This window comes from Cornus florida, unplaced genomic scaffold (assembly GCF_030987335.1).
Source record: "Cornus florida cultivar Cherokee Brave unplaced genomic scaffold, ASM3098733v1 CherokeeBrave_3.0.0_Hap2_Chr11, whole genome shotgun sequence".
Taxonomy (NCBI): domain Eukaryota; kingdom Viridiplantae; phylum Streptophyta; class Magnoliopsida; order Cornales; family Cornaceae; genus Cornus; species Cornus florida.
In genome coordinates, this window is record NW_026775581.1 from 138950536 (window position 1) to 139021902 (window position 71367).

The 71367-nt window shown below is 35.4% G+C and overlaps 6 protein-coding genes across 10 annotated transcripts in view; 4 read left to right on the forward strand and 2 right to left on the reverse strand.

Annotated features, from left to right (window-relative positions):
- The first annotated feature begins 241 nt into the window (after nucleotides 1–241).
- LOC132286898 (protein TPLATE) lies at nucleotides 242–10879 on the forward strand. The gene is made up of 7 exons (XM_059789322.1): nucleotides 242–1602; nucleotides 2842–3438; nucleotides 3602–3963; nucleotides 6017–6320; nucleotides 7878–8000; nucleotides 9341–9796; nucleotides 10093–10879. The coding sequence occupies exons 1-7, from the start codon at nucleotides 475–477 to the stop codon at nucleotides 10630–10632; spliced, it is 3510 nt and encodes a 1169-aa protein (XP_059645305.1). The 5' UTR covers nucleotides 242–474; the 3' UTR covers nucleotides 10633–10879.
- Nucleotides 10880–12623: 1744 nt separating this feature from the next.
- On the forward strand, nucleotides 12624–16636 carry LOC132283059 (uncharacterized). The gene is made up of 4 exons (XM_059784940.1): nucleotides 12624–12999; nucleotides 13325–13468; nucleotides 13646–13851; nucleotides 16281–16636. Exons 1-4 carry the CDS (start codon nucleotides 12752–12754, stop codon nucleotides 16436–16438), a joined length of 756 nt encoding a protein of 251 aa, XP_059640923.1. The 5' UTR covers nucleotides 12624–12751; the 3' UTR covers nucleotides 16439–16636.
- Nucleotides 16637–19163: 2527 nt separating this feature from the next.
- On the forward strand, nucleotides 19164–22561 carry LOC132286931 (beta-glucosidase 13-like). 2 transcript variants are annotated; one of them, XM_059789367.1, is made up of 12 exons: nucleotides 19164–19558; nucleotides 19655–19765; nucleotides 19954–20029; nucleotides 20323–20400; nucleotides 20502–20589; nucleotides 20682–20901; nucleotides 21061–21176; nucleotides 21282–21502; nucleotides 21674–21705; nucleotides 21847–21952; nucleotides 22039–22147; nucleotides 22228–22561. In XM_059789367.1, the coding sequence occupies exons 1-12, from the start codon at nucleotides 19226–19228 to the stop codon at nucleotides 22400–22402; spliced, it is 1665 nt and encodes a 554-aa protein (XP_059645350.1). In that variant the 5' UTR covers nucleotides 19164–19225; the 3' UTR covers nucleotides 22403–22561. The 2 variants fall into 2 exon arrangements, with proteins under 2 accessions (XP_059645350.1, XP_059645352.1); XM_059789369.1 differs by having other exon boundaries at nucleotides 19412–19558; nucleotides 19659–19765.
- Nucleotides 22562–22592: 31 nt separating this feature from the next.
- On the reverse strand, nucleotides 22593–35553 carry LOC132286929 (sister chromatid cohesion 1 protein 2). 4 transcript variants are annotated; one of them, XM_059789366.1, is made up of 14 exons: nucleotides 35320–35553; nucleotides 29803–29939; nucleotides 28511–28775; nucleotides 28375–28412; nucleotides 28252–28301; nucleotides 26654–26718; nucleotides 26137–26564; nucleotides 25790–25901; nucleotides 24754–24890; nucleotides 24278–24675; nucleotides 23885–23921; nucleotides 23748–23769; nucleotides 23511–23643; nucleotides 22593–23092 (listed from the first exon to the last, which is right to left on the reverse strand). In XM_059789366.1, exons 3-14 carry the CDS (start codon nucleotides 28594–28596, stop codon nucleotides 22967–22969), a joined length of 1632 nt encoding a protein of 543 aa, XP_059645349.1. In that variant the 5' UTR covers nucleotides 28597–28775; nucleotides 29803–29939; nucleotides 35320–35553; the 3' UTR covers nucleotides 22593–22966. The 4 variants fall into 4 exon arrangements, with proteins under 4 accessions (XP_059645349.1, XP_059645348.1, XP_059645347.1 ...); XM_059789365.1 differs by lacking the exon at nucleotides 29803–29939; XM_059789364.1 differs by lacking the exons at nucleotides 29803–29939; nucleotides 35320–35553 and adding an exon at nucleotides 30880–31207 and having other exon boundaries at nucleotides 26137–26522.
- A 2295-nt stretch (nucleotides 35554–37848) lies between these two features.
- On the forward strand, nucleotides 37849–41389 carry LOC132282945 (transcription termination factor MTERF5, chloroplastic). Its single transcript, XM_059784788.1, has 4 exons — nucleotides 37849–38118; nucleotides 39320–39369; nucleotides 39501–39701; nucleotides 39805–41389. Exons 1-4 carry the CDS (start codon nucleotides 38048–38050, stop codon nucleotides 40977–40979), a joined length of 1497 nt encoding a protein of 498 aa, XP_059640771.1. The 5' UTR covers nucleotides 37849–38047; the 3' UTR covers nucleotides 40980–41389.
- Nucleotides 41390–68708: 27319 nt separating this feature from the next.
- The window catches only part of LOC132285337 (uncharacterized), a 6207-nt gene continuing 3548 nt past the window's right edge, over nucleotides 68709–71367 (reverse strand). Inside the window, exon 4 of the mRNA XM_059787520.1 lies at nucleotides 68709–71169. Coding sequence (XP_059643503.1) covers nucleotides 69616–71169 — 1554 coding nt within the window. The 3' untranslated portion in view covers nucleotides 68709–69615. The remainder of the gene's footprint in view (nucleotides 71170–71367) is intronic.

A 71367-nucleotide genomic window follows, 5' to 3' on the forward strand; every position in this document is an offset into this window, starting at 1 on the left:
TATAACATATATATTATTATATTTTATATAAAAGAAGGTTAAAATTATCATTTAATATAAGAGATAAAGGGTGTTGTTCAACACAGGAACAAAATTTCACGGAAGCTAAAAGCAGATTGTGATTTGACAAAGATGAGCATAATTAACTCAAAAATAAAAATAAAATAAAATAATTAATTAATAAAAAAAATACAGTATAAACTACCAACATAAGGCAATGCAGGCGTATTATGCGTCCGGCTCACTTGAGGCAGTTCCGGTCTAGAAAGGCTGTAGAAAAGAAAACACTCCATCATCGACCAGCTTGGCAGCTACTCTCTCCCTCTCTCTCTCTCAAAGAGAGAACTGAAATGACCTCTCCTGAAAATAGTACTAACATCGACGCCGCATCTCTCCATTCAAAACTCTATGAATCTTCAACACAAATCCAATTAAAGCTCTATCCTTTCGAGACATAGATCTCTATCTGCAAAAATGGATATACTGTTCGCTCAGATCCAAGCGGACCTTCGCTCAAATGACGCCCTCCGCCAATCCAGCGCACTCCTCCAAGCCCTCCAGCAATCCGCCGCCGGCCGCGACATCTCCGTCATCGCCAAGACCGCCGTCGAAGAGATCGTCGCCTCCCCGGCCTCCGCTATATCCAAGAAGCTCGCATTCGATCTCATCCGCTCCACCCGCCTCACCGCTGACCTTTGGGAAACTGTCTGCACCGGCATCCGCACCGATTTCGACTTCCCCGATCCTGAAGTCACCGCTGCCGCCGTGTCCATCCTCGCTGCGATCCCCTCCTACCGCCTCGGCAAGCTCATTACCGACTGCAACAAAGAAATCTCCAACTGTTTTGAGTCTTTCAGTGTTAATTTGCGGTTTTCAATCACAGAAACTCTCGGTTGCATTCTTGCCAGGGACGATCTCGTGACGCTCTGTGAAAATAACATTAATTTGCTGGATAGGGTTTCGAATTGGTGGACTAGGATTGGGCAGAACATGCTGGACCAGTCCGATGCCGTGTCCAAAGTCGCGTTCGAGTCCGTTGGTAAGTTGTTTCAGGAGTTTGAATCGAAGAGAATGAGCAGATTGGCGGGTGATAAACTTGTGGACAGCGAGAACTCGGTTGCCATCAGATCAAATTGGGTTTCATCGATGGTGGATTTCGTTTGGAGCAAGCGAAATGCATTGATGGCGAGGTCGTTGGTTCTTCCAATTGAAAGTTTTAGGGCAACGGTTTATCCAACTGTATATGCTGTGAAGGCGGTGGCTTCAGGTGCCATCGAGGTTATTAGAAAGCTTTCCAAGTCTTCTAAAAGTTCCGACAGCAGCACATTAGACTCCGGGAATGCAGAGAAGTTTGTGGGAGTTTCGGATGTTGTTATACATCTGGCACCATTTTTGGCATCGTCATTGGAGCCAGCATTGATTTTTGAAGTGGCTATCAACATGTTGTACCTGGCTGATGTTCCTGGAGGGAAGCCTGAGTGGGCTTCTACGTCGATCATTGCCATTCTCACACTCTGGGACAGGCAGGAATTTTCTTCAGCCAGAGAAAGTATTGTCAGGGCTGTTGTTACAAATCTACACCTCCTTGATCTTAATATGCAGGTTGGGAGACCAGTTCTCTGCTTTTCACTTTGTGAGACCCAAAAATAGTGGATAAACTGCTTATTTTTCACTGCTGGAACGATTAATACTAGAACTGTATGCTTTACTGAAAATGTTGACTACTTTAGGCCTTATTCCTAAAAGAATTTTGTGATGGTTGATAATTCCCTCCACTCCAACAAAGTGCAAGAATTAGCTTCGTGTTAAAACCAAGTCTGTGTGTTTCTATTGTGTTTACACTGTAGTATAAGCTTCAAGGTACTTTCATAGCTTAAAAAGTGTAGAATTTACATCTCATTTCATGTCTAACAATGACTTCTGCAGAGGTTCCTCATTATTCTTTCACTTTAGGGATGTATTTCTTAAATTTCTGCTGTCTGGGCATTTTGAGGATGATGCACTTATCTGGTCCAATCATTTGTCTCATATATTTTGCATGTGATTAATAAATGATAAGTTTTTTGTTCTCTTGTTTGAGGGTTAAAATGGATGCGATGATTAATTTTTGGTTGCGTCTGCATCCTTCAAATGTGGTTGTTTCTACATTCTGAATTAGTCGTAATTCACCATTGTTTATTGCCACCCTATGTAGCTCAGAGGCGGTTTTTATTTCCATATCAGGCACCAATACTTATATTCAGGAATATATGTCTAATACTTCCTAAACATATGCCTGATTAAAATAACTTTTTAAAAATCTTTTTACACATAAACTGGTACTTTTTATTCTCAAGTATTTTGAGAACACGTCTTAAGGTGCAGAACTTCTTTATTAGCATTAAAGTATAATTGCTGACAACATAATAAGCATTTTAAATAGTTGGGCTATTTTTCAAAGAGGAAGAAGATAAAATGAGGGCAACTAATGTTGTCCTAGATTCATGTCCATGCAACAAATCCACAGTTTCACATGGAGGTTTAGTATTATAAGTTATGAATTTAGCATATTTTGATAAAATCATTTAAATAACTGCTTTTTCTTAAACCACTCAAGTGCCAAATTTTCTCTGTATCTTATACATATATGTGTATATACATTGTCATGTCATTGATATATCCATATCCTATCTTCTTGAAATTTGTTATATTGGCATGTTATATCGTGTCCATGTCCATGCTTGATGAATGCCATTTTAGGTTAATTAGCTTTGTAAGATAATTTATTATCATAAATGTTTTATCTGTAAATTAGTCAGCCTCCATAAATCTGCTTACTGATATTACATGTTTTGATTGCAGGTTTCGTTGTTTAAAAGGTTGCTTCTTATGGTGAGGAACTTGAGGGCGGAATCAGATCGCATGCATGCTTTGGCATGCATCTGCAGAACAGCTCTTTGTGTTGACCTTTTTGCAAAAGAAAGCGTTCGAAGAGGTCAAAAACCTCTTCCTGGGACTGATATTGCGTCACTTTTCGAGGATGCAAGGATAAAGGATGACCTCAACAGCATAACAAGTAAAAGTTTATTTAGAGAAGAATTGGTTGCTACATTGCTAGAGAGCTGCTTTCAGTTGTCTTTACCATTGCCTGAACAAAAAAATTCTGGTATGGAAAGTAGGGTTATTGGAGCATTGGCATATGGGACTGGTTATGGTGCATTAAATTGGACAGAGCCAGCTTTGGAAGTGGTGGAAGTCTGTCGGCCTTGTGTCAAATGGGATTGTGAGGGTCGAACATACGCGATCGATTGCTACTTGAAGTTGCTGGTTAGGCTTTGCCATATTTATGATACCAGGGGAGGTGTGAAACGAGTCAAAGACGGGGCCTCTCAGGATCAGATTTTAAATGAAACAAGGTTACAGAACTTGCAACATGAGCTTGTAAAAGATCTTCGTGAGGTTTGTAAGCTTTCAATAGTTAGATGCTGCACTTGCTAACAATCTAGCATGATCGTGATGTATTTAATGATCCCTAGGACTTTTTTATTTATGAAATTCAGTAATTTTGCATTTTTGTTGTGTTGGTAATTCCTTGTTATTTATTTATTTGTCCATTTGGCAGGTGAATACTCCTAGAATTTGTGCACGTCTTATTTGGGCTATTTCAGAACACATTGATTTAGAAGGTCTAGACCCCCTTCTTGCTGATGATCCTGAGGACCCGCTTAATATTATTATATCAAATATCCACAAAGTTCTATTCAATATAGACTTGTCGTCAACTTCAACAAATAGGCTTCAAGATGTTCAGGCAGTTCTTTTGTGTGCTCAGCGGTTGGGATCACGTCATGCTCGAGCAGGGCAGTTGCTGACCAAAGAGCTAGAAGAGTTTCGAAATGATGCATTGGCTGATTCGGTCAACAAACATCAGTGTCGTTTAATATTGCAAAGAATCAAGTATGTTGCGAGTCATCCAGAGAACAGGTTAACTTCTAATTCTAATTTTGTAAATCTTGATATGGAGGTGAGAAGGAACTCCTGATCTATTAATATGGGAATTTTTTACAAGAGAATGCTGATGGTTACTTAAAAACACCATGCGCATCATATCTGATGTCTATTTTAAATATTATTTAATATAAGTTGTATATTTGCACAAAAATGTGTGTTTTATAAGTTGAAAGAGAACTGTTCAACAGGAAAGGAACCCAAATTTTAAGGAGCTGTATCATTAAGGCGCGCGTGTATATATATATATATTTGAGCTGTACGTCTTGACTCATTTTTTTTTTTTTTTTTGATAACTCTGTCCTAGACTAGCTATAGGCTTGCACTTTGTATGAGCCTACCTAACCCATAACTCATAAGCTTCCATGAATTGAAACCATGGCTTGAGCTTGAGTATGGTGTTCCTTGGTTACCGAACAAGAGAGGCATATTTCCTGAAATTTAAAATCTCAGAGTTAAGCTTATTGGACGCTGTGTGAACTGAGAAGAGTTCACAATGACTTCTGCTGTCTAAAAATGGAAGCATTTTTCTTTCTTTTTTATCTTTGTTTTTTGCAAAATGTACTGTTTCTCGATGCTGTATGACTGTATGTTAGACCTCCTTTTCAGAGTTCTTTTTAATCTCCTCACTTTAGTGTGAGCACTGGGATCAATTTGGAGTCCAGTAGGTTGAAGTTGGGTTTGCAAGGAAGCAGTTTCTGCCTTCTCCTATAACGGTTAGGTACTTGGGCTACAAGTTTGTGCAGGTTTGGCCATTATAGAAACCAGTTGAATCCTATATTTCCGTGTTAGTGAAGCTTCCCAAGTCCAATGGAGACCTCAACCTAAGTTTAGGTTATAGCAAGCTAGATTTAGTTTGTTGATGGAATAGCTGATTTATTAATATTCTTTTACCAATCCTTTGAACTGCCTTTGTTACACCCCCTTTACGAAGTTTATTGTTCAATATAACTCAAAACTATATTAATCAGTACTGCAAGAATGGAAACCCACACCATGTTGTTAATAATGTGTAGAATTACAGCCTTTGTATTGATTATAGAACGTTTGTTTTTTTTTGTTTCTTTGTTTTTTTTTGGTTTTTATCACATTTAAATTTCTGTAAATTACAGAAATCTAATAACTGAAAGCCAGTGAAAGTTTAAATGATAGTTACAATAACGTACCATATGTAAAGTATGTTCTTCTATAGTGAGCTTAACATATTGGAAAGGGCCCCTCAATTGTTGGCGAATGCTACTTTCTATGGTGAGCACACGGTATTCTTAAGTCAAAAGCAAAAAGAATAGTTCACCTTGCGCTCACCATGTGCCTGAGTGTAATTTATGTTTTATTAAACTCTAGTGTATGCTAAGTTGGGTTTACACCCTTGGTTGAATTGGAACATCCCAAACCCAGTCATGCCAATGATGACGAATTGGGTTTGAGTCACACTCGTACCAGCCAAAATTGCCGCCTATTCCTGCAATGTTAGGCAGGGTGTGTTAAATGTCAACCCAAGCCCAATCCTAGCTATTATTTGACAATTACCTACTTCTCCCATGTATTTATAGACCGTGTTGTGTTTGATGTTCTACAAGTAATCTTTAAATCATAAATTTAATGGTCAACCCGAGCCCGATCCCAACTCTTCTTTGAGGTACTGAACCTAGACTCAGGTTAAGTTGTGTGATTTGGATTAGATTAGAAAATTACCTATCTTTCCCTTGTTTTGATGGACCATGTTGTGTTTGTTGTTCTACGAGTGATCTATAAGTCCTAAATTTAAACCTTCTCTATTCTGTAGAGTAGGACATCTTTAGTTTATGTCTATTGTCATTATATCGGTTAGCTGTTTAATTTATGACATGGTCTGGTCTTAGGAGATTTATTTGTGGTCAAACCTCTTTCCCTTATAGAGGATTGTTTGGTGCTAAAGCTGACTAGCAGCCATTGTTATTGTTTACTGTGGTTTCTGGACTTACTAGTTGAATCATTGGTAATCAAGTTGCATTTTAAACACAAATATTACATCTTGCTTCTCTTTCAGGTGGGCCGGTGTTGCTGAAGCCAGAGGAGATTACCCGTTTAGCCACCACAAACTAACTGTTCAGTTTTACGAAGCATCCGCAGCTCAGGACAGAAAGTTGGAAGGATTAGTTCACAAGGCGATTTTAGAACTTTGGAGGCCTGATCCTAGTGAATTAACTCTTTTGTTGACAAAAGGAATTGACTCTACTCTGCTTAAGGTTCCTCCAAGTGCATATACTTTGACCGGTAGTAGTGATCCTTGTTATGTTGAAGCATATCATTTGACAGACTCGAGCGATGGAAGGATCACTCTGCACTTAAAGGTTAGAGTTTTTCTCTTCTATTAGTTGTTTTAGATGCTATTGTAAGTCCTTGTGTTTATGCTAGCGATTTTATATGCAAGAAGTTGAAGATCTGCTAGCAAAAGCACGTTTGTCTTGATACTTATTAAAAATAAATAAAAAAATAATAGCACGTTTCTCTTGACGATCAATAGGTATCTTTACATCCTTCAGAATGAAAATGACTTCAAAATGCTCTTTCCTTGTACACCAAAAGCAAGTTATGGGGACATAGCCTTCTATGTAGAATGATTGCTTCTTTGAGGATTTGAACGAGAGTTAAAAGCAAAATACTTTCTAGAGAATGATACTATAGTAGTTTACTTAAAAGAAAAATGACAATCACAAAGACGTGATTATGTTTATGATTGAAGGATAATTGCATTCACTTCCTCTAAAGTCATGAAATTTGACAGCTATTTAATTGCTTTGAAAACCATATTTTAAGGTAATATCTATCCCCTCTTCATTTTTTCAGTCCGTGACGCTAAAAGTATAAGCTCAGATAATTCATTGTGCTACAGATAACCCTTTCGTCGTATTATTAGGAATCTTCAGGAACATATATTTGCCTTGGGCTACTTAAAATTCAAAATTGTGAATTAATTAAGATGTTGATATAACTTCCGCTAGGATTCTTCAAATTGATACGAAGAAACTACTGAATGGGTTAAAAGGAAAGGAAAGGAAGGAGGATAGAATAAAGAAAGATAGGAGGAGGAGAAAGAAGAATTGAAGTGCCATATCATATACTTTCGGGTATCGCAACAAGTATACTTTCAAAAAATTGTAATTTTTAAAACCCGTCATATGGGGCATTATTCAAAGAAAGATTGTTCATTTCTAAATCATCAAAGGTGTCTGACGACACATGAAGTATGATTTCCTAATGCTACTTTAATAGTAAAATAAGCGAGATTTATCATAACAAAAAAACAAAAAAATAGTAAAGTAAGCGAGATTGCTTTTTTTCCTACTATTTGGGGTTTGCACTACCCCAAAATTAGGTTAGTAAAAAATAATTTCATAGATATATGTTATTATATAAGCATAGGCTCATTCTATGTAAATACGTTATATATTTATGTTATTATATACACAATTGTTTATGAGTTTAGATAGGAGTATGTAATTTAAGTGTATATATATTATATATGTACATATATATGTACTCATATAAAGTTTTTTATATGATGTGTATGGGTGCCTAATTGCACACCATGCATGTATATATTTGTGATGTTTATATATGCATGTGTATTGTATGGGTCTTGATATTCACGTGCATCTTCAGAAAATGACTTGCTGAAAAATCTGAGTAATTTTTTAGTTTTGAAAGTTATTTTGATCTTCTTGAAAATTTTGTGAAACATTTTATAGTCAATGGCTGAAAATGCTAAAAACATTTTCTAGAACGTGCTTAATTTATGCGTGTGTGTGTGTGTGTATTTTAAATTTTTAATTAGTGATGTTAAATAGGACGAGTAATGTTCTGAGATTTTTTTATAAGCTTCTTGTCATGCCATCTGATGACTGCAGGTATTGAATTTGACTGAAATTGAACTCAACCGGGTGGACATTCGGGTAGGGTTGTCTGGTGCATTATATTTTATGGATGGATCTCCTCAAGCAGTGCGACAGTTGCGTGATCTTAATTCACAGGTTATTTTTGAAACTCTGCTTTAGATATTGTTTACCTGCTTTCTCAATTCATCTTACTGTTCCTTTTAAATTTATTTTGTTGTAATTTAATTTTTCATGAATAATTATTCTTCTTGAACAATGCTTCATCTTACTGCTAATTGTCATCTGTTGATGTTAAGTTGTCTTTTCTGCTGATGGCCGGATCAATGCCTACAAGAAACAAATGCAGCCCATGTGTTTTCTGAAAAAGATTAGGCCCAATGGGGTTAATATTGCACTATGAAATCTATGGAGTAATTCATATATAGCATGTGGATTAGGACGGGGCCAAGTGTTTCATTTCCCAATTTTAACTCAACCTGAGACATAGAAGGAGATGTAAAAAGGATGCCTAACTTTAATTTTAAAGTGATTTCTTTACTAACTGTTACTTCTCTGAGGGTAACAGTAATGAATGATCCTTTTAATAAGTGCTACAAAAGATGTATCCTAGAGCTAGCGGACCAATTTGATTTCATCTCATCAATTCAACAATAACTTCACTTAAGGATAAATCCTGCAAATCTTAGAAACCATTCTTTAAAAAGTAACTTCATAAAAAGGATTCTTAACTATCATGTAAAAGTGAATTCTTTACTAACTGTTACTTCTCTGATGGTAATAGTAATGAATGATCCTTTAAGTATGGTCATCTTCTATGAGTCATGACTGGTTTTGTAGGGAAGAATATACTACGTAATTGGTTACAACTAGGGAAGTTCTTGCTTTTCTCTATCTGCTATGGCTTTTGTGAGCCTTAATTCTCATAAGTAGTTCAGGAAATGATGATAAGAACTTGATTCCATCAAACATATTTTGTCATGCCTAGTTTTCCTGAGGTGAAGACTACTCAAGGATTATGTGAAATTCCCTGCCTACGGCTTGGAATTCTTGTTTAAAAAATTATTTTGAGCATTTTATGAGTGAAGAACTGTTCTATTTAGTTACAAGTTGATAGGATTTGTGATTGAAATGGGAAATTTTGGTGGTGTCCGTTTCTGGTAATTATTTCAGGCTTTCCTGTCTTTGTTAAAAGAAACCCATATAATTGGCTTGTCACGCCTAATCTGATTTTTACTGCCGTATCAACCAAACATATTGAACAAAAATGAGGAGAACAGGATACCTTGTTTGACGAGTAGATAAGTACGAGGCAAGAGAACCGGACCTCCACATAGCGAGGGAGGGAGGGAGCCCCCAATTTTTTATCCTTTTCTGTAATTTTTTTTCAAGATCTGAAACAAACTTTTTTTTTTCTTCTAATGTTTTTAAGTGTGATGTAGATTTCTGATCAATTTACTTGATATCCTTGCTTGTAGGATCCAGTGCTTTGCAGTGTGACTGTGGGTGTATCCCATTTTGAGAGATGTGCCCTTTGGGTTCAAGTTTTGTACTACCCCTTCTATGGAAGTGGTGCTCCGGGGGATTACGAAGGTGACTATACTGAAGAAGATCCACAAGTCATGAGACAAAAAAGAAGCCTGAGGCCAGAATTAGGAGAACCGGTGATTCTGAGATGTCAGCCTTACAAGCTTCCACTTACAGAGCTGCTTCGGCCACATAAAATCTCACCTGTTGAATATTTCCGCTTATGGCCTAGCTTACCCGCTGTGGTAGAGTACACTGGTACATATACTTATGAAGGAAGTGGATTTATGGCAACTGCTGCACAGCAATATGGGGCTTCTCCTTTTCTGAGTGGGCTGAAGTCTCTGTCTTCCAAACCTTTCCATAGAGTTTGCTCACACATTATCCGGACAGTGGCTGGGTTTCAGGTAACTTCTGTTGTTCTGCATTGTTATCCTTCCGAAATTTTCAGTTCCGCTCTCTTTTTCCAGGAATTGTGTTGTCATTGTATGTTTTATGTATGCTTAACTAATGAAGCGAACACTATTTAGAAACTAGGATTTAAATGATGTTTCCAAATTTTGAGTTAGTTTGAAAACTAAACATCACTGTTAGTCTTAACCCTTGCACCTCAATATGCTACCTTGTTGGAACCTTTCTTTACCTTTTGCTTGGGTTGTTCAAGCTTACCAAATTACTTGATTTACTTTGTCTTGGATAATAGCTTTGCTTTGCTGCAAAAACTTGGTATGGAGGCTTCTTGGGTATGATGATCTTTGGTGCCAGTGAAGTAAGCAGAAATGTGGACCTAGGAGATGAGACAACCACCATGATATGCAAATTTGTGGTTCGTGCTTCTGATGCAGCAATCACAAAGGAGATTGGATCAGATCTACAGGCCTGGTTGGATGACCTTACTGATGGGGGTGTGGAGTACATGCCTGAAGATGAAGTTAAGGTGGCTGCTGCTGAGAGGCTACGGATCTCAATGGAACGAATAGCCTTGCTAAAGGCAGCTCAACCACCTCCGAAGGCTCCAAAATCCGATGACGACGAAGAAGAGGACGAGGAGGAAGAAGGAGATGGGGAGGAGAAGAAGAAAAAGAAAGAAAAGAAGGAAAATGGTGAGGAGGATGGTAAACCCAAGGGACCATCAACTTTGTCGAAGTTAACTGCCGAGGAGGTTGAGCATCGTGCTCTTCAGGTGGCGGTGCTGCAGGAGTGGCATACGCTCCATAAAGATAGAAGCACCAAGGTTAATTGACCTCTATCAATTCCTATATAAGAGGAGGGTTGGGACGTATTCTTTGTACTCCTATATTGTATTTTGATTTTTGATAAAATGGTTAGGTAGATGCCGGAACTATGGAGTGCTCTATTTTCGCTGTATTTCCCTTTTTTATTTTATTTTATTGTAATTTTGGTTTTTTAATTTTATTTTTATTTTTGATTCTCTTGTACATTTTGTACCGGCTAGTCATTAATCGGTTGTTCATTTTGAGAGAGTGAGACATCCTCCTGTTCGCTTGCAAACGTTTTTTCTGTATGCTCCATTGTTTTTTTTTTTTTTTTTGATAACCAGAACTCCCAAGACCCGACCTTTACGGACCCCATCCTGAAGCACCAAATTGGGGATACGGCTGTCTACCCCACAGCTGCAATACCAGTTAAGTCGACGAAACTAGAGGCTTGGTAGAGGACTCGAACCCTGACATCTTGTGTGGCAATCCCAAGCCCCACCATCACTGCTAGCCCGTCGGGAGCTGTATGCTCCATTGTTGTTTTTACTCTCTTTTTATAAATCTAAAAGATTTTGTTGATGTTTTTACTCTCTTTTTATAAATCTAAAAGATTTTGTTGATTCAAATTTCAATCCACGTGCGTGATTTTTTTATTTTATTTTTATCAAATCAAGGCTTTGGATTGATTTTTCTTTTCGTATCTGAAACGAAGGATATACACAATAAGCTGAAAAAACAAGCTCTGAAGAGAGAATATAACTAAAAGAGTGTCTCGTCTCTCTGAGGGGCAAGCAAAATCTCAAGAACAGTTTTTTGTATTCTGTTTTGGGAGTTCCATTCCAAGCAGCCCCTTAAGCACACTCACAATCAAATCCAAGAGCTTAGGAACAAATTAATCACCCGGAAAAGAAAAACAATAAAATTTTATGACTCCAATTTAGCTTCAAAGAGGGGAAAAAACAAAACCCTCCGTCCTAAATTAAGTGTCTGTTTGAAACTGCAACTTGCATCGGTTGTAGCATTTAAACAAGTCATGAGATGATGTCTGTTCTACTTTTAGCACTATATGATGATATATGTAATCACTGCTTGTTCAATAGACAGACACAGGGGCAGCTCAATATAATTTTGGGTCTTAGGTGAAATATATTTCAATAAAACTCTTTGACAGTAAAGCCACTCACACATTTGATTGATATTGACTTACGCATTTGATTATTATTATGAATCAAGTGAATAATATATATATTTTTCACTATTATATAATTTTTAAATTACTTAAATTTATTTAAATATTAATTTTCACAATTATTAGTTATTTTTTGTTAATTATATTCAATAAAAACGTCAAAGAAGGGGATGAGGAAAAAACAATTAGATAATAATAGAATTACGAATTTTGATAGGATATGGAATGAAAATTTTAGAATGAATCAAATTCTTTTTGCTCACCGTTAAATTGCTATGGAGGAGTCTAATAATATTAGGAAATGTCCGCTATTAAGTTGCTATAATTGAATAATGATACTTGCACCGATTTGCTGTAGTGAATTATCTAACCGAATGTTACTGATTGATTATTTATGCACAATACATGTAAGTGGAGGGCTCTACTTCTTTAATTATGCCATTTGTTGTAGTGAATTGCCAAATTTATTTCTTTAAATTGATCCATTTATACATAAATAAAGAATTGGACCCTTCACTTGCATGTATTGTGTATAAATAACCTATTAGTAATATTCGGTTAAGTAATTTACAGCAACAAATCGGTGCAAGTACCATTACTCTTTTTAATTTAAAACGGAGGGAATAATAATTTTAGGAGCTTACTGAAATAAAGAAACAAAATTTTAATGAAGTCTAATAAAATAAGGAAACAATAATTCTAGGGGCTTTGGCTCGTCTAATAATATAAGGGAATAAAAATATTTGGAAGTTGAAATAATAATTTCAGGCCTGATCGACATAAGGAAATAAAAATTTTAAAGAAATAAGTAATATTTTAAGAGGCTCTTATTGACCGGGGCCTTAGCAACCGCCTGTGACCCTGTTGAGATCAGCGTCGATGCCTCTGACTACCACTCTAGAGAGAGAAATGCTATAAATTTTACAGAGAGAGAGTAGATTGAAATCAATCCAATGGCGAATTACCACTTCGTATACAAGGACGTGGAAGGAGCGTCCACGCAATGGGACGACATTCAAAGGAAACTGGGAAATCTTCCTCCAAAGCCACCTGCGTTTAAACCCCCTCCCTTCACACCCGCCGAAGACGAAGACTCCAAACCCAGAGATAAAAACTGGATCGATCACAAGACCGAGGAAGAGCTTCAAGATCTGGAAGATGACCCCGATCTTGATGAAGATCGCTTCCTCAAAGAATACAGGTATTTTTTCATCTTTGCCTGAAACCCTAAATCAAGAAAAGAAGATAAAAACAAAACTCAAACCTTAAATTTTTTCCGCTTATATTTTTTTCCAAATGTAAGAATGGAAGACCTTGACTTTAAATTCCCTTTGCCTTCGTTTGGTTAGGTGGAATTTTTTCTTTGTTAACACATGATGTGTTGATCCTTTTGCTGTAAAAAACACGGACGTTTAAAATTAGTTCATCGGCTTCTTCCATAAACAAACGTGCAAAATAAAAAAAAAATAAAAAAAAAGGCTTCCATTGGATATTTCTTTGTTTGATTAACTGCTCTTCACTGAAAGGAATAAGAGGCTGGCGGAGATGATAGAAACATCTAAAATTTCGAGGTTTGGATCAGTGGTTCCAATTTCTGGTTCAGATTTCGTACGTGAGGTCTCTCAAGCTCCACAGGATGTCTGGGTGGTTGTGATTTTGTACAAGGATAGGTAATTATTTATGATAATTCAATGCTTTTATTTTTTTGCTACTGCAATTCATTGTTTTTACTTTCTTAGGTTCTTACCTTCATCTTGATCATATTCAAATGTTTGGATATGTGGACATTTATAAATGCATGTAGTGCATATGTGTCAACCTATTGATCTCTATTTAATTTTTGTTAGCTATCCAGAATGCGGGCTTCTTTTGCGGTGTTTGGAAGAATTGGCAAAAAAATATCCGGCAACAAAGTTTGTTAAAATAATCTCTACCGACTGCATTCCTAACTACCCTGATCGCAATCTTCCAACTCTATTGGTGTACAACAATGGTGCTGTTAAAGCCAATTACGTGGGCTTGCATACTTTTGGTCGGAGATGCACTCCTGAAGGTATATTTCAAGCTTTCTTGACATTATTATAATCTCTGACTTCATACTCCTTAAATGCATGGTTATGTAGTTGCTCTAGTTATAATTTGACTTCAATTTGAGATCTTGGATAAAAGTTAATGATATATCACTTAAATGATTTGGTACACTCTAGTAGTTAGTTATATGTGTTATGGTTTCTGTTTCACTAGAGTGTCCCCAAGTAGTTTGGTAAAGGCTTTGTTGAGTTGAAGTGAGTTGTTTCTCCAGGGCGTATCATTTTACTATAGTTTCTATGAGAAGTTCCGTGAAAGAATCGTTTAAGGAAATTTTATAGTGATAGGAAATTTTTTTTTTTGTAATTTTATGATGTTTATATAGATAGTTAGGAAAATGTGTTGTTGAGTCGACTATTTTCTCCAGAGTGTTTTATTTTTACTATAGCTTACCTCTGCATGAAATTTATACAATATTCATGAGCTTGGTCTTCCCCCTGTTGTTTACATGCATAGCGGTGAATGAGAAAATATCTTATTTTTACATCCATCCATTATATAATTCTTATCAATTGGCCTTCGAACATGTTTAAGGATTTCTCTTGTATTAAACAATTAGCATGGGATAATACTGGAATACATAGCAACTCCCCATTTGTCCACACACACAAAAATAGAAGAAAAAAAAGTTGATGTGACCTATCAGCGATGTGGGGTGTAACGGGTGTTGATGTTTTTAAGGGCACACAACATTGGCATCTTAATCATACCTCAGTATTTAATGGATGGAAGTGGGTAGATTAAAGGCTTCACGTGTAGGGAGAAATTTCTTTAAAAAGACGAATTAGAAGAGCAAGAGTGCAAACATAGAGGCATGTGATATTTGCGGTTATTTTATTAAGGAAATTGCACAATAGCATCTCAAGAGTGGAGTGCAAGTGTATTTTTTTAAATAGTGGAGTGCAAATATTATTTGCCAACATAAATGCATACATGAGAAAGAACCTTAAACTCTGGATTGTGTTATACAATGCATTTTTATGTTAGGATTTCAGTGGTTTTGTCCAACTGAAAGTAAAAAAACTACTCTAGCAAAAGAAATGAAATAACTTGTTATTTCGTCATTTAGCTATTTAAATGAACTTTTTCTTTCTTTCTAATCTTAGCTAAGTGCCCCTCAAGGGAGGAGGGAGGCTTCTCTCTCTCTCTCTCATGCACTAGAGCATACTTTGTGTGACTACCGCTATGGGCGGGAAACACTGGACGAGCTACCATACTGGCAGGCTACAGGGTGTTATGATTCTACATCGCCTGGGAAAGGTGAAGTAATATAAGTAAGGTTTAACACCCTTTTATGACACAACACGTTTTAAAGCTGTGGTGGCTGTGAACCCATCAGAACTCCAAAGTTAAGTGTGCTTACTTTGGAGTAGTACCGGGATGGGTGACTTCCTCGGAAGTCTTTAGTCCGGGGGAGCCAAAAACAGACAATATTGTGTCTGGTAGGGTGAGGGCCATTACAAATGGTATCAGAGCTGGAGCATAGTCGGAAGTGTGGCCAACAAGGACGTTGGACCCCCACGGGGGGTGATTGTGACGACTGTTGTGGGTGGGTGTGATATGAGTGGATGCGAGACACCGGACGAGCTCCCACACTGGCAAGTTACAAGGTGGCATGATCCCACATTGCCTGGGGAAGGTGAAGTACTATATGTAAGATTCAATACCCTTCTATGGCACAACGTATTTTAAAGTCGTGATGGCCGTGTGAACCCATCAGAACTCCAAAGTTAAGCGTGCTTACTCTGGAGCAATATCAGGATAGGTGACATCCAGGGAAATTTTTGGTCCGAGGGTGCCAAAAACGGACAATGTTATGTGAGGTGGGATGAGGGCCGTTACACTTTGAACTATAGTTGCATGTGCTAACTGCTTGCGTTTCTCTTTAGTTTTCCTTTTTCACCTGATTAATAGTTCTTCTGTCTTTTTACTTATTAATCATAATTGCTAAATACCTCTTTAATGAACTTCACTGTTTTAATAGTAGGATGGTTTTTAAATGAGGTCTTTGATGGCCATTGACCACTTCTGGTGCCAAATGGTGGTGCTCAAGGGGAACATGGTGTTTCCTGAGCGCTGAAGGGTCTTAATATATAGTATTACTAATTTTTAAATAAATTTATAAAAACTATCCCAAGGAGAACATGGTGTTTTGGGAGACCTCAAGGAGGTCTTATTATTATTACTACTACTTTTTATTGAGTGTGGAAAAACGATCTCCAAAGACAATTATCTTATTTGATTTTTCTGCTTATTTTTTCTCTTTGGATTCTCTTTTAAATGCTAAAAATGCCTTGAATGTGTATTGTTAGGCCTGTCTTTACTGTACCGTGTTACCCTGTTTATGAGAGTATTCCTCTAAACTTTCTTTGTAATGCCTCCCAAATTGGTTAGGAGTTGCATTAGTTCTGTGCCAGACGGATCCTGTACTGAATGACGGGCAAAGTGGAAGTGAGCTGTCCAGGGAAGCTGTCCTTAAAGGCATCCAGGAGAGGTTTCTAGAAAAGGTGGTGGCAGAACATGAAGATGATGGTGGATCATCAAGTGATTAGAGTTTTAGATCTTGAATTCCCCAGCTCCTTTTTCTGCTATTTTCTGTAATAATTTTTCTAAAATTGTGTTCTATAGTAACTGGCTGTAGGGGTCTTTTGTTGCTTCTTCTGCAACTTGTTTGGCTTCTCGTCTAAGTATTGTGTGTTTGTAAACCCCGACTTTTCTCAATTTTAAAAGGATTTCATGATGTTGGTATCTCTCCCTGAATTTGGGTTTTCTGAAGCATGCTAAATCATCATCATCAGGTATTTATTTATTTATTTATTTAAGCGCCAGAAGCATTTGAGCGTTTTGCAAACCTGCCAGGTGATGTCCGGATTGTAGTGCCATTCCAAATCGACAACGATTGGGACTCAACCTAATAATATTTGGGTGGTATGGCATTTGGTCTTGTATCAATGAAGAGTAGTACATAGAACTCAACCAATTCTATCATACAGATCTTCAACCTAGGGCTTAAAAGTAGCCTAATTAAGTTCATGATATATTCACGCTGAATTCTAATTTTTTAAAATTAAGAATTTAAATTAATTTATGACAGTTCAATTAAATTGAATTGATTAAGCCAAGCCTATACAACACTAATAAAATAATAATAATGAAGAAAGTAGTTTACACCGACAAAAGTAACAAAATTTAAAAATTATAATTTCTTTGTCAACTATTTACGTAAAGTTTTCTTTCTTTTGCAACTATATGTGTTTCCTTGTCAGCGTCACATGGTTTTATGTTTTCTTTTATTGGTGGTGCACATTTTTCTGCGCACTTATTAGGGGTGATAATTAGTGTTCGCGGATTGTAATCGTGTCGTGTTAATTTAAGGGTATTTACGATATATATATAATTAAACGTGTATAAATAGATTGTACGAATTAAATCTCTCAATTCAAACACGACACGATTAACTAAGCGGGTTAATTGTATCGATCCGTTTATAAACCGAATTCGTTTAAAATTAACTCAAACTCATTTAATTCGTATCGTATTCGAATCAAATTGATGAATCGTGTCAACTTTTGCCGCCCAACCACTTATGCACACAATCACATTGGTTTGGACTATTTATTATGCACACCGTACACATGCACGCACCTACACTTGATTGGTACAGCACCTGAGTTTAGACATGTGCGAGATCAAATAATTAAAGTTTCGAGTAGCAGGACTTGAATGACAAGGTCTCTTTGGCGTTGTGCGACGGCGATCTAATTAAAGTTTCGACCGAAGAAAAATGACAAAACATTTTTCACTCTCGTTTTTTTTGTTTTTTTTACCGATCATTATGACTTGACAGCTTCATCACCGGTGGCCTTTTGCCATGACGTACAATTGTAGTCAGAAGTCTCTGCATTCCAATTAATTAAAGTTTTATAGTATAATATTTGACAAATTACTCTCCAACTTCACACCATTTTCTGCTCTTATACAAACTTCATTATTTGGTAGGGTTGTAACTGACCCAAAAATAATATTTAATTATATATGCTCCATCCACTATTCTTTGTATTCTTTGTATCAAAGTTCTCAAATAAACAATAAAGTAATTTTGAATTCACAAAATTTGGAAAAATACAATTTTGAAACATTATTCATAAATGAATGACTAATCTTGGATTGGATATCCTTCCAACTCCAAAAAAATTCAAATTCACAGAAATGAAAAACAATTGTATACTCATAACACTATATATACTGGAAAACACACCCACACAATAAATATATATATAATATATGTATAATCTGGGACGAAGTCAGGATTTAAAGTGAGACAGGGCACGGTGCACAAAAAAAATATACAGCCTATATATATATTTATATATTATAAAAATTATAAAATTCGAAAGTTGCACGTAAAAAGAAAGAATTTTAAGAAATAGAAGTGAAAAAAGAAAGAGAGAACTTTAAAAGAAAAAGTTAAAGAGTTTCAATTAATGAATGATATTTTGACTTTTTTTATTAAAGAAATTTAAGAAATTGGATGAATAAAAGAGAAAATAATAAGAGAATTTTAGAAACCACAATATTTAGGAGTATTGTATAATTTTTTCATATATATAGAAAAAAATTAAAAAATTACCACATATATTATAAAGTGTAGGCCCGCTCAGGAGAGGCATGTGCCCCAGGCCTTCATTGACTTCGTCCTGCATATAATACGCAAGTACTCTTACATTTTTCGTATTTATATTTTTTACTAGTAAAACATTCTAATGGTCAAACTAAATTAAGTACAAAAAAAATAAAATAAAATAAAAATATCACTAGAATCAAATCCTCAAACGAAAATATCAAAATATTCAAGAATCGTTTTAGAACAGGTAAAAGGTAATTTTAGAGGCTTAAAAGAACCAATTTATCAAAAAAATGACATAGACCACAAGTAAAATTTGTGTGTTAAATTTGATTATTGGATCGCTTATGGTTCAAAATGGGTCATCAAACTGTAAAAATATATTTTTTCAAATGAAAATTTTAATAACCTTGGTGGGAAGAGAATTTTATACAAGTTTACAAGTAGCTAAAGAAGGTGCACATGTTTTTGACCGTGTTCTAGAATCTACACATTTTTTGACCGTGTTCTAGAATCTACACATGTTCTTAGCGTGAGAAATGAATTCCATATGTACAAGCCAAACCTATATTTGATTTCACATTAGGCCTAAAAAGTCCAACTCTTCTATCATTTTTCTTCTCTATATATCTCTTGTTATAACAAGTGCAATTTGTCTCTCTCTCTCTCTCTCTCTCCCCCCCTCTCTCGATCAAGTCTAAACAAGGCTCTAAACATGGCTTTGCCAAAGGGAACAATATCGATGATGAGTGAATTGGATTGGTTTAAGAAAGGAGGAATGAGGCAAGTTGATATTAAACGACATCGTGTAAGGGTCCCATCTGATCACAAGAACATTGTAATTAGGAAGGCTGCTTCTATATCTACCATACGATGTTTGAAAGGACACGTTACCCCTCCACCTACTGTTCTTGATGCCATTAATAACAATAATGCCCCTTCTTCTTCTTCTTCTTCTTCTTCTTCTTCACTTCTACCCAAAGTTAATGTGACAAGAAAAGACTTCCCTCTTCATTTCAAGTTTGGATGCTCCACTTCTGCTCTTCAGGTTCTCTCTCTCTTTTATACATACATATATATATATAATGAATTCTCATTTTAATAATTAATTAATTTGTAATCTTATATATTTGGATTGGTGCAGACAGAAGGAGCAGGAGATGAAGGCGGAAGAGGTCCAAGCACCTGGGATAGTTTTATCCAAGATGGAATAGGAGAAACAGATATAGCTGTGGATTCATATCACCGATATCCAGTAATATATATATATATATATATTTTTTGTTATTACTACATTACTTATAAACAAAAGAGAGTTTATTGTACCAAAGATAAGAATGAATAGCATTTCCTTTATATCGAAAAGACAAAAACTAGGAAATGTTTAGATTTTTCAATATAACACTAACAATTAATGAGTTGGCAATGTTTTTGCTGTAACAGGAAGATGTCCAGCTCCTCAAGGCAATGGGAGTTGACACTTACAGATTCTCCATTTCTTGGTCAAGGATCCTCCCTGGTATATATATATATATATATATATATACACACACACACACACACACATGTTCCTCATATTCTATAATATATATATATATATATATATATATATATATATATATATATATATTATTCAAATACTGTAACAACCTCAAAGACAAACATTTTGGAAAATAAAAAGGTAATGACATTCAGAATGAAAGATAAGTTTGAATAAGACAAACAAAAAAAAAAAAAAAAAAACACCATATGGAGTATTCATGCTTATCCCCTTATTGATCGTTCGATGTTGTTGATATTAAAAACTTACAGATGGTACAGTGAGTGGTGGAATAAACCATGAGGGCATTGACTTCTACAACAATTTCATCCATGAATTAATCCGAAATGGTTAATAATTTTGTATCATTTCAATTTTTATTATTATTATTATTATTATTATTTTGGTTGTATTTTTGTGTTCTTAAATTACAAATTAAATTTGAATGCAGGGATAACCCCATTTGTGACGCTCTTCCACTTTGATTTACCAACAGCACTGCAAAATAAGTATAAAGGTTTCTTGAATAGCCAGATTGTGTAGGTGAAATCTGATATTGATTGATCTTAATTTCATAATATTATAGTACAATGTAATTACTTACATATCATTTTAATTTTATTGTTTTCAGGGATGATTTCAAAGCCTATGCCGATCTGTGTTTCCAAACATTTGGTGACAGAGTGAAGCATTGGAGTACAATCAATGAGCCACAAGTATATGGGCTGTATGGATACCAAATTGGAATGGATAACCCAAATGCAAACACCGCAACAGATCCTTTCCTTGCCACCCATAACATTCTTTTAGCCCATGCCCACGCTGCTAAACTCTACAAACAAACTTATCAGGTCGTTACTTAAAAGGAAAACCATAAGTAGTTCCCGCACATCTAATTAAATGACATGTGTCCAATTTTCGAACTCTTTTATTATCACTACTCTTATTTATAAATTTACTCACCCACTTATAACTACTTGCATTGGGGCTTATTTTTTTTTAATCCATAGCCAATTCAAAAGGGAGAGATTGGTATTTCGCTGGTGACTCAATGGTTTGAGCCACATACAGACACGAGACAAGATAAAGATGCATCTGAGAGAGCGTTGGATTTCTTGGTCGGATGGTTAGTAGTCGAATTTTTGGCAAACCAAATGACCAAAGTCTAAATTGCTTATTCATCAATTTTATTTATTTATTTAATTATGTTGTTTTGAAAAATGAAAAATAGGTTTATGGATCCATTGGTGTTTGGTGATTACCCATTTATCATGAAGGCTCTTGTGAGGGATGGGCTTCCCACATTCACAGAGGATGAAAAAGCATTAGTGAAAGGGTCTTTCGATTTCATTGGCGTCAACTACTATACTTCTAGATATGCAGCTGCTCTTCCAATTAATCCAAATGATATCTATACCACCCCTGACCAGTACCAGCATGTTGAACTCAAAGGTATATATTATATACCATACGTAGTTTTAATTGCATAGATTTTTCTTTAGCAATTGAAAAATACATGACAATGGTTATTTGTCAAGTTCAAGTTTTGCTCGAGCTCAAGCTAAAGACAATAAATTTTAATTCTGATCTTTCCTGTGCTCCTCTTGTTTGTCATTGTCGCAGTGGACAGAAATGGAAAACCCATTGGTGAATTGGTAAGATCATATATATATATATATATAATAGATGATAGATGAATGAGACGAAAATTTTAGTTGTTGGTTCGGAAAAACTATAATGAGCGTAAAAGCTCATTGATCAGTATATACCTACTCTTCTTCTTAACTCCATTTCAGGCACCTGGGAGTGATGCCATCTACTTCTACCCACAAGGCCTTAGAGATGCCTTGGTATACATAACTCACCAGTACAACAATCCCAAAATCTACATCACTGAAAACGGTTAGTTAGTTAAAGAGTCGGTTGATTCTCTCTCTCTCTCTCTCTCTCTCTAAAATAAAATGGACGACTTACAGTTTTAAGTACAGGATATCCGGAGAAACGAGATGACACTCTCCCGGTAGAGATTGCCATTCAGGACAATGCCCGTATTCAGCATATACTCAGCCATCTTTATGCAATTTCAGAAGCTATGAAGTAAATTCTTAGCCATCTGCATTCTATAAATAAACTACTCTTCTTTAGCTCACCTTATTGTCTGATTCTTTGGAGTGCAGGTTGGGAGCAAACGTTAACGGCTACCTCATGTGGGCTTTGATGGACTGCATGGAAATGGGTTCAGGTTACCAAGTTCGATTTGGTCTAAACTACACCGATTATCTCAAAGGCTTGAATCGAGTCCCGAAGAAATCAGCTGGTTGGCTTAAATCTTTCTTGGGTGCACCTTGTTGATGACCTCGGTTGTTCCACATCATCTATTCTGCTTTCTTCTTCATTGTTTTGCGCAAATGTCTTCTTTTTCTCTCCTCATATGCCCACTTCTCTGTAGTAGTAACTTTTTCTGTAGTAATCTCATATATTATGAAGAAATAATCAATTTTCTTGTCTAAATACACACCAAGTTAGCAGGACAATTCCAGAATATCAGCATGTTAAAAATAATCAAATTTGAAATAACTGATTCAGCCTCAACTACACATTTTCTTCTTCACTGGGACGACTAAGTATTTACATACCCGAAACTTGTCTTGCAGTGTATAAATGATCTCTAATCAAATTTGAAATAACCAAATCCGTCTAAACTGCACATTTTCTTCTTCATTGGGACTAGAGTTATATACGCTATTAATTATCCAAAAAAAGTTGCATACGCTAAACATGTCTAGTAGTATATAAATGATCTCAGTCGAGAAATCATATTTACCCCACCTAACCTAACTTTTTAACACGCATATATATATATAGCAACTGTACCATATCTCTCTATTCATTAAATACAAGGAGAGCTTGCAGCTTCTAATGCCAAATAGCTTGGATACAATCAGCTTCACAAGCCTGCTTCAACTTTGCAGTTTCCCGCACAAGAATGTTACCATAGCCATTGTCCTGCTTCACATCTACATACCCTCCAGTTTTCAGAACCTGCAAATTGGTGACCAAACAACAGCATTATACACTAGCATGTTGCATCATAATTTCTAACATACTGAGCAAAACTTCCGATTTATAATTTTGTACTGATATTGTATGCCTCCTTTTAGGAACCAAGTCCATGTGGTGGCCATGGTTGACAGGGTGGAGGTGCTCTAATGGCATACAAAATTACATGCTACGCATTCTGTTCTCCCATTTTAAATTTATGGACAATTTATTTTCTAAACATTTCCTCTCTTCTACTGTCCAGACACCTAGCATAACCCAACCAATTTCTATAGTTGATGAAACTTAGGTGACTGTGTAGTACATGGGAAAAGTATAAAATGGCTCATGTCCAACACCTTATATCAGAGGTTGGGTTATCCCTGATACTGTAAGAAACAAATGGAACAAAACACCTTACCAGTATTTCATAGAATAGCCTTGCACTTTCTTTCTTGTTTTTTCCTTTCAGAACCAGCAACAAGTTCATGGCGTGTTTCCCACTTTGTTTCTTCCCATTGAGAAAGTTTTTGTGCAGATACCCTGCTATTATTCTGTGCACCACACGTTTAACAAGTTGAACGTTTTCTAAAAGGCTTGCGATAAAAGCTGACATTTAAGCCAAAACAGGAAAATTGCCTAAACCCTGAGAAGTTACCTGGTTCTCTCTGACCATCCACCTGCAAATTGTAATCAGTATCTTCAAAATTCAAACTTCCATAGAATTTGAAAACAAAAAGAAAAAGGCAAAACATATCTTTAACAATAGGATTGGATAATAGGCATAGTTCTCACGTGTTTCCTGATAATCTCCTTCGCATGAATTTATCTCCTGACAATAATTTAGACGTTTGTAACAATCAGTCTTCAGGTGTTGCCAAATAAGGCAAATTTAAGTACAAAACAATATTTCAGATCCAAAAGGCAGCAGAGAGCATATCTTTTTTACAGTAATATGCAGCAGAGAGCAGAATTTTTTTAAAAAACAATATGCAGTAAAAAACAGATTATAAAAATAGAAACCAGCTTACAAGGCAGCATCCATGTTCTAAATACAGGATTGAAACATCAAATTTGAAAAAGGTCCAAAACTTTCTTTTGATAGATCTTCTTTCAAAAACAAATTTTAAATACATATTGAGTGGACACATCCACTATAACCCTACTCTATAATAATGATATGATTACCTCACTCAACAAGCTGATATCCAGTTCTTGATCGTCACTTAGAGACAGCCCTTTCAGCACACTTTCAAAAGAGTTCGCCGGTCCCACTTTATCTGAGTTACTAATTTCGGGGACCTCATGTAGTCTCAATGAAGTTGAGTGGGTAACAGGTGTTGAAGGAGCTATATCTGTTTGATCTGGAAATCTGTAAACAGTTGGGGGTCCTGATAGATCTAAATTTCCAGGAGGTTCCACGACGACATCAGGCGTTGAAGGAGCAGTTGCTGTTCGTTCTGGAGATCTATGAACAGTTTGGGACCCTAATAAATCTATTTTTTCAGGAGATTCCACAGTTTTAACGGTCTCTGGGCACTTTAATTTCTTATTAAAGAAGAGAGATCTAAGCTCTAGTGAAGTACCTGCAGGAGCTACAGTTAGTACGTAAGTAGCATAGCACATCTAGTATACCAGTGAATAGACAGCGAAAGAAAACTAACCAAGGATCAAAGGCTCCAGGAAACTCTGAGGGAGATTGGAAAATTGACTGGCTTTCCAGGCATGAAAAGCAGTATGAGGAGCTTTTCTTCGCTTACATACTAAGTCACTTGAGTTATCAATTTGTTGCTTGAGCATCCTGTAAAATTTAAACATGTAATGCTGTGTCAAGGCCTTCAGTCTCCAAGTCCACAGAAAACAATTTTTTTGGACAACATCGATACATTCTAATTCTAACATGACTAAAAGACAACATCAATCATCAGAATCGGCAGCCCAATGATATTTACAGTACTGTTACTGTCTCAAATTTCAATTGTTATTTTATTTAATTTACACTTCTTCAATTCTTTTGACGTGGGTGCATAAAAGTTGCATTGGTGATTGTAATAAAATTTAAATCATATAAGGCTCTTCTACTTTTTGTTATAAAATTGGGAAGTAACACTGAATATACCGGAGAGTTTTTATGTTTTGTCCTTTGCATTTAAATCATATTTAATAGAAATCATTCAAAGTATATATTTGCATGAGAAGCTTCGTCAACCTTCTTTTGATAAATATTAATTTGAAGGCCAAACCTAGATAGTTGTACGATTGTAAAAGGCCTCACTTAAAGTCTCCATTGTAGGCCTCAAATTGTATTGAGCTTGCCCTGATGTCAAGCCAAAGTCCACACGTGTAGAGTTCCCCAAGATACAAACTCACTATAAAGACAAATCAATTGTGCACATATGTATCAACTTAGTTTAGTGGTAAGAATTTATGTGATTTAAAAAGTCATATCATGATAATGAATGGCTTTATTATTATTATTATTTTCTGCTGTTAGAAACTATTAGGACTCGTGAAAAGTTATAAGCTGCTACTTAAACCATGTTTTAAAACACAAACTCGTGTAACCTGCAATTCTAAGTACGAGCAATCAAGAGTAACCTCCACTTATTACATGCAATGGATTAAACTCGAGGTTACTGTTGTAGAGTAACCTCCATTTATTACATGCAAAGGATTAAACTCGAGGTTACTATTGCGTACCGATTAGGTATGACGATGATGTCATCAAAGAAACATTTTCTTTTCCTTGAAATCCTGGTACGCTCCTTAGTAGCTGGAGTTCGCACAGCTATAAACTCTGGTGTAGTAACACCTGCATTGAGAGAAGATTCATTCATATTTGAAAAGATCGTTAATTAAAATAATTTATAGGAAATTAAAATTCTAGCTTTCAGCTAAACTTCACATATGTTCTAAAAACTACAAAAATAGGACATCTGCCATTGAGTAAGCAAATAGGATATATTTAAAAAGATTTTTTATATGTGTATCCAATATATTATGCAGCAATACATAAGAATAAAAGCCTTATTTGGCTCAGTATGCACCTGAAGCATCCCGGAACTTGGACTCAGGGGTTACATCAAAGGTAATGGATACTGGATGGTCTTCTGTAGTAATCTGATGCTTTTCGCTTACTGGGTTTGTCATTACTGGAAACTTTATCTGCTCCAAATCCATATGTTTCTCTTGATCAAATAATCTAGTGAGTTCTGGATCCGGATATTCTTTATCAGCCGAAAAAAATGTATCAGTGTCCGGAAACTTTATCTGCTCTCCGGCAGTATGATGCGCTTCACCAAATGATCTAACAAATTCTAAGTCGTCCTCAGCCTCATCAAGCATCATAGGGTCCAGGCGTTCTTCTAGATAGGACTTATCACCTCGAAGTTTTTCCAGGCTTGCTTCCAAGTTGCTCATATCATGTAATGGACTTGCCAATAGATCATTGTCCAAAAAGTCAGGTAAATGAAAACTGCAATAGGAATGTCAAGTTAAACTGAACTCGACCAAAGATATATATTTTGAACTTCTGATGAAGATATATGAGATATGGTGACATACTCTCTAACCAGAGTGTAACTTGTTGAGGAAGTTCCAAAACGCGCAGCAGCCTCCTCACAGTGATACTGCAAAATTGTGAAAACTTACTAATATATCCTCATTGACATAATTACTCACAGTGCCCAATGCTTTCTAATGAAAACTTGAGAACTAAAAAACTGTTATTCTACGTACAACTTGCTAAGATATCACTCAACCATATTAGGTCTAGAGAGAGTCATTTGACCCAAAAATCCAATTTCACCTGGCTTCACTTATCAAGGGTTAAACCATCACAATAAGATCTAAACAAATTCAGATTACATGGGTGATGAATTAAATTGATGATTCAGTTTGTACCAACATCCTGCAGATGGATCCAACTGAATTTGTGACAACATTATAATAAGTTATTTTAATAGAGCATATCTGGAACAACCCTGTTTGATCTATCGAGTCCAAATTTAATACATATTACACCTAAATGTATTTCCTAGAACTTCTCTAGTTATTTCAGCATTCCAACTCCCTGAATTTCCCTCTTTTTTCTTCATTGGCAAGAAACACACTCACACACACTTTTTTTGCCCACACTCAGGCTCAAACCCCTCCCCTCCTCTTTGAGGATGGGGAGGTTATACCATTGGGCTAGATGCCCTTTGGTAATTTCCCATCTTTAGTAAATGAATCAAAAATTTCGCATTGTGCAGTTGCATAAAGCAACAGTTCAATCATTTAACTGATCATGTAAAGGACGTGGAGAGAGAGAGAGAGAGAGTATTCCTAGAACTAAACAAGTTGCCTGATTGGTGGAAGTGCTTCGAAAGAGTTGTGGGGTTGAAGTATACCAGTCAATTTAGAGAAAAATGTTGTAAGATGATTTTAAGGCTACCAACATTCTATGGTACAGAATATTGAGAAATCAAGACTATAGCTACAATAAAGATGTAGAAACAAAATTAGCAAAATTAGGTTACTATGTGCTATGGTATGGAATATTGAATAATCGAGAGAATGGCTAATATAAGGATGTAGAAAATAAATAATAGAAAATTAAGGAGGAAGATAGTTGGTAATGAATGCATAGATAATATATATATATATATATATAAATTCAAGGCACTTATCAAAATATATATATATATATATATATATATAAATTCAAGGTATAACCAGGTAAGGTTAGGCTGAGGGACGCCAGCTGAGTAGCTCTTGTGCCAAAAAAAAAAAAAAGCAGAAAGTAATTTGGTTCAAATTAGTACTGCTGCCAGTATAAGAGCATGTAAAAGAGAGTGAGAGTCGAAGCTACAAGAAATAAATTAAGGAAAAACTATAAATTATTATTGAACTTCCCAAACAGAGAAAAGAAATTCAATAAGTCAGGTTCAGAGACTGGCTCGGTTTTAAGTCAAAAAGTAACATTGTTGAAGGACCCTATCACCCTAATATAATAACAACTGAACATCTTTAGGACCAGATTATATATATATAAATTAAGATAACTTTGGAGCACAAAAACTTTCAATAACTGTCCCTAATAGTTTTGGAGCACACTTAAAAATATCATGCCAAGTGAATTTTACAGACACAAAGATTTGCTAACGGTGCATAATACATACCTTGTCAAATGAATGATTCCCAATTACCTCATTTTTCCATGCATCTCTTTCTACAAAAAGGGCAAATAAGTAAGATGGCACATCGTGAATGAAGTAATAAATAACTCAATGTGAATCTAATACCTTTAAGCATGATCTCCTCATGAGCTATCACATTGCCTCTGTAGAATTGGCGAAAGAAACAGCGGTTCAGAATGGTTAATAGGAAAGACATAAAATAAAACACTTCTTGTGATTTTCAGCATATAATATAACTCACCCGCTTACATCTTCCAAGATCTCCAGATCAAAAGCATCAAGTTCAAAGCTCTCTGGTAAGGTAATAGAGACATAAGGTGTGCACATTGCTTCCAAATGCACACTACCTTTTTTAATACCCGCAAAATCATTGATTTTAATCAGGATATCATGACAGTCATGGAACAAATACTCAACTTTCTTTGCGTATATCCTCACAACACCAAGAAGAAGGTAACCTATTATTCTATATGTGACAATAGGAAATTCATCCAGCAAGATTTTATCTGGAAAAGAGAGAGAGAGAGAGAGAGAGAGAGAGAGAGAGAGAGAGAGAGAGAGATAAATTGGGGGAAAGGTGTCAGAGAGATTAAGACGACAGCAAATTAATGAATAAAATAAAATAACTTCACCAAAAAACTAAAATTTGCCAAAATATACTAATTCTCTTCAAAATACCACAATAAGAATGTTCCTAATTTATGCTTTGACAGTATCTACCTCCCAGAAAACTGACTCAAACCTTTGGGATTTAGACAATTGCCACTCCATACCAAATCATCTGGAACTCAAACTACTAAGGCTGAACATAAAACAACTGATTCTGAATTTTAAACATACTGCCACTCTTATCACCGTCGTAGCAACACAAACATCACCACCCTCTCGTTGTTGAGGACAATACCATAGCATACGTTATTTCCCCACTAACATCATCTTCATCACCAACAAAGCCACCTCAACTGCAACATAAATGGGGGCACAGGCACTAAAACTAGCACAGCCATCACACAACTAACACAACATAGTAGTATATACACTTCCACCTCTACTACCTAGCAGGCTAGCACAAATGCTTAATACTTCATATTTAAGATAGAGAGTAACTAGGAATTTGATATCCACTGTCTGACTCTAGGTCCCCCATTTCACTGTTACATTATCAAACTCAGACCAGATAACACCAGAAAAAATAAAATGAAGTTTAGGGCCACAATACACTAATGTCAATGACCAAATAAAACATTGAAACCCTTTGGCTTGGAGATGACGGTAATTGGTGTGCTGAAACTAGGGAAATAACAAACAAGAAGAAAAACCCAAATATCCAGCTTTAGTTCATCCTTTTTACTAAAGCATACTCGAACCATGTTTTAAAAAACCCATTTGAAAATTTGTAAAAACTGCTTCCTAAATTGATATTTCCATAATAATGAAAACAATGGTCATAGTACCTATATTTGAAACTTCCTAGTAATATAAGTGAGGGTTTCCATTGTATTTTCAGTTTTCTCCAAACTATTATCTGCTTACCATCTCACACCTTAAGGTCTTATTTTCCACTTCTTTCATGCATGTTCCATACCCACTTCTTGGCAGGTAAATGTAATCTATAGTTGAAACCGACAGCTAAAAGGCCAGCTTCCTTTCCAGTTGCAACATAGAACCACCTATTTCATAAAAACTCCATTGTATCTTTAGATAACTTAATACATGGTACAGAAAATAAGCACCCACAAATAACACTGTCTCCGAGATAATTTTCACGTTCTTTAAAAAATGGATAAATTGAAGAACTATGTGTCCATTTCATAAACAAACGATTACAGTAAAGAGAATTGATAAGCAATTACAAAAGAGGAAACAGGAAATTTAAAGGAGTGGAACAGAAAATAAGTACGTAGTATAAAATTTCACCAACAGCAAAAATATGTATAACTTAATCAGCCATTATATTACAAATTATGGATTTCTATCTCCAATGCCAAATCACCTGATTCCAACAATCAAACAATGATACTGCAATTACCATCGTTACTTCCTAGAACAATATCCACAGGTAATAAAGAGCCTAAGTGTCCGTGTCGACAAGGAACAGATGAACAAAGAATCAGAAAACCACAATTTAATTAAGCACCCATCAAAAGACCCAAAATCTAGGTTACAAATAAAGTACTAGAGAACCAAACTAAACAGTAAAAAAATTAAAGTTCAAGAAGGAAAAACCCCAAATGTGTATAAGCTAATTTAGCACAAATACATTTGCCCTTAACATTAAACACCCATTAGAAGAAATTTCTCACACAACTTATAAACCCCCAAAACGCAACTCTCCGCTTTTCTCCTCAGTAGAAAAAACACTTCTACACGTAAATCTTTCAAATGGAAGAAATAAGGATTAAACAGAACAAAACAAACATGCCCTCCGCTAGGTTATCGGGGAAACAAATCAAGAGAGAAAATAGAAGAATAAAAGAGTCAAAAAATTAAGGCATTTGTAATCATATTCAAGTGTTTCCTTTATCTACTAGACTTTCCTGTAAAAGAAAATGCAGCAGAAAGTTTAAAAAGGCGAAGAAAGAAGAGAAATACACATAAATTTGGTCTCACCAACGGAAGTAGAGATATCAATCTGAGTAACTTGGTGCTTCTTGAGCCTCTTGTGACAATGAGCAGCAACCCATATGGTGCCTAAAGGCCCCTTTCTGAAAAGAAGGCACTGCGGGAAGAACATGTCTAGTCTCTCTAAACTTCTTTCTCTCTCTCTATAATATGTGTGTATATCTGTGAACTTGCTTCTGAAATTCAAAAGATGAGAAGAAAACTGCTGCAAGTTGGAGGTGGAATGGGCTGTTTTGAGAGAGAAGGAAACGGTCGAGCAGAGTAGAGTACTAAGAAAGTCTCGGAATTTCACCAATTACAATAATAAATTTAACCCAAAAGGGAAATATTTGTTCAAAAATAAAATAGTACCATTTGCATTGAACAATGAGATAAGAAGGGACTAAACTGACCATAATGTCCTTTCTAATATATATATATATATATATATATATATATATTTTGCCTTGTCCTTTCTAATATTACCATAGTGTTCCAAGTATAAAACTCGAATTGCTATGTAGAAAAACAAAAATTGGAATTTGAGAAAATGTTACTAGTTTATATTATTATGTCAAAACTAAACTTTATATTATTATGTCTAGAAATAAAATAAAATAAAAAATTATATTATAATGTCAAAATTATACTTAATCCATTTTTGACTTGAGCCTCTAAATTAGAGCTAGATTTGAGGGTTATAGGTGATTGTACAAGTCATGGTTGGATGTTTCTCGTTATCTTAAAAAGCCCGATTTCAAACATTGCATCCATTAATTTCTAATATAACCTTCGTACTTGAAAATTTAAGAAAAAAAGAATTATAGACAGCCATTTCATCAAATAAAATAAGTTATCCCATTTTAAATCAAAAAAATAACCATAACCTTAAGGGATCGAAATGTGAAGAAGAAATTAGTTTAACTCTTTAGATCTCTATCTAACTTGTGAGAAAACAACAAAGATCCCTCTCGAGAGAATCCAAATATTTATTTATTAATAACCATTTTCAATATTGATCTAAGCTACCAAATATATTCCGGTAACAATCCTTTACTGACTCCAATCTAATTCAATAAAGTCTCAGCATTTAAAATTCTTTATTTACAAAGAATAGAAGATTTTTAAGTCCTCATTTTTATTTACTAAATTCTATCCTATGCTATCTTAGTATCTTAAATTCTTTAATAGAAGTTTTCTTTTTGGAATTTATGTTTTATTTTTTCCTTATTTTTGTGAGTATAAGTGACATACATAAACCCATACATAAAGAGGAATTTTGTATATTTTAGTTTGTCATTGTTTGTTATTCTTTAATATATATATATATATATATATATATATATATTTGCAATATTCTTTAATAAAAAAAAAAAAAAATTGACAATCAAGAATAAAATAGTACCATGATAAAAGATTTGATGCCTGCCGGCGTTTGCAGTCTTTGCACACCAACGGCAACTTTCTATAAACAGGACATGAAATTATGAAAATATTAAATTCAAATAAATAGATTTATTATTATTTATTTATTTTTAGTATTTTTTTTTTTTTTGCAAGTAATTAAATTCGTTAATTTATGCATGGCCAGCTCTCGTATTTGACAGCGGTACGTGTCACCGTCCCTTTTACTTTAACAAGAATGGGCAGGTCCATGAGTTAACCCGACGAGGTGTATTCAGGCGCACAAACTCTTCACTCTTCCTGCCACGTGTATTTTCTCTATTGGTTAAGAGTCCATTATTACATTAGTGGGAGACCACAAAACCAAGCTGTCACCAATTCAATGTGTCAAATTTTTTTTGAACAATTTTTTTTAACCCCTAAAATGCACCAACCAACTCAATGTTATGTTTGATTGCGTCAAAACAGTGTCTCCCATTTCAAATTTAAGACACCCATTGGTAGGTGAATTGTTCTATTATGTTAGAAGGGGAAGAAAAATATAAATAAGTATATTAGAATGACTTTTACAAAGTTTGACTTACTTATAAATAAATATGAGATTTATTATTTTTTTGCATCTCCTCGAAGCTTGCCTCATTTTGTAAAAATCATAATTTCCGTTTTGTCATAAAATTGATTTGAAGTAACCAAAATGTCCTTCAATTAAGTAAAAATACCATATTACCCTTATAAAGACAGACATTCAATTACAAAAAAAAAACACTTGCATCAATAGTCAAAACAACCCCAAGATAGTTATATGCATATACCCATTTCTCTCTGTGTGCATATATATATACACATGCATACACAAATATATATATTAATCCACCACCACCATTTCTTTCCTGCAAGCCGGCGGCGCCGTCGCCCCTACCACCAAAACAGTAGCACTGAAATCAGCCAATTCTAACCCAAAAATTTCTGAACTCATAATACCCTAAAAAATAATGGCATCTTTCAGGCTTTCTCCAACAATTTCGATGTCGATCTAGTCGATTTGCTTTTCTTACATCTATTCTAGATAGAGATGAGATATATGATGTATTTTTGTGTTGTTGAGAGTTACACGGGTTTTTAAGAACTATTTTATTTGAAAAGGCATTGAGGGCATTAGTGGTGGATCGCCGGAGTTAATGGGATGCAATTGTTGATTGTGTCTCATCAGTTTATGTTGGAATTTTTGTCGAAGATGACGGTGGAATTAGGGAAACTTTGCTGGAACACCATCATTCGACACGAACGACATTGAAACCCTCACGTTCACAGATGTGTAACAAACCCATTTCCATGGTGAGGCAAGACTCTATAAGTTAATGGCTAGTATTCGATGATGACCAGTTGATGAGGCGTTACTCCTTAGATGATGACCGATGGCAAGGTGAAACGATGAGTGAGACAACGGTGGCTAAGAATTTATAATCTGTAATGTGACCCAGTACTGAAAACCCCTATTTGAGACTTGACAGAGGTCAAAATTCGCTCAATTGACACATTTATTGATCTGGGTCGATCTCTGATAGTGTTGAAAATCAATCTTTGTTTGTGGGTCAGTGACCCCTTCTTTTAACCATTCTGGGGGGGGGGGGGGAGAGAATAGAGAAGAAGATGAAAAAAAAAAAATTCAACGTGTGTAAACTTGTAATTTAACATATTAAGATATTTTAATTTTTTTAGTAATATAATAATAAGAGTAAATAAGTAAATTCATTTCAAAATTTGACGGGTTCTGTGCAAAAATAATAACAAATTTTAGATTTAGTTGCAATTAAACCAAACTTTAAGAAAAGTCATTAGTTTACTCAAAAAAAAAAAAACAAAGCACTCCACTGTACGAGTCCCTTACTTTCAAAAACTCCAAAATTAATTATGAAAAAGTTAACATCATTATTTTTTCAATTTAAAAAAATGACAGATATCTTAACAATTATCTTATGAGACTTGCACTCTTGATCCTTTTTTGAGAAGCAAGAGACTGATGCCGCTAAGTCACTGGTCAAGTCATTGATCAGTTGATTTTTTTTTTTTTTTTTTATCCCCACCTATTTTCCTTTCCAAATGCAATTCTTTTTTTTCTTCAATTAAGTAATAAAATATATATATACACACACTCTTTGTGAAACATAGATTTTTATAAATTTTTGTAGACATTTTTTAAAAATATTTTTTAAGATCTTTTAAATTTTGTTTGAAAGTTTGCAACAATAGATATTTATTTTGTTTTTTGAAACTTATAAACCTTTTAGTGATAAAAAAGAATACTTTTAAAGCTTGTGGGGGTGCGTCGCCTACAATATCCTTGTCATGTCCTAAAAATCATAAATATGAGATAAGCGCGACGGCTCAGTAGGAGATGCCTAAAGCATTAGCTTTGGGATCCCTTAAGTCAACATACGAAGAATAGCTAAAAGAAATCGAGGTCATGCGAGGGAATGCCAATAAACCACAATCGACACAAAAATACCATCATGCTATAAAATGTCATGCTTTCCCAATCACAATTCTCGGCCCAACTCAACACACATCGAAAACAATTAACCGACTTTACCAAGGCGAGATTGATTGGCTATCCTTAGTTCCTATCCAGCAACTATTTGGGGTCTAACAATCAACTTTATACGTCCTCACCGGCAAGCGCTCCTTCTAGGTCGAATTAGCCTCAGGCTCGTGAAACCCGATTTCTTTCATAAAATCATTTTCCTAACTATTTCCAAATCATTTTCTTTTTTTTTTAAAAAAAAAAAAAACATTTCAACTACCATTCCCAAAACCATGCTCATGCCATGAGTGAAATCATGCATTATAGAGATTAATATTTTCATGCTTGTAATGTCATAACAATCAATTTATACATATAATCAACATCACATTTAGACATGCTTTCTCAATTCAACATACAATACCATTTCAACTTAATATTTAACAATTAGAGCAAGTAAAATATGAAAATCAAGAAGAGAAACTCAAACAAGAGATAAAGCATGGCACTTTAAACATCCCTACCTCAAGAATGCAACCCAAAGCCTTTAACTCCCAAGCTCGAAATTCCCAAAATACATGTAAGACCAGTTGAGAAATGTAGATCTTGAAGAGTAGAACAATTTTCCTTTTTGTTCCCCACCTAAATCTTCCTTAGCTAGCTCAAATCTTAGAGAGAAGTTTGAGATTTTAGAGAGAGAAAACGAAATGGAGGAAAGAGAGAGTGTGTGATCAGAAGTGAGGGAGAGAAGATTGAAAATGTGTTCCAAGCTTGGCCAATTTCTCCTTAAATGTGTGGTCTAAAATGGGTCAAAAGTCCACCCATGCTCAAATGCCAAATGCCCTCCAAAGATCATTAAAAAATCACCATTGCCACAAAATATCCATCTCCACCCACATTATACATATACATACACATTTAATACATTAATTCACATATAGATAAATGCATTGTAATGGGAAAATAACGTCGAGACCATACAACACGCAAAACGATAAACAAAGAAAAATAAATAAAAAATGAAAATAATGCCTAAAAATTCGGGACGTTACAATATCTTCCAAAAGATATTTTCTTAAACCCCTAATTAAAATATCTCCAAAAGATATTTTTGGAAAACACCCCAAGAAAAAAAAATATTTTTGAAAAATCCTTTCATCTACACCTCTACGGGAGAAAGAATCAATCGTTGAACTTTTCTCCAAAAGTAAAGTTACGCGCTTCGAGGAAATCAACTGGAATGAAAACTCGTGAAGTTAAAAATCAACTTCGAACACGAAAAGTGAGGTTATGCCAAAAAAATAACAAACAGGGAAAAAGATGAAAAATGAATAGTGTCGAAAAAAAAAAATGTGGAAATGACGCGGTCCTTACAAGGAAGTTGTCAATCCAAAGGAAGGAGTCTCGAAAACCATTCCTGAGCACTCGAGACGATACTAAGTGACAAGGAACCGAACTTAGAAAAGAAAAATCAACGGAAAAAATTTATCCATAAAATTTAAGAAAAATGAAAGGAAGAAAAATGACTGAGTCATTACAAAAGTGCCCCTATTCCTATTATATAAAGCAAATTGCATAAAACCTCCTCTACTTTTAATTTTTGGCAAGAAACCTTCCTGAAGGAAGAAGTTCACAGAAATAATCCCCTAACTATCTAATTTGTTGCAAAGTGCTGTTATAATAACTAAAGTGGCCCTTAATATAAATTTAATAAAATGGTGCTTCTTAATATTAAATTAAAATTAATATAAAATTCATTTGACATAGTGTTGTTAGAAAAATTTTGATTATTTTTTTTAAATGGTGAGTCTATAACAAAATGAAAATACCTTGAAACAATTTTTAAAGTTTTCTTAAATTTTTATTTTTTTTTAAATGGCGAGTCTATAAGAAATTTATGAAAATTGTTTTAAGGTATTTTCATTTTCTTATAAACTCATCATTTTAAAAAGAATCAAAATTTTTATAACGACACTATGCCAAATGAGTTTGTAATAATTTTAATTTAATATTAAGGAGCACCATTTTATTAAATTTATATTAAGGTGCACTTTAGTCGTTATAACGTCACTTTTGCAAAAAATTGGATAGTTAAGGGATTTATGTGATTTTTTTTTTTTTTAGGGAGGTTTCTTGCCAAAAATTCAAAGTAGAAAATGAAAATACCTTGAAACAATTTTCATAATTTGCTTAAATTTTTATTTTTAAAATATAAAAGTCTATAAGAAAATAGAAAATACCATTGTTCAGCTTTTATTCTTTTCTTTTTTTTTTTAAATAAAAAATAAAAATACCTTGAATCAATTTTCAAAAATTTTATTTTTATTTAGCTTTTCTTTTCTTTTTTATTTTTAAAAATAAAAATTTAAGAAAATTTTAAAGATTGTTTCAAGGTATTTTCATTTTCTTATAAACTCACATTTGAAAAAAATAATAATAATTTTTTTTTCTAACAGCACTCTGTCAAATGAATTTTGTATTAATTTTAATTTAATTAAGGAGCTTCATTTTGTTAAATTTATATTAAGCGACACTTTAGCCATTATAACATCATTTTGCAACAAATTAAATAGTTAAGGAGGGGTTTATGTGAACTTTTTTCTTCAAGGAGGGTTCTTGTCAAAAATTCAAAATAAAAAAAGGGTTTTATGCAATTTGACTTATATAATAGAAATATGGTTATTTTCGTTTCAAAAATATTTTTCATCCACTACATTCTCTCAAATAGTTGAATGATTTTTTCAACAAAAAATTAATCGAGGGGTGTTATTGTAAAATTTGAATAATTGAGAGGGTTTATTATACTTTATTTTTAAATTAATATTTGTTCAAATTTGAAAAAAAAAATTAGTGTAATTTGTCCTTAAAATAAAGAGTTGCCGGTGAACCACTCTCAAGCATGTGAGACCCACCACAGCCTGTCATGTGACTGTGAGTCTCGGACTCAAGCCAAATCGGTCCAAGTAGATTTATTGGTTAATAAAGTATCATCGACGTATCATTTGTAGCACGTGGCCTCAACTTGAGCGGCTGATATTTAGCGGAAGCCCAACATCTATCTTCGGACCCAAGACCCTCCAACCCTCTCTGTTTCTTCTTTCAGAGTTGGGTCCAGAAACGACTGCCATTTTACGTCGTTTCTTCATCGCAGTCCTCCTGATCGATATATATATATATATACACATACACATATACATATGCAGCATATACAAAATCAAGAGGACAAGCGATTAAACAATCACCAATCCACAAATGAAAACCTTCACTGTCATCAGATCCTCTGACCTTCCGCTTTTCTCAAGAACCCCATTTTCCATTCCCAGGTAACTTAACGTTCTCTTGTCAGATTCCAATTTCTTCTTCGTTTCAATTTCATATCATAGATTTTTCTCTGCCAATTAAACAGAGCACTCACTAACAATCTTCATTCTCTTATGTGCGTGTATGTGTATGTGGCCATCAGGGGCTTATATATATATATATAAATTATTTATTATTCTGCACTCATAAATTATTTAATTGCTAATTTGTGGTTGAATAGTTGCTTGATTTTGGAACTTGGGCTGTCATTTATTGTGGTTATTTATTAGATATATCAATGTACAAATAATCTAGAACTTGAAAGCATATTAGTGAGATATAATATTCATTGCTCTCAATGTAAATTTTACGGTAAAACCTGGGAAGGATAATAGAAAGTAGGTTGTTTAGGATGGTGAATAAGTTTGAAGGAATAGCTTAGCCATCCCCCACCTAGACATGATCCCAATAGGTGACAACAAGGAAGTGATGCAGATGGTTTGGGCTTTAGACATATATGTTGAGAGACGAGAACTATCTTCATAACTTGTTCCCGGTGGGAAGACATGGTATTGGATGGGATAGAGCAAAACCAAGGGCACATTGTTGTTCTTATATATCTTGAACTAATCATGGGGTATTAGGCATGAAAATTTGGACATTCATGGTTTGGGCTTTTGCACATTAGGGTTTGAGCTTTTGCACATTATAGTTTGTTTTTTTCTTTTTCTTTTCTTACCCCCAAAAAAAACCTTCAGTTATCTTTTCCTTCTAAAAATCATAAACTTGTCAAATCTTCTGTTATGAGGATTTACCATAATCTCCTTTGGTGGGATTCTATTCCTTCTTCAGATACAGTGATTTTTAACTCTTTTTCTGAACAAGGGCATTTAGTTATTCATCGAATCACATCATCATTATTTATATTGGTCATTACAGTGGATTACTCTAATATGGTAAAACATTCTGATACTTAAATTAAGGTTCGCATTGTTATTCATGTGATGATTAGACATTACAATATAGTAATTACTTTTGCAAATAGTTATAGGAACAACAACAACAACAACAACAAAGAGACTAGTAATTTGCATCTCTCTTTTCCTATCTCCCTCTCTACTTCCTCTTTCCATATCTCTATCACATTTAAGTTTTATTTTTCTATTACCAGTCAAGTTGACAACATTGATTTTTATTTTTTATTTTTTCAAAAATTTTCTGCAGGACTCAAGTTTCCTTTCCAGCGAAACTCTTCTTCTGCCAAGCAAAGTTTGGTAAGCAAATATATATATATTTGTTTTCTCCGTATAAGCTCCAATGGACCAACTCAATTTCCGCATAGAACTCACAAGTTTGCATGTTTGTTTGGATTACTCCCTCTTAATAACATTTGAATTTGGGACAGATCGGTCGTTCAACACAAGAGTTGTGCCTCCAAATCTTCTAGTGGCAGAAAAAGAGGAAGCGAAGGCTGTACTAACATTGTTCTTGAAAAAACAAGGTTTGACCAATACAGTCGCGACAAGAACAATCAACAAGTCGGACCTTTTCATTGATCACCTTGTGTCAAGGCTTCATTCAGTTCATAAATCTCGGTATCTAGTAGGTTCGATTTTAACATATTACTGCTTATCATGAACCAGACATTATATTAGCATCTTTTGTTTAAGTTCCCACTGCCAGCTTACCTGATTTTCCTTGCAATGCAGGACGAGAGCTTACAACTCTTGAGATTAGGGATGCTCTTATTCCGTACCTTGAAACTCTTCTCGAGGAACATGGGGACATTCTTGTTGATGTAGTGGAAAACTATCCAGACCCACCTATTAAAGAGAAATCAGTGGTGGATAACTTTCATAACCAACCTGTCAAAGAAAGATCAACTGTGCAACTTTCTCCCCCCACTAAGACCCTTGACTCCAAGAAGCTAAAAGCCTTGGCTCGAGTTAGTGAGATCGGCCCAGCCGGGAAGCTTCCTCCACATATTGACTACCTCATGGATCTCGGTATGGAACTTGATTCGATCAAGGAAGTTACACGCAAGTTCCCTGCTTTTGCCTACTACAGCTTGGAGGGGAAAATCAAGCCTGTGGTTGAATTTTTTCTTGATCTTGGGGTGCCAAAATCGGACATTCCCACCATCCTCAGCAAAAGGCCTCAACTATGTGGAATCAGTCTCTCAGAAAACTTAATACCTACCATGACATTTTTAGAGAACTTAGGCGTGGACAAGAAACAGTGGGCTAAAGTGATTTACCGCTCTCCAGCACTTCTCACATACACAAGACAGAAGTTGAAAGCGACTGTAGATTTTCTTTATGAAATGGGTGTCTCAGCTGAGAATGTGAGTAAGATTCTTACACGCTGCCCAAACATTATAAGTTATAGTGTGGAGGATAAGTTACGACCAACTGCCGAATACTTCCACTCTATGGGGGTTGATGTTGCTACTCTTCTCCACCGGTCTCCACAAACTTTTGGTCTAAGCATTGAGGCCAATTTGAAGCCTGTGACGGAATTTTTCTTGGAAAAGGGATACACTATGGGGGATATTGGGACCATGAGTTCAAGATATGGGGCTTTATATACTTTTAGTTTGGAAGAGAACTTGATACCAAAGTGGGAGTTTTTTCTAACCATGAATTATCCAAAATCTGAGCTAATCAAGTTTCCTCAATATTTTGGTTACAGTTTGGAGGAGAGGATTAAACCTAGGTATGCAACTGTGAAAGAGAGTGGAGTAAGGTTGCTGCTGAACCAGGTGCTATCTCTTTCGGATCTTGAATTTGACAAGGCATTGAAACGAAAAATCAAGAAGATGCTTACTAACAAGGCTCCAAGTGTTACATTGAGAAGTGATGATCTCCATTCAGACACGGAATGATAAGCCCACATGGTATAGATTCTATTCCACTCCAGGATACCAAATTCAATGAGATATCATGGATCTGCGACTGCAAGGTCAGAGAAACTAGTAATGTGTTAGATGGATAATAGTTTGATGTATTGTTGTAAGAATTAGAAAATTAGCTGACTTTGGGCATGTCTTTGTTGTTTTGAGTAATATTCAGGCTCTAGAGTAGATATCTTCTTCTTGTAAAATTGTATAGACAGAAGAAATGAAGGCTAAATTTACTAGACTAGGCTGTTTCCGAACACTTCTGCGTCTGTGGTTTTGTGGACAGTTATTCCTGTATGTATTATATTGGTACCTCGCGAGTATTTAGAAACTGAAAGCCAGGAAATTGATACCAGGTTGCTTTAGCATTGCAGCTGAATGGGTTTCTTCTGTTACCTCATAGCATTTGAATGAGTCAATTCTGTTGCAAGTTTGTATCACGGTGACTAATCTCTAGTCCTTTATGGTATATTGACGCCAACTTTTTATCTGGGGGCTGTTCTAAAGATTGGACTTATGCCTTCGCTCCGCTGATAAACACACACACACAGAATGGACATAATTTCAATTGCTTCTTTGGCGTGTGTTTGTACTTCCTATTGTTCATCTGACAAAGTTTCTTATGGCGAACTTGTTTCTGATGGCTTCATTGTCACATGGATTAGAGCTTAAAAAGTCTACTCTTTTTTCTCATTTTATTCCACTTTCATATTAATTCTCTTATACATTGCCGTTCCTTTTATTTTAGGTAATAAATTTTAATTTATGGATTAGTGTACTCCGAAAGTTTCAAGCAAAATCAAACCCAATATTTATTATTATTATTTGTCTTTTCTGATAGGTTTTGTAAATTGAAGATGTTGTTACTTATAAAATTTCAAATCATATGTAGAAGGGTGTTTTCAGTATAGTGTAAAAATTGATGTGCAATAATCTTTAAAAAAAAAAAAGGCATAGTCTAAAATGCTGTAAGATTGGTGGTGGGAAGAGAATATTGGAGACTGATTGTACCAATGAGAAAAGTGGTCAAAATCAAGCAAAGGAAGACATGACAAAGCGGTGATTTGACCAAATTAAGAGTGTTTTTTTTTTTTTTTTTGCATGACAAGAATGATAGGAGTTAATGGAAAGAGAAAATGAGTGCAAAACTTGAATACAAAATTCTGAATTTAAACATAAAAGAGTAATCACTCGATAACACAACCTTGCAATTTAGGAGATCGCAAGTTAAAAGTTTACACGCCCATTTTGGGGTATCTAAAGATTTGTCATTGATGTACATGTGGGGCAATGGATGTACAAAATGTAAATTGTTATAATTGGTCCTGCTTAACTGATTTAATTCGGACCTCACTGACTCTACAATAATTATATCTATGTATCTTTGAACTACTTGCGATTGATTAGGGATCATTACTCAATTTCTGCTGGTATTGATCATCCAAGATATATCAATTTCGATTTGACTCTGTCAATACTCATATTGTGCTGTTTATTCAGGTGCAAAAAAGTGATTTATACTAAGCCACATCACACCTTTTTAAATTACAAAATAAATAACAAAAAACTCCAACACCATTTCGGTAAGTAATTTCAGAGCCATATTTATCGTAGGTATGTAAGTAATTTCACAATTATAATTACTCTCTTAGATATTATCAACATAGTTAGTAAAATACAGAACTAAAAAAAAAAGAAGAAGAATTCGAAAACTTAGTATAATTTGATTTTTTTTATTTATTTAAAAAACATGTTATAAAAATTTGGTTGAAAAAAAAAAGAAACATAAAAATTAGAATAAATTAAAAATTTGGGACAAAAAATTTGGCTATATATACACATTTTTTTAAATATATTTTTATGTATCATATCCTTGAAAGTATATTAAAAGAAAATGTAACAAATAATAAAATGTCATTTTAAGAAAATTGACACTATCACAATAACCAGGAAGAAATAAACTAATTAGACATAATTAATCAATAACTATGACATCATAAATTCATCAAACATTAACAAAAAATCTAATTCAAATAATCAACTATGTTTATCTAAAAATAAATAAAAAATTACTCTCTTTTTTCCAACTTTTCTCGATATAACACACACACAGGGGCGGAAGTAGCATGTGCCCGGGGGGGTAGTTGCCCCCCCCGCCCATGCCCCATTAGAATTATATATATATATATAAATTTGTAAAAATTGACTAATGCCCCCCCTAAAATTAATAAAATGGCCCCTCTGCCCCTGAATCCACTAAATTTATTTTATTTTATGCGTATGATTTGTAAATATTTATAAAACACTCTCATAAAATTTTAAAGTATCCCCATAAAATTATCTATTTCTAAAAATGTCTTTAGTTCTTTATTCTTTTTCCTTCTTATTCTTCAAATTTCTTTTTATTTCATTTTCTTCTTAAAATTTTCTTTTTTCTTCTTAAAATTTTCTTTTTTCTTGTACTTATGCAAAATTTATGTGCAATAACCTTTTTTTTTTCTTTTTTTTTTTTTCCTTTTTTTCTCTTCTAATTCATTTTTTATTCACTTATTCTAATGCACAGTTGCTACATTATTATATTTTTCGCTTACTTGAAAAAAATTATTTTATCAATGTTAATATGCCCCCCTGAACCAAATTTCTGGCTCCACCCCTGCACGCGCGCGCACACGCACTCACACACATATATATATATAGTAAATGCATAAGTATAATTTGTTAAACTTAAAGTTTTAAATTAAATTGGATTAGAAGATCACATAATACATTTACGCGCATGTTTAAATCTTAGAAATGTAGAATGGACTTTTGACATCTTTTGTAATAGACTGCCATGGACAATGATTTAGTAATGTAATTATATTCTTTTGTGAGTTTCAAGAAAAGCTTTTGTAATTATGGCCATGGAAGCCTCATCATTTTGTGAACATATTTTTTTGCACTTGTATAAACGTTTCAAAGATGTATGAATGATGATGTTTGTAAATTTTATGAAACATTTTATGGTTGATGATGTTCACGGAACTTAAAATTTCATGTTTAGGTGTTTGGGAATTGCATTTGATAGGATTGTGAAGCAGGAATTTTCGTAGATTCGTCTGTGGGCATCATCTAACCGGTTAGAAAAGATCACCTCACCGGTTAGATTAAAGGGGAATATTGTGTTGGTTTGATAGGCTTTTCCCATCTAACTGGCTATGAGGGGTTTTCCTAACTGGTTAGATAGTTTTTAGGTGTTTTACTACCCGGGTAGGAGATTCTTCGTAATCGGTTAGATGTAAGGGGCAGAGAAGGGGTTGGATAATCTTCCTTAAGTAACCAGTTAGATAAGGTTTCCTAACCGGTTAAATTTTGTTTTTTTACGATTTTTCCACTAGACCATTCATGTACTCGGTTAGGAGAAATCTTCTCCTAACCGGTTACATGTGATCTGATGACTTGCAAGCTTACTGGACCATTCATCTACTCAGTTAGGAGGATTCTCCTAACCGATTAGATGAACTGATATTTTCAAAAGGACTTCATATTTCAACATAATTACCTAATGACCCCTAGACCCTAACCAAAGTGTCAAATGACCTAGAAAATGACAGAATTACCCCTGAAGGGTATGAACGTTGTAATTTGACTAGAAAATGATATTTTTGCCCCTGAGGGTTTTTATATCACTATTTCAATGTGATAAAAGTCTATTTTACCCTTTTAGGTTTAATATTATTATTTAACCATGCAAAAAGACCATAATGCCCTTATGAACTCTAGGAGCATTAGAAGGACGTGGTATGACTACATGTCACGCCCTGAATCATATGACTCGGGTTGCGAAGGGGAAAAAAAAAGAAGGCAAATAAATAAAATAAATAAATAATTAGGTTCACTCGAGTAAATAAATAATAAGTAAATAAAAATAAAAATTATTATTATTAATTAATTAAGTGAATATCATTTAGTCGACAATACAGTATCTATGCATTAGGTAGCCTAAAATAGACACATATGATGGCAGGCGGACTAGCTTGGTCGTTGTCAACACAGTAGTGGGTTAAACTTTTAAACCACAACATGGCATTAACTGATGATACTAAAATGAATCTATATATATATATATATATATATATATATGACAATAATTCAATTTATGACAGCAAATGCTCTCATAATCTGACATGTATAACAACAATAAGTGGCCTAACTGAGAAAGTCAATTCTTGGACTTATTTTGAATATACATGGACATGCACATATACTGATCATAGTTTCATTGAAAATAATAATAATAATAATAATAATAATAATATTTTCATAAAAATAAATAATAGTATGATTAATTAACCATTTATATTAGACTATCTAAATGAACCCACATGTGCACAACTTAAACAATAATTGTTCAATCCTACTGTAGAAGTCATGGGCACCATGGCCTCATTACAATCCATAAGGTGAGAAATAATGTTAAGGGATTACATGAGTAAAGGTAAGAGAGGAAATTCCATAAGAACTCCAAAAGATAGATGGGTGAGTTCCTACGTCATTTTCCTCCTCCAAAAGAATATTACAAGCATGTCGTCAAATATAATATCCAAAATACACCATGTGTCAAAATACACCATGTGTCAAAATACAAGTCCAAAAGTAAGCTACACAATGGATGTCACAATTATCACAAGTAGCTTAAAAATGTTGCCAAGATATATCCCAATTAAGCTAGGGATGATGAACCTCCTCTTGGGTAATATCCTTTCCTGAAAAATATAAGAATCAATGGGGTGAGTAACGAATTGCTCTGTAGGAATGTCTCATGAATATATATTAAGTTTCTCAAAATTTTACAAACATTGCATGGCCATACAATACAAGGAATATGCTCCCTAACGTCTAGTCTCAATGGGAACCTAAATATGATCATCCTAGTCTAGCATAAATAATATTAATTCATTCATCAAGACAAATATAAATAATATAGTGTAATGTACATAAATTCACAAGTTACAATAACACATAAATGCCAACTTGAAAATAAAAGTCGAAATCAATTAATAGGATAACTCGGAACACACCCACACTTCCGGTCGCATAGCCATGCTATAAGCTTAAATAAAAATAGTTGTTTTCGGATTATTAGTCCGTTGGAAACTAACCGATTAATAAATATAAAGTGGGGGAAACTCATGTTTCACCCGTGAGCGCCAAGCCCTCGCATTCTCAAAGTAACAACCCCCGAGTATCTCCCAAAATCAACCAAGAAGTCCACAAAATAATCCATATACCATGATATACCCAAATTGTACTTCACATGTGCACATAAATTATACTAAGCACACAATCCATGTCCTGTGGTCCAAATCACTATAATAACATACTCTTTGATGCAATGTCAACAAATTGGGTATTTTAAAGTCATGTGATTTCATATTGTTATTATATCAAATTTCAAGTATATAAAAGTTTAATGTCATTATAGAAATGTACATATTCAAAGTTAACCCTTACAAAATAACAAATACATAAAAATCTATGGACAACCACAATATATAAGACACTTTAATTACGAGTAATTGTACACACTAAAATCTAACACTTTAATAAACATCAATAATATAAAAAATGGAACAAATAATATGTTAGACATGAAAATTAACATAAAAACTCAATAAAACATTATGAACATGCAATTAAATCATTATATAAGCTCTCTAATCCAACCCACATGCACAAGTGTATGTATAACTCACACAATGGTCATAAAATTCCAAGAACTCCTTGGTTATAAGCACAATACACCCATATCTCAAGTTAGGAGCAAACCCTAGCTACTCCAAAGGAAAAATGTGCTCCGAATCCGAAATTGATTGAGGGGTTTTGTTCCTCCCGTAGTCCCCGTCAATTTCCCTTTTATGGTAAGCTAAAAGGTAAAATGGTGGAGAAATGGTTGAAGTAAAATGAAAAAGAAAAGAATAGGAGAGAGAAAAGAAAGTGTCGGTGAAGTGGAAGAATGAGAAGGTTTTGGTCTATCATACATTTTCTTTCTCTATACAAACACACATATACATGTCATCCACACATATCTCACCCACTAGTCAATCTAGGCCCCATAACAAACAAAATGTTATTAAAAATAAATATAAAAGGAAAAATAAATAAATAGATAAACTTGGTCATCACATTACAAGGCCCCCATACCTCATTTAAATCATGGGATGACTCTAGTAAATGACAATTTTACCCAAAAAAAAAAACTTTAAATCATTAAATTAATGTGAAATGACCATAGTATTCATGTGTCACCTCGGGTCCAGGTAAGGACCCGATTGGCGATCCAGACCCCCAGGTTTGGGTCGTTACAGATATTTTCATTCTGGGCCAGTTTTGCAGTCATCCCTTTTTATAGGGGCCATTGTGTAATTAATGAAAGTTATTACAAAATGCCTCGTTTTGAGCCTAGATCCTTGTACGGGATTTATTTTCATTTTTCGTTGAGTCGCATACTCTCAGAATTGTCTTCTGGTCGTTTTCCCCAGTTTTAGGATTTCTGAACTCGGTTACCGCCAGACTTGTTCCGGGCATATCTTTTTGCTCGGGACTCAATTTTTTATGTCATTTATTCTATTGTTCATTTTTTCTCATTTTGGTCCTTTTTCGTTCATGGTGTTTCGCCGTTTGAGTACGTCTACTCAGATTTCACTTTTCAGGTTTAGACGAGACCCATTTGGGGCACTTTTTGGGATTTTCTATAAATAGGGGGTTTGGAAAATTAAATCATTTCATTTCATTTTCTTCTCCACTGCTGTAGACCTGGTTCATCAGCCTTAAGGGGGCTGCCACCTTTTTTTTCTCAAATAAACCTCCTTCCCTTTTGATTTTTGCCTCGATGATTAATACTTTATTGTCGAGCTTGGTGAGAATCTGATTTCGACCAATTTTGAGTTCGGGTTTGGATTTTGGTGATGCCTTAAGGAGATAGTTGTTTTCCTCGTTGTCCCCGACAAAACTCCGAAGGATCATACTCGTCATATAACATATTTCATAACCTTAACACGTATTAGATGATTCTTATGCTCAATTAATTGTCATCTTAACACATATAGCATTCTTGCGCAACAATAAACAACTTAGCAAATAAGCACATAACATGGTAAGTATACCCATATACATGATAAACAACTCAATTAATAAGCACCTTGTCATTTTAGTATACTTTAAAATTTTTAACCATGACATTAATCTCGTAAATATTATCACTTATTATGAAATAATCCAGCATACTTTAATTCAACTAGTAATTAACACATAAACAGGTAAGCAAATAAACAATTAGGCATGCTTCTAAAAAAAAAGAAATTAAACACTTAACACATAAGCATATAAACATGCAATTCAACTTCCCATACAATCCTAGGTAAGCTTTTACCCGTCGTCCTGATGGTATTCGAACTATTACTCTGATACCAAATTTGTAACGACCCGAACCCGTGGGTCCGAATCGCTAACCGGGTCCTTACCCTAACCCGATAACATCCGCGGGTAAAAACGTCAACGAAGGTGTGAAAATAAATAATATAACTCTAAATGAGTCTAAATAGGTCAACATAAGTCATAAGGGTTATTTGAACTTATGACGCAAAGTCCTGGACATAAAAATTAGGATTTCATATAATTATCCCCTTCGTTTTCAAAGAATTCTGGAGCAATTCCCACTACAAAGGACATAACTCTCTCCACGATTGGAATTTTTGAGTGAAATTAATTTTATTGAAAAACTGACTCAAAATCCTTGAAGTTAGACTCAAATTTGACCCAATTTAGATTTAAAATGAGTGAGATAGGATCATTTGAAGTCGAGGTTTCAAAGCTATCACTATTTTATTTCGGCAGACCTTGGAGGCTATTTCGGTCGACCGAAATGACCCACCGGTTGACCGGTTGTGACTCTGGAGTCTCCTAAGCTACTAGTTTTGATCCCAAATGATACCGATCGACCGAAATGGCTTACCAGTCGACCGCAATGGCCCAAAAATGCGAAAATTGCCTTGTTTAAGTGCCTAAATAACTTGGCATGACACGATTAACACTTGAAACCTTTAGTCTAATCAAAACCTGCCCCGTAACATCCATAAACATGTATATAATGATAAAACAATATTCATACATTATAGCAAGATCAAATTACATCATTAAATAATAAGATAAATACGTTTACATTGAATTTAAGTACACGAGTCCATAAAAGATAAACTTCCTAACTACGTCTAAGTATGTGAAGACGTCTCATCCACATCACCACTTTTAAACCCTGAAAAATTATAAAGAAGGGGTGAGCACAACAGCTCAGTAGAAGTCGCCTAAAGCGTTACTTTTGGACTCCTTTGAGCCACATAACACATAAGGGGATAGAAATGAAGCCGAGGTCATACCATGGGAGTCTAAACAACATTTAATGCATAACAAGCAGTATCCATAGTCACAAGCATAATTTTACATTCAAAGTGCATGATATGATATGAGATGCATCCCCTCACCAACTTGGTCTATACCAACCCAACGTACACTTTTCAAAAACCCGCTAACTGACTTTATTGAGGTGAGATTGAAATCTATCCCCAGTTCTAATTCTGGCAAGGTCTGGTAACCGTTAAAGGGCTTAGTATCAACTTTTTCACTCCCTACACCGGGTCGTGCTCCCTCTAGGTTAAGCTAGCGTCGGACTCGCGAAATTCGGTTCATTTTATAAAAAAAAACTTTCATTTTCAAAGAGCAACCTCTCTTTTAAAAATTTCTTCTTAACTCTTTCCAAAATTTCACTTCCCTTACCATACTATGCAATGCACTATAACAACCGTAATGTCAACATGACAATTTCTATATAATAAACATAGCAAGGCACTCTATAATAATCATCAATAATAATCTTGGCATGCTCATCATTATTTCACCCATTGTAATACCACTAAATTCAAAAGGATAATTTCTGGTATTTTATAAATTATTTTTATTGCATTTTTAAATTGTTTAAGTGTTTATTTGCATTAATTGGTGTATTATTTGTTTCTTTCTGAATTTATTTGGGCTACTTGAAATTGTGTAATTTAATTGTTAATAGTTGGTTTTATTTGAATTAAATGTTTTATTTTTATTTTTAATTTAATTATTTTAATTATTTTATTTATTTATTTATGTTAATTGGTTTTATATGTTTTAAATGCATTAATTGGAGATTAGGGTTTTAGGATTTAACATAGCCGACATAATTTTAATCTAGCTTTCTCTATGGGCCGAATTTCAGTTTAGGGTTTAATTGAGCTTAGGATTAGTGTGGCCTATAAATATTTCACCTAAGGTGTCTGCCTAGGGTTTTAGAATTATATTACGACATAATAAGACAGTGAACAGTTTGGAGAAATCTGGGAAGCAACAGAGGGAAGAAACAGAGAGTTGGCCGGGGATTTTAGGACGACGTCGGTGTAAGGCAAGTTTTATAACTAACTCTACCTCTTTGGCCTGTGTTCTTTGCATCTCTAATACAGTTCCAACATAAATTAAAGTTAAATTAAATTGGTTTGCACGTTAATTGTTTCAAAACAGTATGAGTTTCCTGTATGTGTATTTATGAACTGTTTTTGCTTAATCCTCGCTCTAATTGATTTCGATTACTAAGTAAGGAAGTTAAATATCTCTAGTGCATCTTGGGACTTAGTATTAACCATTAGAAACTTGGGTTGAAGGAACAAAGTCGCCGGAGTTGAAGAAGAAGTTGTAATAGTAGGTTTCTTTCATGTGAGTGTTGCTTCGTTTTTTTTAAACTTTTGGTTTAATTCTTGTTCCCAATGGTTTTGATTAATAATCAAGGAAGTTGATTAGCTTTTGAACACAAAAAGGACTAGGTTTTTAATCAGCCAAAAATTTGGTTTGAAGGATCCATATTGACAGACACCGCCGGAATTAGAGAAGACGATGCACAGGGGAAGGAACCTGTGCAATTTCAGAAAGAGGCGGCTCAATCATAAATTGAGTAGGCTTAATAATTTTGGAGGAGGCTCAATTTCAAAAAGAGGCGGCTCAATCATAAATTGAGCAGGCTCAATAATTTTGGAGGAGGCTCAATTTCAGAAAGAGGCGGTTCAATCATAAATTGAGCAGGCTCAATAATTTTGGAGGAGGTTCAATTTTAAAAAAAGAGGCGGCTCAATCTTAAATTGAGCAGGCTCAATTATTTTGGAGGAGGCTCAATAATTTTGGAGGCGGCTCCATCTTATGTGGAGCCGGTTCCTTCGACGGTTTTTCATTTTTTTTTGGCTTTTCTGCGAACCTAGACTACTGTGGTTAAATTTTTAAGGTTCCAGGCCAATTCAAGAGCTATTCTAGTGATTTTCAGTAAGGGTTAAACCCTAATTAAATTGGTAGAAGAGATGGTAATTCATAAGATACCATAGGAAGCTGAAATAGGGTCACAATCTAACCCTTAGAGAAGTTTCCAGATTTAGTTTGTTGCGGACGATTCAAGTTGTTTAATTTTAAATTAGCAATTGAATTAGGAGTTTGATATGTAAATTATATAACAGTGGTATGAGATTAAGCGTGTTAACTAAGATAAAATCAGTTAATGCTTAATAAGGAAATAGTTGATGTTTACCAAAGATTTGTTTATATCAACCTATGGGATGTGGTGAAGTAATTACAGGTAAGCATGTTAATTCTGTTCTAACTATTATTATGCTTATTGTAAATTGCAGAATGGTTATATTGATTTCTCTGCATTTAAAATTTGTCAGAAAATCAAGTACTGGATGTATTGAACAAGCATGCTAGTTAAACATTCTTGTTATACTTATGATTGGATATGTTGATATTGATATGTTATACTGTCATATATATAGTATCAATTCTGGATGGATGTTTTGTATGAACCGGTATGGGACGGTGTCATACTAGGAGGATTAGCTTAAAAATGCTAAGTCCTACCTACTTTGGATTAAGGGACGGATTAACTACAAAAGTTAAGTCCTACCTATGTTTTGTGTTAGATCAATAAATAATTGAGTGACACTTTGGTTTGACATGGAATTTAAATATATTTCTATGATGCTACGATATGAGCCTGAGTCTCAGAGTCGTTGGTTAGGGAGCGTATATGCATTGGGATGCATAGCTGGCTACGATGGTTAGATGTGTACCCTGCTAGGATTAGGTAGTCATGCCCACCTTTGGGTGCGTTTTCGTATGGTGCCTACTAGTCAGGTTGAGACAGGCCTGTAGTCCAGTGAGAGTCCTGTCGTGTGATTATATATATATTTTTTATCTACGGACTATTAGCTATTGTTGGATTGGTTAGGATGTACATGCGTATCGAGTCTCTGCTTGGGTAATAGTAGTATAGAACTTGCATGTGGGCCTGACCCACTCATCATTTTTCAGGTATCGGACATTTCCAGTCTAGAGCTTGTTCGTGCTGAGCAGAGACGATCTTCCATTCTACCGACGACGTAGGATTTATTTCCATATATTAGATTTGGATTTTAAATCTTCAGTTTTACTTTCATTCAGTTTGGGATTTTTATTAGGGGTCCACTAGAGATGGATTTCCGAGTTGTAACTACTGAAGGTTTTTGGATTACCGGATTTAAGTATTTAATTAAAGGATTTTATTTCTAGTGTCTTCCAGCTTATTATTTTTATTTCTGATTTTAATTTGTATTCCGTGTTCGATTTAAATACTTTAATTGTTTGATATCCCTCGGATCTGTGCTCGGACTTGATCACCCGTGGCTCTAGAATCGAGGGGTATCACACCCATGTAACAACAATTTACTCTATTGTTTACACATTAACAAAACTCATACACAATGAAGTTTTGCATGCCTTTAACACAAAACATAAATCAAGTCATGCTTTTAACATACAAAATACTATTTATGCATAACATAATAGTCATAAGTGTAATTGAAGGATGGAACTAGAATTTACTCAAATAGAAGTCAAGACTTGGACATTAGAAAGACACTTCAAATTGAAGAGCAAACCAAAGGAAACCCAATTTCAGCCCCAAAACAGCCCAAATTCGAAAATGGTAGAATGCTCCAAACTGAAATCAGCTCCGATCAAAACGTAGGCCTCGTCAAGCTTGTCAACTTTGCCTTTAATAGTAAAGTTGAAATCTCAATGAAGAGAGAGAAATCAATGCTTGAAGATAATGCTTTTAGAGAGAGAGCTTTTAGAGCGAGAATGTTAAGCTACCGGTTGATGAAAGAAGAAGAAGTGATTAAAAAACAAAAAATGACTATGTGGTCATTAGAAAAGGTTAAAGTCAACAATGGGTTCCATTTACTAAGAAAATATCTTTTAACACCATTAAACATATAACTAATATAACACCACCACAAAATAACATGTAACCACATAAAATACATTAAATAAAAATGAATGATATGCAATACACCCACAATAAAATTCTCGTGCTCAATAACTCCTATAACGGGTCCCATGTGGGACCTCTCGGTCCGAAAAACGGAAAAAACAAAAAAATGTCAAAATGACAACTATTGCATTTCCAAGAGTCCTGAACTCAAGGAAATACCAAACCAACTTTCGGACATACCCGGAACACCCTACGGTGTCCTGCACATAAAACGAAGAAAGACAAAAATACCCCCAAAAATCAGAAAATGAAAAAAAGGAAAAATCAAAAACATTACAATGCATGCCTTTGTATTTAATCTAGAATTTAATTTAATTATTTTATTTGTATAAAGTTTAATTCACAAGGTTCTATATAATGTGAAATTAACTTGTGGCATGCTATTAAATTAGGCCTTGATATGTTCATTAACTTATATTAAATTGAGAATATTTGAATAAATTTTGAGACTTTTATTTGATTATTTTTTTTGGATGAAATTTAATTCACATGGTTATACCTAGCATGGAATTAACTTGTAATGTGATATTAAATTAGGTCTTGATATGTTCACTAACATATATGAAATTGAGAATATTTAAATAAGTATTGAAAATTTTATTTAATTATTTTCTTGTATGAAAGTTTAATTCACCTAGTTGTATCTAGTATAGAATTAACTTGTGATATGCTATTAAATTAGGATTTTGCAAGTTCTTTGAAATATTTTAATTTAAGAGCATTTGGATGAGTTTTAAAATCTAGAGATTTTAATTAAACGAATTAATTAAAATCTATTTAATGATTCCATTAACTTGATTAAGTTTTTAACTTGATATTTGTAATGACTAAGACTTATTTACTATCATGTATTAATTTGGGACCATTTGGAGTTACTTTAGAATTTAAAGATTTAATTATCATGTTTTAATTAAATTCTATTTTGTTGTTGTAATGACCTAATTAAGTTTTTGATTTGATATATGTAATGACCATGCTATGATCTTGACATATATGTTAAGTAGGAATTAATTGGATGTGATTTGAAATCTAGAGAAATTAATTAGTTTATTTAATTAATTTTTGATTCTATTGCATTAATGATTTAATCATGTATTTGACGTTAATTGTATGTTTAAATCATGATTTCGGGCTTGTATTATTATTCATAAGATTATGTTTTCAATATTGAATAATATTGTTATAGCGTGTAACGAATCGCACACTGAAGATTCGATATTTTTCATACTATAGTAGTTATGGACTTAGAGCATGTGTTGGGTGTTTCCAAAATTGAATTGTGCATGGTAGATAGTTTTTATCTTGTATATACATGATGATATATATGTTGTTATACAACTTCTTAATTTTGAAAACTTGGGATATCAAATGTTTGACTAAGGGTAAGACATGGTTCTGGTACGGGGGATGTAATACCCCGTAATTAATTAAAGAGTTTAGTGTATTTAAATTCAATTATGTGTGGATTCCTGTACCTATTATTGTGCATGCTTCATTGTTATATTAAGTTCATTTAATGGTGCATGTAAATTAAATGTGTATGTTAAAATAGTAAATTTATTCATTTAATTGTGCATGTATTATTATAATTAATTTTATTTGTTGATTATGTTTAATTAAGCAATATTAGTTAATTAGAATATTATATTTGTGTTATAAAGTATTATGATGATATAATATATTATTTTGTAAATAACAATAATAATAATTTTATTAGTTTAATAATAATAATAATAATAATATAATAATAATAATAATAAAAGTTTATTAATAATAATATTAGTAATAATAATAATAATAGTTATAATAATAATAATAATAATATTAAACCAATGTCATGATGAAATTAGAGATTAGGATAGGATTGCATCAATGTTTATGGGTGGAATTGAAGCCTTATGGTTGGGAGGATGGTTAGTTGATGAAAAAATAAGATATTTGTAATATTTATATTATATATTTTGTATATAAATTAACTAGCTTGCCTTAGAAGAAAATAAAAGGGAGTTAGAAGCAAAGTATAAATTCTAGAGAGTTATTTTATAAGAGTGAAAGGGAAAGAGAAAGAGAAAGAAGCTTGGACCGGTGTAGGCAATTTTACCCGACTACGCGCAGACCGGCGGATTTATTTTAAATCCAAAAAGGCAAGTTATTATCTACTTTTCCCCTTTGAATTAATAAATTAATTGTTTAGCTTATTTTTATGCATAGAGCCAAGGTTTGGAGGTTAATAAATTATTAATTTTATTTTATTAAATTAATGGAATTTTAATTATATAGGATGATATATATTTATTTAATGTCCTATGAAATTAATAATGGCTAAAAATAATTAAATAAGACTTTAGGGATTTTTCTAGAATTTTTTAGATTTTTCCGGGCATTTTCTGCAATTTCCGGCGACCTTCCGGCGAGTTTTCCGGTCGCCGGCAGTGGGGGAGACGACCGGAGTGATCCGGTGCAACGCGGCGCACCATAGGAGGGTGTACGCGCGCATCCTGGCCATTAGTGGAGTCTGATTGATCCGGTGCATCGCGGTCCATGATACCGCGGTACACCCGGATCTGTGGGCGTTGGATGGAGGGAAGATAGGGTGAGATGATCCGGTGTGGCGCGCATGTAGGAAAGATGATACAGCCAACCAACCGGAGAACGCCACGTCAGCAGGAAGCCATCAACGCGCGCGTGGCAGCGCGTGCGCGCGCGTGGGACTCTCCAGACGCGCGTGGGAGCGCGTGGCTAATGCCAGACGCGCGTGGAGGCGCGTGGGAGAGTGGGGAAGGTTGGGCTGCGCGTGGGGAGGCTCTGGGAGGCGCGTGAGGGCGCGTGTGGGGTCCCTACAGCTGCTGGAAATTACCAGAATACCCCTAGGGCCTGTTTTGTAAATTCCAGAACCTTAAACTTGGATTTTTAGGTACTGTGTTGGTATTTACGGGTTTATCGGGCCACGAAATTATTATTTTAACACCCGTTACTTATTCTTGTGACCGATTAATCTTTTCTAGGCATATATTGGCTCGTTCACAGTACGGATACTAATGTGACTTATTTAACGACATTGTTAAATATAAATAGTGTTATTATTGTATTAAATGGTATCAAACATTACTGTTAAATTAAATAAGGCCATGGTTTTAGTCAGATAAATTATCCATGATATCTTATGGGATGTTTATACTGTTAATTGATATTTAAACCATGATTATTATGCTGTGTGCATTTCAGGAAATAAATGGACTGTTTAATTATGTCGCATTTATATTATATGGATGTGTTGCCATATAGAACCATATGAGCTGGCTAATAAGTTTAGACTCATTTATACCTTATGCATTCGTTGCGATAGACAGATGTGTGGCTGTCGGGGTATGTGGTTTAATATTATTGGCATGTGTTGCCTAATTGACATTCTCGGTATATTTATTAATATTGTTGGCATGTGTTGCCTAATTTATATGCTCAGTATATTCATCAGTACTTTGCGAGGTGTTAGCACTGCGTAGTTCGTTATAGTCTGTGTTGTCAGTACCGTGCACCATGTATAATAGCTGATTTCCCGGGTAGGGAAAGGCGACACTTAACCACCTAGTGTGAGTCTAAGTGATCACCGTCTATTCTGGTTGAGGTCATGTTATACATCGGATAGTTCCCATAGGATGTATACAGATATAGTACTCATCCGATTTATAATGATTAATTTATTTGATTCTCTGATTTGGGTCATAGTAGAGAGGACTTGCTCGTGGGGTTGACCCACCATTGTTGTTATTTCAAGATACGGTCAGTATCCGCTTCAAGGCTGAGGTTAGCAGTGTGGGACCATCATCCGAACTCATCTACTCTTACGATCCAGTGCAGGGTAGAAGTTTTATGTAATACTTCAGTTTCAGTTTTTATTTACTTTTGACGTTGAACTCTCAGGGTTATATTTAGGGATCCCTGACGTAGGATTTCCAAGTTGTAATGAAGTACTGCATTAAATAAAGGATGGATGGATGTTGTATTATTTAATGTTTCTTTCCTGTCTAAATCCTTTTATTTCCATCATTTTGTATTCCATGCTTGTATATTGCCAATTGTTTTTGATATCCCTCGTTTTTCGTGTATAAGCCTGATCAACTTATGCGTGGAAAATGTGGGGGTGTTACAGTTGGTATCAGAGCATTCCAGGTTCGAGTGTCTTAGGGATCTGTGATTACTATACTTCCGCGTTGTGTATTCTGATAATTAGAGCCTAAGTATTAGGGTTCTTTGTATTCTTTTAGTCAGTCCATTATAATGTACTGACGTTAGATTTTTTCTGAATTTAAAAGAAGGATGTCTCGGCGTGGGACAAGGAATGCGAATCGTCATCGCAGTATCTCCCCAACTCAAAATGAGAATCAGGAATTTTCTCCTCAAGTTGCTGATATCATTGCACGAGCTGTAGCAGCAGGAGTAACATCTGCTCTACGAAACCAGCAACCTCCTCCGATAGTACCTGTTCCTGAACCAGTGGCACAGCCAATGTCATGGGACAAAGTTCGTCACTCGTTCATCCGGGGAAATCCACCGACATTTGCAGGGTCCACAGATGTCTTGTTAGCATATCAGTGGAAACAAGAGAGCGAGCGTCATCTTCGGATGGTAATCTGTACCGAAGTGCAGAAACAGATGCTGGCTACGTTTATGCTGATAGGCAATGCATTGCAGTGGTGGGAGTCTATTACTACTGTCGATGAGAGGACCAGATTGACGTATGCTGAATTTCAGACTCGCTTTGACGACAAGTATTTTCCTATGTTAGTAAGATCAGCGATGAAGACTGAATTTCTGGATCTGCAACAGGAAGATATGACTGTGGCTGAGTATGAACAGAAGTTCATTAATTTGTCATTATTTGCACCAGAGGAGGTCAATACGGAAGAAAAGAAGCGAGACCGCTTTGTGAAGGGGTTGATATGGCCGATTAAAGTGGTGATCTTAGGTAGTCCGGCATATACTACTTATATCCAGGTGGTTAATGCCGCATTACAGCACTGCCAGATGAGGAGTGATTACCGGAAGTCCAAGGGAGATAAGCGGACTAACCGAGACTACCAGACAGTGGAGAAAGGAAGCAGCAGTGGTGCCAAGTCCAATGATCGGGGCAGATTTCAAGGACATCAACCTTGGAAGAAAAACAAAGGAAACTCAGATGTGCAGAGGGATGGAGTCCCTAATCAGGGTAGACAAGGTGGGATACCTCAGACCGGACAGGAACAGTGGTCGGGAAATCAACAGAGAAGGCAGGCAGGTCCTTTTACGGGACGTTGTTATCACTGTAGAGAGATTGGGCATCCGGCCAAGATGTGTCCCAAAGCTAAGCAGGGACAGTATGGGCAGCCGAGACCTAATCAGCCGTTTCCTCTACCGGCCCCACCGATGCCACGTGGGCAAGTTCAGAATTTTTCGGCACTTCCAGCACCACCATTTCCTCCGGGGCAACCTCCACAGCAATTGCATCATGGCAGAGTTTATAACTTCATGCCACATAATGCGCAGGCTCCTCAGGCTATTGAGGGTATGTTTTCTATACATGGTAGAACTGCTCGTATACTGTTTGACACTGGTGCATCACATTCTTTTGTGTCTAGATCTTTTGTTATCTTATCTGGTATAACGACTCAGTTATGTGACCAACCTCTTAATATTTATACACCATTGGGAGTTGGCGCAATTTTACGAGAGTATAGCGGTGATATCCTTATAGATATGGGCCGGCTTCCATTTCTTGCAAATTTGTTAGTATTAGATATGCATTCGTATGATGTTATACTTGGGATGGACTGGTTATCTCAGTACCATGCTCAGGTTAACTGTTACGAAAAGTCTATTGTATTTTCTATACCAGGACAGGAGATGTATCTTCTCGTTGTACCACAACCTGATAGAGGGCCTAGCACTTATTTATTCGTTCTTGAGGAGGACTCACAGGAAGCGACTGCGGTATCTCTTGACAGCATCCCGGTAGCACAGGAATTCCAGGATGTATTCCAGGAAATTCCAGGCTTGCCACCGAGTCAAGAGATAGACTTCGTTATTGATTTAGCTCCAGGCACTACGCCTATTGCTAAGGCGCCGTACAGAATGGCACCAGTGGAGATGCGAGAGTTGAAAGATCAAATTCAACAGTTGCTCAGCCAGGGATTTATTCGCAGGAGTACTTCACCATGGGGAGCACCAGTACTGTTTGTCAAGAAGAAGGATGGATCTCTTCGTCTTTGTATTGATTACAGAGAACTGAACAAGGTCACTGTTCGCAACAAGTACCCGTTACCCAGAATTGATGACCTGTTTGATCAGTTGAAGGGAGCTACTTACTTTTCAAAGATCGATTTGAGGTCTGGTTATCATCAGCTACGAGTCAGAGAACAAGATGTTCCAAAGACAGCATTCCTCACAAGGTACGGATCTTATGAGTTTCGTGTTGTGCCTTTCGGTTTGACGAACGCTCCAGCTGTCTTTATGGACTTGATGAATAGAGTATTCAGAGAATACTTAGATCAATTTGTCATTGTTTTCATTGATGATATTCTGGTTTACTCTAAGTCGGAGAAGGACCATGCCAGACATTTACGCACAGTATTGCAGACACTTGGAGAACATCAGTTGTTTGCGAAGTTTGAGAAGCGTGAATTTTGGCAGAAAGAGGTCAAATTTCTGGGACATGTAGTGTCAGAAGAAGGGTTAGCAGTAGATCCAGCCAAGGTTGCGGCCGTTATGGAGTGGGGACAGCCTACCTCACCGACAGAGATTCGCAGTTTTCTGGGATTGGCGGGGTATTATCGCCAGTTCATCCAGGGATTTTCCAAAATTGCGGGTCCACTTACTCATCTGACTAAGAAGAATGTACCATTTGTATGGGATGATTCTTGTCAGACTGCTTTTGCTGAATTGAAGAGTAAGTTAACTTCTGCACCTGTCTTAGCCACACCTCAGAGTGGAATCGAGTATATAGTATTTACCGACGCTTCTCTGAAGGGTTTGGGTTGTGTGTTGATGCAAGAAGAGCGACCAGTTTCTTATGGGTCTAGGAAGCTTAAGCCTCATGAGCTTAATTACCCGACTCACGACCTAGAGCTCGCCGCAGTGGTTTTTGCCTTGCGTATTTGGAGACATTATCTTTTGGGGGAGACTTTTCGATTGTTTAGCGATCATAAGAGTCTACAGTATTTGTTCACACAGAGGGAACTGAATATGAGACAGCGCAGATGGTTGGAATTCGTGAAAGACTATCACTTCTCTATACAGTATCATCCAGGGAAGGCGAATGTTGTAGCAGACGCACTCAGTCGCCGACCCTATGTCAGCCTTTCAGCTTTGTTTACAACAGAGTGGGATGCTATGAAGACGGTTGATGAGTTAGCAGACGCTTTTATGGCATGTGTGGTAGTAACTCCTTCTATCATTCATCAGGTCATTCAAGCGCAACTCTCAGATCAACAGTGTATTGATCGGGTTTCGGAGTTAGCCTCCGGAGATGTTCCTTTTTATTCTATAGGGACTGATGGAGGATTGAGGTACAAGGGACGTTTAATTGTGCCTTCAGCTGACAATTTGAGAAATGTTGTGATGAGAGAGACACACACTTCTCAGTTCTCTGTACATCCAGGGGGAGACAAGATGTATCAGGACATGAAACGCCAGTTTTGGTGGGCTGGCATGAAAAGAGATATAGCTATCTTTGTCTCTAAATGTAGCACCTGTCAGATGATTAAGATTGATCATCAGAGACCGCCAGGATCGTTACAGCCACTTCCCATACCATAGTGGAAATGGGAAAGTATTTCCATGGACTTTATAGAGGGATTACCTACTTCACAGCATAATCACAACTCTATTTGGGTCATTGTTGATAGATTGACCAAGTCCGCTCACTTTCTGCCTGTTCGTTCAAACTTTACGTCAGAACAGTATGCTAAGCTGTATATTGCAGAAATGGTGAAACTTCATGGTGTACCATTGTCCATCGTATCAGATAGAGATCCGAAGTTTGTATCAGGATTTTGGAGGAGCTTTCAGCAGGCTTTGGGTACAGAACTATATCTTAGCACTGCTTATCATCCTCAAACAGATGGACAGACTGAGCGAGTTAATCAGATTTTAGAAGACATGTTGCGGGCATGTGTTCTTGATTTTAAGGGCAATTGGGAGGAATATTTGCCGCTTTCAGAGTTTGCTTATAACAAAAGTTATCAGAAAACTATTGGTATGGCACCATTTGAGGCTTTGTACGGTAGACCGTGTAGGTCTCCTGTCTGTTGGCTTGGAGTTGGTGAGAACAGCTTTTTGGGTCCTGAATTTATTAAGGACACGTCAGAAAAGATCGCTATCATTAGGGATCGGATGCGTACAGCTCAAAGTAGACAGAAAAGTTATGCTGACCGTCGAACTCGTGCTTTGGAGTTTAAGGTTGGTGATCAGGTTTTGCTTAAGGTTTCTCCTATGAAGGGAGTAATGCGGTTTGGGTCAAAGGGTAAGCTATCGCCTCGGTTTGTGGGTCCTTTTATGATTACAGATCGGATTGGGGCAGTAGCTTATCGTCTGGCTCTACCAGATAATCTTCATAGGGTACATAATGTTTTTCATGTATCTATGCTGCGAAAATTTCTACGGGAAGAAGATCGATATCAACACATTGATGTGGGTGAGATTGAGTTGCAACCCGATGCAACCTATTTGGAACAACCTTACTGTATTCTCGATCGTAGGAATCAGATACTGCGCACGAAGACTATTCCATTAGTACGTGTACAGTGGAGTCATCATAGTGCTACAGAGTCTACTTGGGAACGGGAAGATATTATCCGTGCCAAGTATCCAGAGCTCTTTAATACAGGTATGTAGTGAATTTCGGGGACGAAATTCCGTTATTAGGGGGGGAGAATGTAATACCCCGTAATTAATTAAAGAGTTTAGTGTATTTAAATTCAATTATGTGTGGATTCCTGTACCTATTATTGTGCATGCTTCATTGTTATATTAAGTTCATTTAATGGTGCATGTAAATTAAATGTGTATGTTAAAATAGTAAATTTATTCATTTAATTGTGCATGTATTATTATAATTAATTTTATTTGTTGATTATGTTTAATTAAGCAATATTAGTTAATTAGAATATTATATTTGTGTTATAAAGTATTATGATGATATAATATATTATTTTGTAAATAACAATAATAATAATTTTATTAGTTTAATAATAATAATAATAATAATATAATAATAATAATAATAAAAGTTTATTAATAATAATATTAGTAATAATAATAATAATAGTTATAATAATAATAATAATAATATTAAACCAATGTCATGATGAAATTAGAGATTAGGATAGGATTGCATCAATGTTTATGGGTGGAATTGAAGCCTTATGGTTGGGAGGATGGTTAGTTGATGAAAAAATAAGATATTTGTAATATTTATATTATATATTTTGTATATAAATTAACTAGCTTGCCTTAGAAGAAAATAAAAGGGAGTTAGAAGCAAAGTATAAATTCTAGAGAGTTATTTTATAAGAGTGAAAGGGAAAGAGAAAGAGAAAGAAGCTTGGACCGGTGTAGGCAATTTTACCCGACTACGCGCAGACCGGCGGATTTATTTTAAATCCAAAAAGGCAAGTTATTATCTACTTTTCCCCTTTGAATTAATAAATTAATTGTTTAGCTTATTTTTATGCATAGAGCCAAGGTTTGGAGGTTAATAAATTATTAATTTTATTTTATTAAATTAATGGAATTTTAATTATATAGGATGATATATATTTATTTAATGTCCTATGAAATTAATAATGGCTAAAAATAATTAAATAAGACTTTAGGGATTTTTCTAGAATTTTTTAGATTTTTCCGGGCATTTTCTGCAATTTCCGGCGACCTTCCGGCGAGTTTTCCGGTCGCCGGCAGTGGGGGAGACGACCGGAGTGATCCGGTGCAACGCGGCGCACCATAGGAGGGTGTACGCGCGCATCCTGGCCATTAGTGGAGTCTGATTGATCCGGTGCATCGCGGTCCATGATACCGCGGTACACCCGGATCTGTGGGCGTTGGATGGAGGGAAGATAGGGTGAGATGATCCGGTGTGGCGCGCATGTAGGAAAGATGATACAGCCAACCAACCGGAGAACGCCACGTCAGCAGGAAGCCATCAACGCGCGCGTGGCAGCGCGTGCGCGCGCGTGGGACTCTCCAGACGCGCGTGGGAGCGCGTGGCTAATGCCAGACGCGCGTGGAGGCGCGTGGGAGAGTGGGGAAGGTTGGGCTGCGCGTGGGGAGGCTCTGGGAGGCGCGTGAGGGCGCGTGTGGGGTCCTTACAGCTGCTGGAAATTACCAGAATACCCCTAGGGCCTGTTTTGTAAATTCCAGAACCTTAAACTTGGATTTTTAGGTACTGTGTTGGTATTTACGGGTTTATCGGGCCACGAAATTATTATTTTAACACCCGTTACTTATTCTTGTGACCGATTAATCTTTTCTAGGCATATATTGGCTCGTTCACAGTACGGATACTAATGTGACTTATTTAACGACATTGTTAAATATAAATAGTGTTATTATTGTATTAAATGGTATCAAACATTACTGTTAAATTAAATAAGGCCATGGTTTTAGTCAGATAAATTATCCATGATATCTTATGGGATGTTTATACTGTTAATTGATATTTAAACCATGATTATTATGCTGTGTGCATTTCAGGAAATAAATGGACTGTTTAATTATGTCGCATTTATATTATATGGATGTGTTGCCATATAGAACCATATGAGCTGGCTAATAAGTTTAGACTCATTTATACCTTATGCATTCGTTGCGATAGACAGATGTGTGGCTGTCGGGGTATGTGGTTTAATATTATTGGCATGTGTTGCCTAATTGACATTCTCGGTATATTTATTAATATTGTTGGCATGTGTTGCCTAATTTATATGCTCAGTATATTCATCAGTACTTTGCGAGGTGTTAGCACTGCGTAGTTCGTTATAGTCTGTGTTGTCAGTACCGTGCACCATGTATAATAGCTGATTTCCCGGGTAGGGAAAGGCGACACTTAACCACCTAGTGTGAGTCTAAGTGATCACCGTCTATTCTGGTTGAGGTCATGTTATACATCGGATAGTTCCCATAGGATGTATACAGATATAGTACTCATCCGATTTATAATGATTAATTTATTTGATTCTCTGATTTGGGTCATAGTAGAGAGGACTTGCTCGTGGGGTTGACCCACCATTGTTGTTATTTCAAGATACGGTCAGTATCCGCTTCAAGGCTGAGGTTAGCAGTGTGGGACCATCATCCGAACTCATCTACTCTTACGATCCAGTGCAGGGTAGAAGTTTTATGTAATACTTCAGTTTCAGTTTTTATTTACTTTTGACGTTGAACTCTCAGGGTTATATTTAGGGATCCCTGACGTAGGATTTCCAAGTTGTAATGAAGTACTGCATTAAATAAAGGATGGATGGATGTTGTATTATTTAATGTTTCTTTCCTGTCTAAATCCTTTTATTTCCATCATTTTGTATTCCATGCTTGTATATTGCCAATTGTTTTTGATATCCCTCGTTTTTCGTGTATAAGCCTGATCAACTTATGCGTGGAAAATGTGGGGGTGTTACAGGGGATGAGAGCTCCCTTATTAGTCTAGTGGGCACGCAGGGTAGGCTACCCATGGGTTAGTAGCCCAAAAGTAGCCCCATGTCGGTCTGATCCGATCGATGTTCGAGTATCCACCTTTTTTTATTTCAAATTTCATTACAAGTTAATAGCACTAAATTGTTATAACTTGTTGTTTCCGCATTTTAGATTTCAAGTTGATAACTTTGATAATCTATGTCTTGATGCGTTATATTAGATATTCTAATGATACTAAATTATTATATTTAGTTGTTTTCCGCATTTTAGATTTTAAGTTGATAACTTTGATAATCTATGTCTTGATGCGTTGTATTAGATATTCTAATGATACTAAATTGTTATATTTAGTTGTTTTCCACATTTTAGATTTCAAATGGAAAACTTTGATAATCTATGTCTTGATGTGTTGTATTAGATGTTCTAATTATACTTAATTGTTATACTTAGTTGTTTTCGCACTTTAGATTTCAAGTTTATAATATTGATAATCTATATTTTGTTGCGTTGTTTTGGAAATTCCAATGTTAATTAAATTGCATTGAAATTGTAATTTGTATTTTAATTGTTCTAATGTTGCCTAGGATGATTTCTTAGACTCATTTGGAACTTAGATGTTAGGTGGCATGAACCGTCTTAGTTGTTTTTGCATTTTAGGTTACAAGTTGATAACTTTGATAACCTATGTATTGTTGTGTTATCCTGTATGCTTCTATGTCGTTCACTTGCATAAATATTGAGGTTTATGCTAGAAATGCTTTAAAGTAGCTTATGATGATCTTTGAGTCTCATTTTTGACATAAACGTTAAATGACATGAACCTTTTGAATTGCTTCACATTAATGTAATAATCGTGTAAAACGTTAGGTCTATGCATGCTCATTCCCTATGAGTAATACAAGTTACTCACCCCACTGAATGCGACTTGTTTCAGGTACAGGAAATCATGATTTGAGATTCATACTATGCCTTGGATGTTTTGTAGACTTGAAGTATTTAATTCATACAATTGTTAGCATGAAATCTTATTTTTAGTTTAAAATGTCAAAACTTGTATATTTGGTTCTAAATATGTAATGTGTACATAAGTACACATTTTGAGATGTATTTGACATGTATGTAATGAGGTCATGGGCCAAGTACCTTTATTTTGTATTCTAATTATTTTTACTTTCAAACTATTTTATTGAAAAATAGAAAAATGGCATGCTTTAACTTCACTACATTTACATGGGTGGTGGGAAGTGGGCTTTAGCACTTCCATATGGTCTCTTGATTTATGCATGGCCAAGGGCCAAACGGTCCTTTGAAACCATTTGATATTTTTTTTAGTTTCAAGTTTCTCTTTTAAAAGCCATTTTAGGCAAAATTTAAGGTTTAATAGGTGATATTTTGTGTTTAGCGACCATTGAGGCCTATTGAAACGCGTGTAAATATGTATATTACGTTTGCGTGAATACTCACCTTGCACAAAATATCACATTTGTATGAAATGGATGCTTCTTGGTCTCAAGTTTTCCATTTAAAGCATTTTCTTTACATTTTGAGGTATGGATATGTGGTATTTTGCATCGGGCATTTTTGGGAGCTGCGGACCATTCCTGCGCGCTTAAAAGCACTAATTACGTTTGCGTGCATGTTTGTTTTAGCACATAACACCATTTAGGGTCAAATGAACACTTGGTTCAAAGTTGTTTATTTATTTATTCTTTTTTTTTTTTTATCATTTTTGACCTAAACTGATTTAGGGGTATTTTTGAAATTTCTTTTGAAAAATAAATTCCGATCTTGACATGGTTATGTAGAAAACGTAATTTTAGGGGGGTTTCTTCACAACATTTTTCCAGAAAATGTCGTCTCAATCTTGAAAACCCTGCATTAAATCTGATTTTCTTGTACGCGCATGCATTTTTAGAAAAAGTCTGTTATAAGTGCATTTTGGGGATTTCACGTAATAAAAAAAAAAAAAAATTTCTTCCAACATGGTCAGCTTGGAAAAATTATTTTAAGAGGGGTTTCTTCTTCGTGTTTTTCCAAAAAACGTCGTTTAGTGCCTCAAAACGGCACACAATTTCAGCATTCTTCTGCCCAGCACTATTTACTGTTGTCAAAATACTATTCACGGCCGCGACGACGTCAAAACTTTGTTTCGACTTTTCTCTTCCATTCAGACTCCGAATAAAGTGATTCTTGAGTCTAAGCTCATTATTTTTTTGTCGTCTTTCCAATGGTGTGCTCGGTAACACCCAAATCTTGCTATAAATTACCATTTTGCCCTTGGGGCTAAACTTGTCCGTTTTTAAAACGTCGCTTCCACTTGTTCTCTTTTTGTTTCCGTAGCTTCATGAGAAGTCATGATTGTGTTTTAGGAATGATGTACATTTCTAGAGATGTTTCCATGTAAAGAGACCATTTTGCCCTTGATGGCTTATTTGGTCTTTTCTGATCTTTTTCTTCCACGTTAGTTCTTGTTTAGTTTCGTAGCCTCATGAAAGGTCACTTTGGCGTAATGCATCTCTAGAGACTTGATTTCTATTTTCGCTTCCGCAATCGTATCCGTTATTGGGTCAAACTTCGGTTCATCACATGACGCACTGACTTGAAAAACCAGGGCCGTCACAATTTTTGTCTCAAAAATATTTTCCATCCACTTTGTTACCCCCTCGGATAGTTGAGGGGGTTTTTTGGCAAAAAATTAGTTAAGGGGGTTTTATTGCAAAACGCGAATAGTCGAGGGGCTTTGCCCTTAATTTAATAATAATTTTTTTAAAAATAATGCCAAATCAAAAGACTCTATTATTTTTTTCCTTTCTCCTAAACACTATATTACCCTATTTATTTTTATTTTTTTGAAAAAAAAAAACCTAATCAAATGTCATTCCAAAAAAAATTATTTTTGTAAAATTTAATAATATAAATTTGGTATGAAAATTGATATCTTGCATTTTAATGGCATTTTATGATAGTTTTGTCATTTCGTATCAAAATATAAGGTGATTAAGGTCTTTTAATATAAGGAAATCGTAACTTAGTCATTTTTTGAATTTTAATTAATGACGGGGTGTTGTTGAACATATGCACCAAATTTCAGAAAAATGTCAAAATAGTAAAAGCCAAATGCTTCACAGTGTGTAATTTATCCAAACTTCACGGGAGGTCAGTATAATTTACTCTTATTTCAAAACAATTATATTAAATCCTACAACAATTAAATCGAATCGTACACTGTGATATAATTCTATATTTATTGTGTGCGCTTTCCACACGAGAAAAACTTTCACGCATGTATAACACACGCCGATAATGAATGGTTGAATACGCCTGTTGTACGGTACAACGGGCGCAATAAAATTTTTCTTCTTCTACGCCTCATTGGTATAGACACTCAATGATAATGCAACATTTCAAAAAAAAGTTAACCCAACTATTTGTAAAATTATTAATATTATGATAATATTTTAGATAAATATATAATGACAGACCGGCTCACCCAATATTTACTCCCTCAGTTGCCATATGGCGATATCGGGACTGATTTGGAAAGTCCGACCCTGTTTAGTTGGTTAATTGACTTACTGTACAGCCATCATCATTGCTTCCTAATTCCTTCTTGTGTTTATCAAGTAAGACGTGCGGTACTCTCTCCATCTGCGAGCGCATCCGAATGCTCTGCAACAATATTTTTGTGCTGATATGAAGATTTGAATATCTGAAAGGCTCAGCAACGAGACACTATTGGTGGTATTCCTTATTTCTCATGCAATTTCATAGTCTTCCTCTTTCTTTCTTTTTTTTCTTTTTTTTTTTTTAAAAAAATAATAATAATAATAGTAATAATAGATTTGCACTTGGCATTCCATAGGTGAAAATTTCTATATCTGATTGTTGTCTGTAAAACTTTTCTTTGAAACTTAACAACTTTAGATTCTAATAAGTTAAATGTGGTGAATCAATGTTCTGAGGATGCTATGAAGATTCAACATTTGCAAGAAGGATCTATCACAATTCTAACTTTACACTATTTGGTAATGAGGCGTTAGTCGTTTGTTCCAAACTTGTCTGTTTAGTGTGAGGTGTCCTTGAATTTGCTGGAGCAGCTTTGGCTATATTGTACAAGTGTTTGGAAAGGATGAGTGCTAAATCGGGAGGCCGGGTTAGAATTCGCAAAACAAGTTTGGAAGAAGACTGAACTAGCAATACTTGCATGCCGGTATAATGGTCCACTCTCATCACCTATAAGTCCAGTGTTGGGGAGGGTTCTGTGCTACTATCGAAGGTGGAGATTGAACCACCTATAATGGTCCATTCTTATCACCTGATGATAAAATCTCCACCTTTGATTAAGTTCAAGACCCTCTCCAAGATCCTTACTCATACCTACATATTGAACAAATTTCAAAGACTTTTGCCCCTTCCATCTTCAAAATGCATTTACAGCTCAGGAAAACAAAACCTTTACAATGAGAAAGAGACAGTTGCAAATACTTCAAGATGAAGTATTTTGCTGAACACCACCTATACACGATAACTAGACAGCCTTTCCGTTCATGTATCTCTCTGCTTCTTATCAAACAAGGCCTCCCTTGTGACAAGTTTTATTCCTCTGACCCACAGCTCTGCCATTTCATGTCCACCCTCACACACAAAATGCACTTCTTTGTTTTTCGTTGTCATCACCCGAAACACTCCAGGTCCAGCAGCATCACCCTTCCTCTGTCTAAGTCGCTGGAAGCTTGAGCTCGGCCCCACTTCAGCCTCTCTGCATCTCACATTTCTCCGGCTTGATTTACCCCACCGCAACAATCCTCTAGCCTCCATCATTTTAATAACTTTCCCATGAGGAGCTCCTTTCCCGCCTTTGGTGTGCTTCTGCACATGCGAACCACCTAATACCAGCTTGCGAGCAAGCTCATCCAGTATCACACGTTCTGCATCATTTTGCATGCCACCTTCCTTCCTAGCAAGTGAGAGTGCAGTTTCACCCTTCACATTTTTTATGTCACAACATGCTCCACACGAGATCAAAATCTCGCACATACGTCCATGCCCTTCCCTAGCTGCCAACATGAGTGGTGTGTAGCCATCACCATCAGGGACGTTTACATCATAACCCCTTGTAGTCAACAGTTTAACTGCATCCATGTCTCCACGACGAGCTGCACAATGTAGGGCATAAAACCATCCAGCATTTCGATCACCCTTTTCAAGGGCAAATTCAAGCATTACCTTCTCAAATAGGTCACGGTTCTGATTTAATTTGGACAGGGTAATGGCAGTCTCACCAGATTTGTTAGACAGCTTTACATCAGCCCCTGCATAGACAAGCAACCGAAATGCTTCAACACAACCTTCCATTGCAGTAATCATTATTGCTGAAAAACCTGTGTCATCCTGATAATCAAGATCAATTCCTGTCCTTGCAATCAGAGCTTTCAAGCCTTGAATATCACCTGATCGAGCTACGAATAATAGAGGAGTAAAAACAGAAACATTGCTGGAGTTGGGAACCTTTCCAGCTCTAATTAGATCTAAGACAGCTTGTTGAAACCCAAGGGACCATTGGTTCGACCCAGCAATAGAAATTGCAGACTGGCCAGCTACATTGACCAAGCCAAAATCAGCACCAGCTCTGGTCAATACTGTGAGACACTCTTCTCGCTTATATTTTGCACATATCATCAAAGCTGTCTCACCGGTATCTGTCCTTGAGTTTAGATCACAGCCAAAGTCAATTAGGCATTGAAGGATTGTTGAGAATCCAAGACGTGCAGCCATGTGTATTGGACGGAACTCAATTGTCCCGGATGTTTTAATGGGGGATTCTATATCAGCACCACAATTCAAGAGCACATTGATGGCACTTGTATTACCGCAGAGGATGGCATGGTGGAGGAGGGTTCTTCCGCAATGAGTTGTGTCAAGGGGTAGATGTTGGAGGAGCATGCTTAAGATGGCACCACTGAATTCAAAGTACTCCACTGCACACCAGGTGATGGCATAGGGCTCCGCCAGTCCGGCACCCACTCGGAACTCTTCACCTGAAGCCATATCCCACGACCATGCTCCCAGTGGCACTTTGATGTCTGTTCTGGCACCAGCCTTTGTTTTTTTTCCATTTCAGGATAAAGCCAAAAGAGGGTTGTTAGTAATGTTAACTTTTATCTCATCTATAGAAACTAACAGCAAGATATTTATCAATTATCACTCTTGAAGCCAAGACTTGGTCAACAGTACACAATTCAGTGTGTCAACGAGATGATAAAGTTTCTGTTGAGATTCTCATGCAGTACATTGAAT

What these genes read in the sequence shown, in the direction of transcription:
- LOC132286931 (XM_059789367.1), top strand. Translation starts at nt 19,226, where the DNA reads ATGGCTTTGCCAAAGGGAACAATATCGATGATGAGTGAATTGGATTGG. An exon ending in GCTCCACTTCTGCTCTTCAG is followed by an intron (nt 19,559 to 19,654) that starts GTTCTCTCTCTC and finishes GGATTGGTGCAG; the next exon opens with ACAGAAGGAGCAGGAGATGA. An exon ending in TTGGTCAAGGATCCTCCCTG is followed by an intron (nt 20,030 to 20,322) that starts GTATATATATAT and finishes AAAAACTTACAG; the next exon opens with ATGGTACAGTGAGTGGTGGA.
- LOC132283059 (XM_059784940.1), top strand. Translation starts at nt 12,752, where the DNA reads ATGGCGAATTACCACTTCGTATACAAGGACGTGGAAGGAGCGTCCACG. An exon ending in GTGATTTTGTACAAGGATAG is followed by an intron (nt 13,469 to 13,645) that starts GTAATTATTTAT and finishes AATTTTTGTTAG; the next exon opens with CTATCCAGAATGCGGGCTTC. An exon ending in TCGGAGATGCACTCCTGAAG is followed by an intron (nt 13,852 to 16,280) that starts GTATATTTCAAG and finishes CAAATTGGTTAG; the next exon opens with GAGTTGCATTAGTTCTGTGC.
- LOC132286898 (XM_059789322.1), top strand. Translation starts at nt 475, where the DNA reads ATGGATATACTGTTCGCTCAGATCCAAGCGGACCTTCGCTCAAATGAC. An exon ending in TTGTAAAAGATCTTCGTGAG is followed by an intron (nt 3,439 to 3,601) that starts GTTTGTAAGCTT and finishes TCCATTTGGCAG; the next exon opens with GTGAATACTCCTAGAATTTG. An exon ending in GGATCACTCTGCACTTAAAG is followed by an intron (nt 6,321 to 7,877) that starts GTTAGAGTTTTT and finishes TGATGACTGCAG; the next exon opens with GTATTGAATTTGACTGAAAT.
- LOC132286929 (XM_059789363.1), bottom strand. Translation starts at nt 31,003, where the DNA reads ATGTTCTTCCCGCAGTGCCTTCTTTTCAGAAAGGGGCCTTTAGGCACC. An exon ending in CAAGTTCCGGGATGCTTCAG is followed by an intron (nt 25,902 to 26,136) that starts GTGCATACTGAG and finishes CTCTCAATGCAG; the next exon opens with GTGTTACTACACCAGAGTTT. An exon ending in ATCATCGTCATACCTAATCG is followed by an intron (nt 24,891 to 25,789) that starts GTACGCAATAGT and finishes TAAATTTTACAG; the next exon opens with GATGCTCAAGCAACAAATTG.
- LOC132282945 (XM_059784788.1), top strand. Translation starts at nt 38,048, where the DNA reads ATGAAAACCTTCACTGTCATCAGATCCTCTGACCTTCCGCTTTTCTCA. An exon ending in ACCCCATTTTCCATTCCCAG is followed by an intron (nt 38,119 to 39,319) that starts GTAACTTAACGT and finishes AATTTTCTGCAG; the next exon opens with GACTCAAGTTTCCTTTCCAG. An exon ending in TAAATCTCGGTATCTAGTAG is followed by an intron (nt 39,702 to 39,804) that starts GTTCGATTTTAA and finishes CTTGCAATGCAG; the next exon opens with GACGAGAGCTTACAACTCTT.